Source organism: Alosa alosa, chromosome 16 (assembly GCF_017589495.1).
Source record: "Alosa alosa isolate M-15738 ecotype Scorff River chromosome 16, AALO_Geno_1.1, whole genome shotgun sequence".
Classification (NCBI taxonomy): domain Eukaryota; kingdom Metazoa; phylum Chordata; class Actinopteri; order Clupeiformes; family Clupeidae; genus Alosa; species Alosa alosa.
Window position 1 is genome coordinate 22,267,437 of NC_063204.1, and position 72,089 is coordinate 22,339,525.

The window sequence follows — 72,089 nt, forward strand, 5'->3', positions numbered from 1 at the left end:
CTTCAATCGAGTGTTCAGTAGCAGTGTGAAAGGAAGGCATAAAGGTCTTACAGTTTCCCTAGGCTTTGGTTAAAAAAAACATAATCTTATTTCTCCCAAAAAAACAACCGTTGAAACTTGATGTTTGTCTACATGATAAAACGCAATTGTCCTAATAATGACAAAAACCCATTTTCGCCAAAATCGCCCTTGTGCGGCAGTATATATATATATATATATATATATATATATATATATATATATATATATATATATATATATATATATATATATATATATAATAAAATAAAATACATACTAAAAAGTCAGTACACCAAATAAGTAATTGTGAAAATAAAATATGTAGATCTTGCAGTTTGGTCTTTTCATGTAGCCTTGGCAACTAGCCATCTAGTATAGGCCTGAATAATCAGTCCCTCCAGGAATTTGCGATGTTGCGAACGCAACGAATTAACGCAAATTCTGCAAATCCTCATGAATTCTGGGCGACCTCGCAATTTTGTCCAAACACCGCAACTTTTCCGCAAATTTGACCAATCATGGTTTCCCCGTGAAATTTCACCTACCACAACAGTCCCTCGTGCAGAATATTAAGTCAGATGCCACACTCACTTCTGCAGACACCAGAGACTGCCCTATGTTCACTCCTCTGCAGTTTTAATGACAATAAATAGAAGGCTAACGTTAATGATCTGCTTTACTTGTGCATCTCTCAACCTGGTGTTGCTAACCTACCTAGGCTATTAAAGTAATTAAGGCCTACTTTTACTGACATTTGAGTAGGCTACAGTATGCAACCCATTGGCAAATGTTTACACCTGGAGATGTCTTTTAGCTCGTGTTATGTTTGCTAGCTTGTGGGCTCAGTTGTGTAGTGCTACCAAAATCATAGAAATTAATAACATTGCAAAATTTACATCCAAGAATGCTTTCATTCGAATTATTTTTTAACATTTATTTTAACTAATGACATAGAAACATTTTCCATCCACATATCGTGTGCACTATGCAAAAGTTATTTCTACCACAGTGAGATGCAAACCTTCAATCCACTTAGAAATGTAATTACTACTCTCGTCCTTGAAGTGGTTCAATTAGGCGTTTGTAATAACATTATAGAAAAGTGTAGTCTAATTTTAAATCAATATAAAATTACTAGATACTTAGTTGGCTATTAGTAATTATGCAAGTCACAGAATATGAATTATTACAAATATATGAACTTGAATTACAACATATATGAATGTATTGAAACATGACATGATGCCATCTTTTTAAGGGGCTGTCTTTTTTGGACAGTTCTACGAAAGGTTATACTGCTTTGTGAATTACCCCAGTCAAAGTATTTACACAAATAAAGTAGGCCTACCTTGATTTTCTTTAACCCTTACTATTTACCTTTCCTTTACCCTTTTTAATAAGCATCAAGATGATCAGTGTGATTTTCGTCTTACTAACCTTAATTGCCCTCAATTAAAAAATAATAATAATAAAAAAAAAAATCGCAACTATTTTTGCAATTTTCACTTCCTCCCGCAATTTCTTCGCAACAAACAGCTAAAAACACCGCAACTTCCATCGCAATTTTTTAGAAAAGTTGTCGTGAAATCAGGCATTTTAGATCGCAACAATCTCAAAAAATCCTCGCGAAATCCTGGAGGGACTGAATAATGCACATGAATTGACACTAGTTTTGCAATCATTTAACCCACCATGGGCAATGCTGCACTGTTACAAACAGTGCAGCATGCAAGACTAGGCCTATCATTATTTTTTACTCTTATAAACAAGGGTACACTTTGAAATGGGTCTTACATTTTCCTTTTTGGGGGGCACTGGTGCCACTGCTCCGGGTTAGTGTGTGCTTCACCTCACTGTGTGCTCTGTGTGTTCACTAATTCACGGATGGGATAAATGCAGAGACTAAATTCCTTGTATACACAAGTATACTTGGCATATAAATCTGATTTACATTTACATTTTTTTACAAAAGAATGTTTGTTATGAAATGTTTGTTATGCTACGTGACGTGATATTATCTGTGCCCGTGTCCATCAAGCACTAATGTGAATGCATTTGTGTTTGCAGGCAGATTGCTCCTGCTGCTTTGCCTTGCCTAAATTAAGTGTATAGTTTTGCCTTTCTTTATATTTTCTTTTCTTTCTTTGCCGTGACCTCCGTCTAGTGCCCCACCCCCCTCCGACTGATGTATTGGCTGTTCCAGTAGTTTACATTGTCCTGTTAAGATTCTGCCCAGCTGTATACTCTACCTGTCCTGTTAGTAGGCTAATAATGACCTCCTCATCCTTGTCCCCCTTCTCCAGAATACTAGAGCAGCTGCTCATAAGAGAGGTTCCTGGATCCGCCTTTGCGCACTCAATGGTGTTTTATGCCCCCAACATCGTCTTTCAGGCAGCGCTGCCACCGCTGACTTAAAGGCACCTAAACCTAACCCCAACCCTAACCTTAACCCATGCAAACAACGTTGGGCATAAAACACCAAGAAACCCTTTGCGCACTGCACCGCGTATTGTAGTGGTAAACTGCACCTCACAATATTGATTGAATCACTTGCTTGTTGTGTGTGTGTGTGTGTGTGTGTGTGTGTGTGCATTTGACTGTAGGCACCAGAGTCCAGAGCACGGTTGGTGAACTTCACGCTTATCCCGGACAGGTAACCAACTTTGACAGCGAATCAGTATTGTCCTGTTACATTGTTAATGATATTGTCCCTGGTAGCAACCAATACCAGTCCTGGTCTCCCCTTTAGGCCAGTCCTTTCCGTTTGCACCCATTGTGCCTCTATCATGACAGTGTGGCTCTTTTAATTATATTATTGCCTAATAAAGTATTGTTATTTTTCTACTGAAAGCACGTCTCAGTCTAGTTCATCTTGGGTGTATTTCTATGAACCTGCTTGCCTGAGATTAGGTATTCAGCAGTTAATGTGCATATCTTGGTGTGAGAGGCACCAGGTGGCATACTGTAGTCAAGAACCTTTAAACCTAGATCAACAGTTGCAAAGGGTAGTCTTCTTTGCTCCCAGTGTACAAGTACGATGTTCCAATCACTCAGGTCTTCGACAGATAGGCCTTCACCATTACCTGTTGCAATATATCTGTGTGCATTCCTACATTACGTCTATTTCTTTGATAACATTATTTGCTAGCACGTAACAAACCTGCTATTATTATTATTAGGACTCAACACTATTCAGTGGTATTGTATTATATGCGTGGGCTTTAATTAGCGCATTTCGGGTAGCCTATCCTACATCTGGGCAATAGTTCCAGATTTCACTTCACCTTTTGTTTTATCCACAAGACGAGGACTGTCGGCAAAGAACTATGTTGACATTGGCTGCGCACTCACTCACTCAGAGCTGCCTGCTTGACATGCCCACTTCCCTAGATGCGTGCATGGAGCATGGAGAGTGGGAGCAGGCACAGAACGTAACTATTTTAATAAAGTGTCGATATGTTTTCTTTTTATTATGATCTTTACCTTTTTGACTATATTGCCATTCTATGCCTTTTTTGTTATTATTGTTTGGTTTTGCTTATGTAAAGCACAATGAATGACCTCTGTATGAAATGCGCTATATTAATAAACTTGACTTGATAGCCTATACCGCGGAACCGCGGTAATTTCTTGCTTTCCCACTGCGGTAAGAAAACATCCATACTGTCCTAGCCCTATTGTACTGTCTTTATTATGTGTTCTTGCCCATATCTGCCTGGCTTGTGATTTGCTGTGGTTTTTGCCCTTTTTGGGGTTTATGTGAATACTGTTTACTGTATATCAATTCTTGGATGTAATAAAAGATTGCTATTTTTGGACTCACGCCTCAATTGCTTCATAATCACGAACCTGTGTTACCTGGTAGACCTTTATGTTGTTAACTCCTAACTATTAGGCCTAATTGGTGGACTATTCCTGTGGTGAAAGTCCTCAGGAGGCGTAGTCGGTTATTATCACAGTTTAATTTATATTACCCTCCTTGCCACACATGGACAGTGCAGATAAGAGAACGTATATGCCCCTTGCAGAAATACAGAAAAAGTATTAGGTGACACCCTAGACTCACGTCAAACCACTGACTTCGGGAAAACCTTCCCTCGAGGGCACATGGTAAGGAAGACGGAAGGGCACTATATATCATTTTACTGGGATTTGTTCCTTTCCATTGCAATGGCACTTTATAGTGCCGCAATGCTATCTTAGAGGGCACACTTTTTTTCTTCCATCAGAAAGGCACCTGTAGGGAACCTCAGGTTTATTGATATTGTAAGGGCACCTATCACATATTTTCCACTGCAGAGACATCCATTAGGAAACTTCCCTAAATTGATGCAAGTAGGGACACCCTTTACTTCACTGCATCACATTTTACTATAAACCATGGAATGAGCTCCCACTACATAAGATTGGCTCCTTCTTTGCCTATTTTTAAATCACATCTTAAAACTTACTTTTAGTCTCTGGCTTTTAACTCAGTATAAGTGCTTACTCAATGTATTTTATTTTCTATTTTGTACTGTTTGTCTTTTACATAACTTACTGATATGTTTGTTTGTACCACCCCCCCTGCTCTTGTGTGTTGATCATTCATTATCTGTCTATCAGGTTTCTCAACCTTTTTTTATTGTACAGCACTTTGGTCACTGACTTCCTTTCACAGAACAACCTTCTGGATCCAAATCAGTCTGGGTTCAAAAGCGGCCACTCTACCGCGGCTCTGCTGCTGTCTGTAACAGAAGCCTTAAAAGAAGCCAGGGCGACATTTCGGTCATCAGTACTCATTCTGCTTGACTTATCGGCTGCCTTTGACACGGTTAATCACCCATTATCCTTCTCTCTATACTCGCTGACATGGGAATCTCGGTTCTGCTCTCTCCTGGTTTGAATCCTACCTCACAGGGGCCTTCGTTTAGCATTATCATGGCTGGGTCAGCTATCCGCACCTCACCATCTCACCACAGGGGTCCCCAGGGCTCAGCGCTGGGCCCCCTCCTCTTTGCTATCTACACCACCTCCTTGGGACAGATTATCCGTTCACACGGCTTCTCCTTACCACTGCTATGCAGGCGACACACAGCTCTATCTGTCCTTTCCACCCTGATGACCCCTGGTTTCAGCACGGATCTCGGATTGCCTTTCAGACATAGCTACATGGATGAAGGCACACCACCTCCAGCTGAACCTCTCAAAGACTGAACTGCTGGTCATCCCAGCTAAACCTACCATACACCACGACATCAACATCAAATTTGACTCCCCTGTCTGTTTCACCGACCAGGATTGCAAGAAATCTAGGAGTTGTTCTTGACAACCAACTAAACTTCTCAGATCATGTTGCCTCAGTCGCCCGGTCATGCCGTTTTGCACTCTACAACATCACGGAAAATCAGGACTTACTTGACTCAAGATGCTACCCAACTTCTGGTTCAGGCAATAGTCATCTCACGACTCGACTACTACAATGCCCTCCTGACAGGTCTCCCCAGCCTGCGCAGTGAAACCACTTCAGATGATCCAGAACGCAGGCGGCGCCTGGTCTACAACCAACCCAAAGGGCACATGTTACCCCGCTGCTCATCCAGCTACACTGGCTACCTATGGTGGCCCGCATCAAATTCAAGTCTCTAACGCTTGCCTACAAAGTAGTCTCGGTTCTGCTCCCACCTACTTGAATGCCCCCACATACAGACTTACACTACCTCCAGACCGCTCGCGCTCCTCTGACCCGAACGGCGTCTAGCTCTACCCGGTGCGCTCAAGCCAATCCAAACTTTTTCTCATCTGTTGTTCCTCGTTGGTGGGAACACTGCCAGTTCCTACAAGGGCAGGGACATCCTTTTCCACTTTCAAAAAACTCCTGAAGACCCAGCTCTTTAGAGAACATCTACTCTCATAGCAACACTTACAACAAGTCTTACTGATCCTAGCCGCCGTTTAAACTGACAAGTAACTGTTAAAACAGCACTCACCGGCCCCACGACTTATTCTTACTGTACTCTAATGTTTTTTTAAACTGTCCTAAAATTGTGAGAATTGTTCCAAAACATACTGTTTACCATGTTGTTAGTCGCTTTGGTTAAAAAGCGTCAGCCAAATGTAATGTAATGTAATGTAATGGTCAACTGGTGTTGTGTTTAAAGTGCTTTATAAATAAACATGACTTGACTTGACATTTTATCCACTAGAGGAGCACCTATGTTGGCACTTCTTTATGCTATCTTTATACTTCACATGTAGTACAATATATTCCACTGCATTCTGTATTAGAAATGACACCCTTTGGAGCACTGTCATGTAGGGACAGCATAGATGACACACCACACCTTAGAAGGGCACTCATTAAGAAAAAATGATATGATCAATAAGTCAAAATAAAGTATTTATTTAATCTATTTTAACTTATATTCATAAGTAATGGTATTTCAACTAAGTATCATGAGTTGTCAGTCTTGTCAGTCTTTCAACTTGTTTTTCAAGTTCATTCAAAATAAAGGCATATGTTTAGAGAGAGCCCTAAACTCAAATTCACAAGTTAAAGCCCTAAACTTAAATTCACAAGTTAAAGTAGCCTAGTAGGCCTTCCTCTTAAAATCACCCGCCTCTTTCGTTTGAAAATTCTAAAACAAAAAAATATTTTTTTTATAGGCCCACTTCCAAATAACATTAATAAATTAACCGTACATTTTTCAGTAGCCATAGGTGTGTAGATTTGAACAAAATCTGGTTTGGTTCTTGTAAAGAAATTAATAATTAAGCTACACTTAAATGAGTGACATTCCGATATTTTACTGTCAACTGGTTCTACTGTGTTAATGCTTGGCGCACACATTAAAATGACTAACAACAGAAATATGATGGTCCAGTCTGGCATAGCATTTCACATATAATCCATATGTAACATAGTGTACTGTACTCGTTTAAAATGTGATGTATCTCCAACGAGGTCAACGGGGTAGGTCTAACAACGTCGAACTATACAACACACGGCGGATGAATACCGGAGAGAGCGAGAAGAGCAATGGACTTGAAGCTGAATTCAAATCCACGACGTTACAACCCACGTTACAACGGTTGAATGCAGGTAAGTGATGCTTGTCATTTAACGGTGTAATATTTAAATTGTTTAGAGATAACGTTACCAGTCCTAGACTGTTATTTTGCAGTCAAGCGAAGTGTCTCCAATCATTAAAAAGAGTCTGGCAAATACTAGATTTATCTACATTTGACCTTGTGGGAAATAAAAATGACTAACAGAATTATAACTTTGCGTTGACAGTTAACGTTAACTTAGATAATCAAATCTGCTATTGGAAATCATTTTGAGGTATTTTCATGAGGTAAATTCGAAGTGTCCTAGAAAGTGTAAAAGTTGACGTCAGATTACAAACTTAGTGCTATCTGAGATTTCTTTTTATCGTGACACTTGAATCCTGATAGCAACTGTGATGATGACCTCCCCTACCCCTAAAGGCAAACCTAAAGCTAAGTTTTTTTTGTTAGAAAGCTAGCTGCTAGCACTAGCAGTTTTTTTTTTGCTGTTAACGTTAAAGACTTTTCCTAGTAGCATTCTATGCTGCTGTGGTCACAAGCGGCAGTTTATTTATTTATTTTTTAAGCCAAAATATGTGCCATGTGAAATGAAACTGATTTTAAAAGTAGAGGAAATATCTCATTGGAGGTAGCTTCTACTGCAGGAAGACACAAAATTCCAGTTGTAGAAGCTAGATAGAAAATGAGAATGGGTGCTGTTCATGGCATCAAGCGACTTTGCCAGGACGCCATTTTATAACGTTAACATGCTTCATCACACCCTTTTCATTGCGAGCATTTATGTGTAGACCATTAAATAAATGACTTCAAAACGTTTTTATTTTTATTTATTTTTTAAGCCAAAATATGTGCCATGTGAAATGAAACTGATTTTAAAAGTTGAGGAAATATATCACTGGAGGTACTTGCAGGATGACAAAATTCCAGTCGTAGTGCTAGATAGAAAATGAGAACAGGTGCTATTAATGGCATTAGCGAGTTCGCCAGGACGCCATTTTATAACATTAACATGATTCATCATGCGCTTTTCATAGCTAGCATTTATGTGTAGACCATTAAAGAAATTACTTAAAACGTGCATTGTCAAGTGTGTTGGCATTGGTTGCATCTGATGACGGACGTCTGTTTTTTATGATTTTTTTTTTTTTAACCACCGTGGAACTTGAATCTCACAGCAGAAGCAACTAGTTTATTAGCTAACATTGGTAATACACGTGCTTGTAGGGTATTTGCTAAATACTAGCATACAGTAGATGATATATGTGAAGTCAAGTGAAATGAAATTAAATTAAACTGAATAAATAAATAAATAGAGTGCATGGAAAGTCATAGAGATTAGTCCAGTGTTACGTTAGACACCACAACTGATAGCCTGGAAAATCCAGACCCTAATAATCTAGAAACATTAAGGGTCAGGCAAAGAGCAATGTAATGGCCCAACTGGAGGGGAGGCAACAAGCATGCATTTAAAAATCTCACTGCACGCAATTGGATAACACTAGACCAGTGTTACTCATTGCACGGCTCGTCAAGCTATAATTGGTGGCTCGCATGGTAGCTTTGGCGAGATTTCGCCAAATTTGGTTTTACTCATTTTGAGTAGGCCTAAACTGTTCGCCAAAGGCCATCATCTCTGGCCCCAGCTTGATAGAAACAAAAGTAAGCTCTGATTTAGCCTGGTTTACTGCATGACTTCAACGAGGTGATCTTAAGTTTCGTTCTGCTTACCGTATCTCACTGCCACACCTTTGAAAGCAATCCGCTGCCCTGTTTACAAATGCTACAGCAGACTTAAACTGCCACCTTGTGGCGATAAGTTGTAATACATTTCATGCAGCTGTAAGAATTACAGAAAGCTCAAATGAAGTGGCCACTTCTAAATGGGACCCACTTTATGTGGTAACAGTCAATACATTTTTTCAAATGTGCTTCATAAACATACAATACAGCACTACAAAAACGCAAACATCTGAATTATACACCCAAATACAGTAATGAAGGTGAAAGGAAGTTATTAAGCCTTAATGGTGCTTCCTAAAGGGGGTATTGTCAAACCTGCTACTACTAAAAATACAGCATGAAGAAAGTCAAGGACATGCATGCCAGCTTCCGCTCATCCCAGTATTAAAGTAAATCTGGTCTTAAATGAAAATGTATTGGCTGTGTTATTTCATTTTTGTGGGATGTCCAATTTATATGTAGAAATGCACATTTGCAAAGGTGACTTAGTATGTTGTCGTAAAAGTGGCTCTCCTTTTCATTTTGCACTGCTAATGAGGCTCTTGTGAAAAAAATAGTGTGGATCACTGCACTAGACCATGTTTACTCTGAATGATTTCGGACTTTGACGCAATCAGATAACACTGCGACCAATGTGTACTGTCCTCCAACTTTGCAGTGCTATATCTTCATCAGTTTAGCTGGTCCCTGGAATGCATTGCTCTTTGCCAGAGTGTCTCGCAGAGACAATTCCATTGTGCTCTCGTGAGTACTCTGGATTTCCAGGGTACACAACTGATAGAATTCATCAAGTTTCAAAAGGGCTCTTGCATTTTAGTGGTGTCATTCTTTCATACCGTCCTAAAATAATAGCTTTTGAAAAGCCAGCCAATTGAAGATAAAACTTAAACAAATGGAGCATCCTGTGTGTGTGTGTGCATACATTGCTTATGTATGGTATGCATTAAGTATGGTATATCTTTTTTTGTTTGTTTGTTTTACAGGTATTGAAGTTCTTCAAAAAAAGTCAAGCTGAATGACGTGGCACTGCAAGTTTTGCAGGTTTGAAACTCACAATAGTAAGGCCATAGTTAGACATATTCATGAAAACCATGGGCGTGGGAGACGGGGCTTCAGTTGTGTCTATCCAGGTTGCTTGAGGGTTCTTCGTTCTAGTGTGGAATTTGCTTCACATTTAGAGAATCACAAAAAAGGAAATAGTGAAGTAGCACAGATTCGCTGTGAACTCTGTTCATATTCAGAACCAACCAACTTCAAAGAATATTTTATTCATTTGAAGAGACATTTAAGGCAGAGAGAAACTGTCAATTGCCTGTTTGTGGGATGCACATTTAAATCTAGGGTTCTGTCAACTTTTACTGCCCATACAAGTCGTTACCATCAGTCTACAGCATTCCAAAATTTCAGACCTGAGCTTGTTGTTAGGTGTAATAATCAACCCACAGCAAATGATCAGGATGACATAAGTGATTCAACATCATCATCATCAGTGGTGCTAGAACAGGACTCTTCTCCTAATCTCAAGTCTGTTCAGCGGCGAATTGCCTCCCTTTTCCTTCGATTGCAGGCAGTCCTCCACGTGTCCCAGTCAGCTATACAAGAAATTGTAGATGACTTGTTTGAAATTGGTGAATGTTCTGGTCAAGTAATTCAGCAGTCAATTGAAAATATTTTGACGGGACATGATTGTACCTCTGTGGAATCTTTAAAGTCATCATTAATTGAAGTATTCCAGAGTGCAGATCCACTTAGTTTTCTCTCAAGAGAAGGACCGTTGGGTACGGACTACAAGAGGCAGGCTTTTTTCAGACAGAACTTCTCAGTCATAGAACCTGTAGAGTATGTCTTGAGCACACAAGACAGGACCCATACTGTTGTCTATGTTTCAATTCTAAATGTACTCACTGAACTTTTGAAAAGAGAAGAGATACTGCAAGCATTGAACAGCCAAGTTGAACATTGTGGTGGTTACAGGTCATTTAGAGATGGTGACTACTTTAAGGGTAATCCGCTTCTCTCAGGTGAAGATGTAAGTCTATCCATAACATTGTATATTGATGACTTCGAAATTTGTAACCCGTTAGGCACATCAAGGAAAAAGCACAAGATCTGTGCTGTGTATTGGGTTGTAGCAAACCTTCCAGCAAGACATAGGTCAGCCTTGTCTTCGGTCTATCTAGCTTTACTTTGCAAGACTGATCATATCAGGAGTTATGGATACACCAGGGTTTTGGAGCCGCTCATTAAAGATCTTAAACATTTAGAAACAGTTGGCCTGTTTGTGGAGAGATTTGCTTGCAATGTAAAAGGGACAGTTTTGTATGTGGCTGCTGACAACTTGGCTGCACATGGATTAGGTGGATTTCAGGAGTCCTTTAATGTGGATAAGTTTTGTAGATTCTGTCTGGCTAGCCGTAAAGACATACAAACTTCTGACGTCACAAGTGGGAACTTTGTTTTAAGGTCTTGTGAGTCATTTGATGAAGCTGTGAAAGTGTTGAGTCATAGTGAGGCTGAATGTGTTGATGGCATCAAGCGAGACTGTCCTCTTAACCAGTTGACAGGTTTTCACACATGCCAAGGATTTCCACCTGATTTCCTACATGATGTACTAGAAGGCATTGTTCCTGTGGAACTAAGTCTTTTCCTTGGAGATTTGATTTCTAAGAGGTATTTTACATTCGATGAGCTGAACAAAGAAATAGAAACCTTTCCTTTCAAGCATTCAGATAAAACTAACCGTCCTCATAAAATTCCTATGACTTTTAGACGAAATGGAAGTATAGGTGGTAATGGCCATGAGAATTGGAGTCTTGTTCGATTCCTCCCCCTCATCATTGGTCATCATGTTCCAGAGGGTGACCAGACATGGGAATTAGTGCTTGAACTCAAAGACCTGGTCGAATTGTTGTCTCTCAGTGGTGGAAGACGAAGGGTTCAGCGAGGTGCTTGAGGTCGCTGAGCCCCCGCTATAACAAGCCAAGCCGCCGTTATTTTGCTGGATGTTGCCCTGCCTGCCTTACATGATAACGAGCCACCCACGCCCACAAGTTACTTTCGACAGCAATGTCAATGACATCAGTTTCACAACGGATATATGGAGTTCGACCTCAACCAAACAAGCATGTTGAGCCTCACGGCTCAGTGGATTGACGAACACTTCGAGATGAAGAGAGCCGTGTTACATGCCCAAGAATTCCCTGGCTCAAGATACAGGTAAGCCTGCCTATTTTTGGACAGATGCAAATTAAATAATAGTCAAGGCAAAAGGGAAAGTTGTGCATGATTGCTGGCTTGCATGTTCCTATAACACCTAGCACTACATATCTAATCTCGCGGTAGGCTAAATATAACTGTATCAGTAGTTATGGTCCTAATAGGGATTGCTAACAGTCGCCTTGCCAAACCAACTGAACAACAGAGAAAATCCGCGACTGTATGTTTTTTATTTTATTATTTTATTTACATAAGCCTACTAAGCAGACCACGAGATAGCTATGATATTTGGGCTGTGCTAATGAATGCAGGATTGTTTTGGGGTTTCTGTCTAGGCTAGCATCGCAGTAAGCATAAACGATAATACAGAACGGCAGAAGTTGGTTGGGGAAAAGGCATTATATCATGTGCCAGCTAGCTAACGTGTCTTTCATTAAATGTTTTTTTTTATCATTATTATTTTGTTCTAGGTACCGCCATAGCCAGTGCATTTGACTGCATGTTTACACAATGGAGAATCTGGAAAGAAATGTGCACGCCGCGTGCTCGGAGACAACGCATCTAAATATGGTGAAGGCGATGGAGGAGTGTGGTGTTAAAAGCCTGGGCTGTATGGCTCATCTGGGGCAGTTAGCTGTACACGATGCAGTACTAAGCCAGCTGCTGTTGTTGACTCTTTGGCTATAGCCAGAAAAATAGTCGGACATTTTAAAAGCTCCCCTCTTGGTACCTCTCGGCTGAGAGACATCCAGAGAGAGATGGGAATGAAGATCAAAATGCTACAACAGGACGTCCCAACGCGCTGGAATAGTACATTCATGATGATGACAACTCTCCTGGAACAGAAGCGCGCACTGGTTATGTAATGGGCTTACCACGGACTGCCTGTATCTCTCAACGCAAATCAGTGGAGTCTCATTGAGAAAATGACAACACTCCTGGCACCTTTTGAAGAGTTGACGAGAGATCAGCTCGCATACAGCTACAGCTGCTGGCGTGATCCCGTCTGTTGTGGCACTCAAAGCGTTTTTTCTGAACAAGACAGCTGAAACCGACAGTGGGGTCAAAACAACCAAGTCTGCACTGCTTGAAGCTGTGAACAAGAGATTCGAAACCAGTTTCTCTGAGCAATTATACTACTTGGCAACAATCCTGGACCCCAGATATAAAGATCGCTACTTTGACGCAGACCTCAAGCTAGTGGCAAAAAACAAGCTAGAGAAAGAAGTGGACAAGATGACCGCCTCAGCGACGACCAGCGCCAGAGCCACAGTTGGGCCTACACCAGTCGCAGAAGAAGCTGAGCCAGAAGAAGGTGAACCACAAGAAAAGAGGATGCGTACGCCAAGTGAAGGGCATTCGTTCCTGGACATGTTCGATGAAATTCTGGAGGAAAAGGAGCAGGATGAACAGGCAACAGGTCCAACGAGTGTGCAGGTAGGCTAGGTTTACTATACTATTTGAAGATGATCTTTTAATAGTCTTTTATTCAAATAAAGTATTTCATATTATAAGTATAACATTTCTTTGTGTCCAAGTAATTTCTAATCTAGTCTAATTTCATGAAAAACTGTGATCTATAGTTATTATTGAACTTGTAGACTTAAGAGTTTGGCCTCACAAGAAAAAAAGTTAATTGAATTAACAATTATTTTATTTCGTTTGGCGCCATGAATACAAATGTTGAATAATAATTTCCTGATGATTTGCCAGAGATGTATATTTATACACTTCTCAATTTTTCTTTTAGGTGCATGGTTACCTGAGTGAGCCCACTATCCCCAGAAATGTTAGCCCACTGCAGTACTGGCAAAGCAACATGACCCGCTTCCCTGCCCTCGCCCCAGTGGCACGCAAGTACCTCTCAGCTCCATGTACCAGTGTGGACAGCTTAACGCCTCTTCTCCGCAGCTTCAAATGTTGTCAGTGAAAAGAGAAATAGGATCGGTACAGAGAGAGCAGAAATGCTCCTGTTTGTTAAGCACAACATTCATCTGCTTCCAAAGCCCAGGAAGGTCAAGGGTTAGGCCTAGCCCTAACGTACTTGGCAGTTACAGTACTTAGTTACTATACTTACAATTCAAAAGACTGCAAAAGCCAGTGTTTGTTCATTCCAGTTGGTTCTGGCTCCGTTTTCTTTTTGCTAAGTGGCTGTGGCCATTTTAGGCCTACTAGTACTGTACCTTAAAGTTTTCCGTTGTCAACCCCATTTTTCACTGCAGAGTCTCTTTGCTATTTGCAATCTAAAATATCAGACCACAGACAGTTGCTTCAGACAGTTTTCCCTGATTATAAGTTGCGTCCCAAGCACCATTTCATCGAGCACTATCCCTATTTGATACAGAAGTTTGGACCTCTGATTGATTGTTGGACAATTAGATTCGAGGCCAAACATTCTTTTTTTAAGAGAGTTGTTCGTGATGCCAACAACTTTAAAAATGTCTTACTTACCCTGGCATCAAGGCATCAACTCATGCTGGCATATTTTTTTTGAAATGCCAAGTATCTTTAAACCTGAAATCGAGACCGGGAAGGTATCTGATGTGTGTTTGAACATTTTGGACAGTGGTGTCAGACAGGCAATCCTGAGTAAGGTTAGTGATGCTGCTACTGTGGGACTGACCCCCAGCGTCTTCCTAAATGGAATCAAGTATTCCAAAGGAATGATCCTCTCGTTTGGAAATACAAGTGGACTTCCAGACTTTGGCAGAATTTTGGAAATATGTGTTGTGCATAGTAGTCAGATTTATTTCATCACTGAACTTTTTTCGACGTACTATGTGGAGCATCTTCGGAGTTACCAAATTGTGGAGAAAATCTCTTTTGAACATCAGCTGGTGAAATTGGAGGATCTCAATGACTTCATGCCACTTGTGTCATACGTCGTTCAGGGCCGCATGTTAGTCACTCCCAGGACATTTTTGCTGAATTGAAGCTTCTGTAGGTGATATTTTTAATGTATTTTTGTTATTTAAAAATAACTGTTCTTATTGACAACTTTGACCCTTAGCAATTGCTTTACATAGGATTTGCCTCATGAATTTTATGAAGTGTAGGTGATGTAAATATATACGGTAAAGTATATACCGTATGGCATGGCAATTCATGTTTCCTATATTTTCTCTTTTTCAGGTAGACGTGATGCTGCTGAGAGTCATCATCTCAGAAAAAGAAATCAGGCGCCTCTCAATTGAGACTGTACCTCCAAGTATCAACGGGCTGTATGAAATTCTACAAACAACCCTTGGCCTGAGAAGGGGGTTTGTTCTTCAGTTCGCTGACCCGGAATTTGACAATGAATTATGTAATTTGACGGACATTGGGGATCTTCCCAAGGAGCGGGCCACTTTGAAAGTTATGTTTACAGATGACCCAGTCCCACCTGATTGTACTCTGGAGGTATACAGCCAGCCATCAGTGAGCAGTCAGCCGTCTGTGAGCAGGAGTCAAGGTTGGCCTGACCCTTTCCCTATTCCCCTATTTCCACATGATATAGAACTCCAGTTGGCTGAGGGAAATCGTCGTTACATAAGAGATGGATCTCTGATGACTGTGCTCAAAGGGTTTAAAAGTGTAATTTTAGAAATTCTAGCTGACAATATGTCCAAAATTACAGCGTATCCTGAAAAGAGGCACTACGAAATGGTTGCCAAGGCCCTTACAGAGAAACACCCATGCCTGAAGCAAGTAGGACAAGAGAAAGGATGGTTTGCCTGGTTCTATAGTTTAAGATTCAAATTTGGCAACTATCGGCATAAATTGGCTGAAGCAGGATGCCCAGAAGTGATCGTTAACAAAAGAAAAGGAAGTGGTGAAAAAGGGAAGCGTCTAAAGAAATCGAAGAAGGGGGAAATAAACTACTTACCTGATCCATCTGAAGGCGATTTAACTGAAAACGGAGAAGAGGAAAGAAATGCAATTGTGACGGAAATACAAAAAAGGGAACCCGACTGGAATATTCTTGATGACTTGATGGACAGAACCTTCTCTGTCCGTCGACAGGAAGTAGTTGGAGACCAGCCACTTATAGCAGATGTCCAAAACAGATGGCCAGCACTGTTTACCCAGAGACAGGTAATTGGTTACAGTTTTTGTGTTTCACCCTACATAAGAGAATTTCCTAAAGGTTGTATGAATAGATGATGCTGGAAAAATTAAAAAATAATGTCTGTGCTATATGCAACGTCTGCTGTATCTTGAGACTGTCCTGTGCCACTCTGCTATTGTTTCTCATCTCTGTAACATGCCACTTTCCTACAGTCTTGTCACTCTCCCATGCCATTTGGCTATTATTTTGTTTGCAGTAACAGCCAAAAAAAAAAAAAAATGGGTCGGTCGGTAGGTCAATATTTTTTTTTCAAGATTCAAAGTAAAAAAAAGTTCAATTTTGGTCATGGTGATTACGTAGGAATGAATTTACACAAATGTGCATATTGTGACGTAACTGACTGGGTCTTCAACCAGTGCCTTCAGGGCTTAATTCATTGCAAACCTCATTCTGATGTAGGTTATATAGACCAGCCTTTCTCAAACTTCTTTGACCTGAGGCCCGGTCATGGCAGACTTTTAAGTCATAGGGCTCATCTACATGTACCCAGAAAGAAGGCTACAATAGCTCTTGGCCACGTTATTTTGAAATTTGACTATACAATACTCAATGCTATACAGTGTACACAGTCTCTGCTCTGTTTCTAAGGAAGTTCCAAAAACAACATCGTTCTATTAAGTTTCGTTAAATAAATAAATAGCCTTCCAACAGGTTGAAGCGGAGCTTTGATACCAGCGTTATCGATTATTTGTGTCTCCCCAGGTCATGGCTGAGTTCAAGAGAATCGTCACAAAAAACCTCCTTGAATCTTACCTGGATGGGCTCGATGGCCTGGTTCAGCCACTTCTTGATGCGTACAAAGTTGCATCTGGAAAAAAACAGGCACTCAGAGACATTTTGGACAGCCTTGAAAAAGAAGTAAGGGGGAGGTGATGGTGAACATGTGTCTATTTCTTATGTGTCTTGTAATATTTTTGTCTCACTGCACCTTTTCTTGTCTCACAGGACTCGAACATGAGGATGAGGACTGCAGCCATACTGGGACTGCCACACTACATCTCTGAAGAGCCGTGTAATATCTTCAGGATGTGTGATGTAAGATAATATCATTTTTAAAAACAATTACAGTCAAGGTCAAAATCGTTACACCTCTTCATAAAATTGCACAAAGCCTTTATTTTTCTATGGAATTGAAATATACGCTCTAGCCATAGCTTTTGGTGTCCCTCAAAATGCTTTGGATCAATTGGGATGTAGTCATGAGTTCATCAATTGGCATGTGAACATTTGCTGAAAGACACAATCATCTTTCTCTGTGATCCTATGCACCTGAATAAGGTTCCCTATCCATAAAGCAGCTATACACCCCCTCAACATTATCCTCCAACCATGGCGGTAAGAGCATGATGCTAAGGGACTGTATTGCTGTTTTATGGATTGTTTTGCTTGACATTTTCTTGACTTTTTAATTAATGTTAAGATAACAGTATAATTGGCTCATTCACTCCCTCACTCTCCACCTCCAAGCTGGTGTGTGGTGAGCGTTCTGGCGCATAATGGCTGTCGTGCATCACCCAGGTGGGTGGTACACATTAGTGGTTAGTGAGGTTGCCCCTTCCCTGTGAAGTGTTTTGAGTGTTGAGAAAAGCGCTATATAAATTATGTGGTGTTGTTGCAATACTTTTGACTGCAATAGTCTTTAGAGGCGGTATTTTTGAGTTGAATTAGGGAAACCATGTATCATTTTAGTTGCGTTGAACCAATTAAATGCCTCTAGGTTTATTCTTTATTTAACAACTGTTTAAAGTGTGCAAATTTCAAGAAGGGAAGTAATTTCAGGTGCAACTGTATGTTCAGTGGATTTTCTACTGGAAATACTACTATCAACAAGTACAAGTTGGATCATTTTTGGAGAGGCCTTTGCTAGCAAATTCATCAAAGGAGTTATTTTGTCTTATAATATTGTGATAGATAATAATATCGTTCTAACTTTTCAAGGTACATCACGGTACAATGGCGGCTGCCATGCAGGGGATGGACGTCGGCCTGCTTATTGGATATGAAGGTGCTCATCAGAATGGATTCCCTTTGAACATCTTTAACGTGGCTATTGTCGTGGAGGAAACACCGGTCATGCACAATTTTGATGATGTGCCATCTGCCATGGCCATGCTGATGGGTGTCATATATTGTGTGAACTTAGAATACCCGAAAGCTATGAAGTATTCTTTTGAATTCATGCAGAGGGTCATCCTCAACATCCATCCAGAGGAGGCTTCTCCGAAGGTTAATGGTCTAAGAAACAAGCTTCTCAGGAACACTATATAAAGTATGTGCACCTCATTTTAAAACGATGCTATGTACACCATAGCTATACACTCTGTTTTATTATTTTATATGGAAACGCTGGTTTTGCTATAGAGGATCGCTGAGGGGAAGGTTGCTTTTATCTGTTTTGTAAACTTGCCCAGTACAGGGTTATTGTTAAGGTTAGAGTTTGGACACTTGTTGCCATCAGCGGTCATAATAACCCTAAATCTGAGGATTCGTTCATTCGAGGACAAAGTTTAGTCTGCTTTAGTGTGGTAGGTTGGGTTGGTCTGCACACACACGTTACAAACTGTTACCATTACTTGTTTTTACTACTAGTGTCCAGGTCAGAGGCTGTCAAGGTGACGTTTATGCATTTCCTGGTCAGCAGAGAGGAGCAGATCTACACTGCCAGCTGACCTTTGAACCAGTCTTTCCTCTCTCTGTTTGTCTCTCTCACACACGCACGCTCGCACACACACACACTCACTCACTCACTCACTCACTCACTCTCACACACACATTCTCTCTCACTGATGCACCCACGCTCGCTCACTTACTCACACTCACTCACTCACACACGCTTGCTCACTCACTCAAACTCTCACACGCACGCTCGCTCACACACACACACACACACACACTATCTCACACTCACACATTCTCTCACTCATGCATGCACGCACGCTCGCTCACTCACTCACACACACTCGCTCACTCACACTTACTCACACTTGCTCACTCACTCAAACATACTCACACACACACACACACACTTCTCTCTCACTCATGCACACACGCTCGCTCGCTCACTCTCTCTCACTTACTCACTCCCTCCCGTTGCCTGCTGTTGAATCAGGCAGGGTGAGTGATGTGAAGGCCTGCTACGTGCATGTACACACTTGCCCGTGTTGCTTCAGCTAGGGCATGGTATAATTAGGGCAACGTGTGTTTCTCCGCTTCTCAGAAAGTTAATTGTTTAAAAATTACAAAGTTAATGGTTTGAAAAATATGCTCCTTAGGAACACTGTATGTACACTACACCTTACCTCAGAAGCATTTTACACTCAGAAGCTCAGAAGGATGCATTTTATACATGTGTTACTTTTAAACATGTGTGTTACTTAAATATGATGTGTATGCTGTCCTGTGTTATATGTACTGATTGTCTAACTAAATACATGGTTTTACTGTATTTAGTGGTTTAATCTTGACTAAAACTAAAGTAATAAGTTTAAAAGAATTCATATTTGTATATAATATTAACTTGAGAAGTTACGTTAAATTTGCTTATTGTACAGGAACACTGTATGTACGCCTCACCTCAGAAGCATGCATTTTACTCTTATACATGTGTTTTTACTTTTAAACATGTGTTTTACTTAAATATGATGTGTATTCTGTCCTGTGTTATATGTAATAATTGTGTAACTGAATAAATGGTTTTACTTAAAGTGGTTTATTTATACTTGACTATAACTAAAGTAATAAGTTAAAAGAATTCATATTTTTATATAATATTAACTTGAGAAGTTATGTGAAAAGCTTAATTGAACTTACATGCATATGTTAAATTTGCTTATTAATATTAGTCAGCACAATGCATTTAATGAGTCATATTTTTTTTACACTTAATTTGTCAAGTTGAGACAACATACATAATTAAGTTGGATCAACTTAACACAACTTAAATCAATGAGTTGAAATGACTTACAAATCTAATTCAATTGTACTACTGTATAAATTTAAGACAACAAATATATTTAAGTTGTATCAACTTAACTCAACTTAAACAATGAGTTGAAATAATTTGCAAATCTAAGTCAATTGTACTTATCATTTTGAGGCAGCAGAGTAACTTAAATGTTAAGTTGAATCAAGCTGTTATTTTTACAGTGCTACTTTAATCTCGGCGTGTCGACTTTAAAGTCGACATGCTGACATAAACTTCGCAATAGGCCCTACTGTTTAAACATCAGTTTAAGCTATGTAGCTTACACTAATACACAATATTTTACATGAAAAATGGGCTTCAAATAGGTGTTATTTCAGATAGATTGCAGATATTCAGATAGATTGCGCCTTGTCTGTTAACTATCATTGCCGTCATCGTGAAGTGCTGTCTCCATGGTTATGGAAATACTATGCCGTTTAGGCTAAATAGCTAGAAAAATATATGTATCCAATGATATAATGTTTCTATACAAAATGTTATTTCACTCTGTTTTACGTGGTTAAGGCTACTGCACATCAAATAACTGCCCTTCATGACCCATCAAGTCACTCTCCATAGGATAACATGGCAAAACTCATTTTTTCTAAAACTGCTTTTCCATGTCTCACCTGCAATAATATTAGCCTATAGGAGGCTAGAAACACAGGTATAGCCTAAGCATATATACTATTTTGATCCCGTGAGAGAATATGTGTGCATGCACTTCATTTATGCACTTTGTGTGCATATGTGCAAGTAGGCTACTAGCCTACATGGGGTGGTCGGGAGGACAGCTTCATTCGTCCCTCCATAGACATTCAGCAATGGGCTGTTTTGCATCCATTACAAACAAGCAACGTGAAAGTCTAGGATTGGGGAGAGCGCCTAGCATGCCTCTAGTGCATAAGCATGAAGTTGAACATTTAGATGCAACAACTAAATGTTTAGAACAACACTTTAATAATAGGCCTATAAATAAATAAACCGCTATGACGTTTAGGCTACTTTTGACCATCGCATTTATCGCCTGTAACTCCGTGATAAGGACCTAACAGCAAAGTATTTGGCTGAGCAACGTAGGTTAATATGTTCTATGTCTTGTCCACATGATATAGGCCTATGTCTAATCATTGTTGCACTCGAACACTCTGAATCATTGTTGCACTTGTTGCATTGTTTCATTCGTCCACCCTTTCAATCGTCCCGAGCGGTCGTTCTCTCTCCAAACTAACTTTATTCTCAACATGTTGAGTTTAAAGTCGACACGTCGAGATTAAAGTCGACATAATATTTCAACTTTATTCTCGAAATGTTGAGTTTAATGTCGACATGGCGACATTAAAGTCTATACGTCAAGATTAAAGTCGATATTACATTTCAACTTTATTCTCGAAATGTCGAGTTTAATGTTGACATGGCGACTTTAAAGTCGACATGTTGAGTTTAATCTCGTCATGGCAAAAATATTTTTTTCCTTCATGTGTGGCCCTAATACTCCGTCGTAAATGGGTCAGGAGATCTCTTTTTAGATTTTTTTTGTGGCCCGTTGCTATAAACACATCTTTTACTTTCTGGAAATGGTAGCTAGTTATCAGAAATCACGAGGCCATCTGATTTGCGTCATCCTCGTCATGGTTTTTCTTGAAAACGAAAGTGGCTTCGGTTATGTCTTCGTGCCTATTTACCTCGCTAAACTGAAACTGTTTCGGACAGTGGCCATGCGCACAGGAGAAGCAGAACAACCGCTCATTTTGTAGGCTAGTTAGAAACGAAACATGTCTTACTGTAAAACAAACTGCGTTGAAAAGCCTGTTGCAGCTGCCTTTAAGATACTTGGGCGTTGCATCGGTAAATATCCTTGGTTGTTTTTAATTCTTCCTCTGGTGATATCGGGCGCACTCGGAGGAGGATTTTACTTTCTCCATCAGAGACAAGTACATGACATCGAGGACCAGTTCACGCCACTAAACGGCCCAGCGAAAGAGGAAAGGGCGTTTGTCAAACAACATTTTCCTACGGGCAAAGATTTCTCCCGCTTAAGGCTCTACACCGAGGGCGTGTATGCGTCCTTTATTCTAGTGAAGAAACCTAATATACTCACTGTAAAGGCGTTTCAAGAAATAATTACACTAGACGAGAGAGTGAAAAGTCTCAAGACTAGTAAAAATAATACATTTGAAAACCTGTGTGCTAAGAAGAAAAACAAATGTGTGTCTAATGCCGTTTTAGATATTGTAACGTATGATGCTAGCAACATTGAAAATATGACTATATATTACCCATTTCATGGAAAAACATTTTTGGGAACAGTTATTGGCGGTGTTAAATATAGACCAGAAACTAAGGAAATTCAGAGCGCCGATGCGATACGAATGTTCTACTACTTAGAAGAAGACCTTGGAAATGAAACGGATGCCTGGCTGAGTTTGTTTATTCAGACTTTCTTATCGGAGACAACATATGCTGAATGGGTAAGAAGATCATGTGTGCAGTCTTGTTGCATGTGAGATAGTTGAAATACGTATTAAACCATAACAGAACCCGGAAGGACCCGTTAGCCCTTCCCTTCATAAGAGGCGCTTTAGGGCTTGAGTCTTTAATGAAAGGTTCAATTTTCGTCTTTAAAAAAAAAAAAAAAAGATATGCTTTGATTTTTTTTCAGGTAGTAGATTATTAACTATATACAAACTGATAAATTTGCCACACACACAACAATGTTAATACTGACTTAATGAACTGCCAATACAATTATTTGGGAGACCATGTATTGCATTAGGCCTACTTAAGTTTACACCCATGACATTGATATTTTATTTACACCCATGACATCTTAACACGAAAAGTAGGTCAATAGGCTTAATGCCTTAGAGGAGTCATATCATCATTAATTTGTTGGGTATTTTAATGACATCTCCAAGAGCGGTAAAGGTGAAGTTACATCATTCACACAGATGAAATCAAGAATCACTCATTTGTATCTGACTAAAGGCAAAAAGCCCAAAAACTATAGGCCTACTTCAAAAAAATCAGAATTTTAAAAGGATCATTCCTATTTTGTAATATTGAAGAAGTGAGAAAATAAATGATAGCAAGTAAGTTCATTGGTCATTTGTGGAGATGGTATTCTCTGTAAAAGGGTTTATCCTATATGCTTTTTAAATATAGTTTCCTGCGAATATGAATAAATTCCTGTAAATTAATCCATTTGATAATAGAGTATGTGTCTGTGTTTTTGCAGGGCTCTGTATCCATTTTCACATCATTGTCAAGAGAAGAAGAGCTGAAAAAGAATAGCAAAAGTGTGACCCCCTTGTTTTCCATCACATATTTTTTGGCCATCAACATATCAATTATTTCTTGCCTAAGGTATGTAATCTTTGACATGCTTACAATGGTTGAATTCCCATTGTATGGCAGATGATATCAAGTGACGGTGGTAACGTGTCTGTGTGGTAACTACTGTCGTCTGTATCCAGGTTGGACTGTGTGAGGAACAAAGTATCTGTGGCCATCTTTGGGGTGTTTTCTGCAGGACTGTCTGTGCTGTCCAGTTTCGGCCTGCTTCTGTATTGTGGGATGCCGTTTGCAATGACTGTGGCAACCTCTCCCTTTCTGATTCTTGGTAAGGCTCACTTTGTAAAACTTGACACATGTTGGGACATTGCACATGATTCCCTGTTTAGATGTACATCTCAGTCAATGACACAATTCAAACGTGCAATTTAAAGCTAGTGATTCTCTTGTCGCACATTAACTTTTAACAGGCTAATCTAAAATCCAAATGTACTGTACTCCCAAACTGATCTACATAGTTTATTATTGCTATTCTCCTTAATGTAGTCTGACCCATTTTTAGGGCCCAAGCACCGATGGTGCGCAGGGTCAGGACGGCCTTGCGCACCGAGATGTGCGAAGCCCTATTGTTTTTGTAAGGATTCTTTTTCTTCCCTTTTTTTGGGACCTTACTTTGCCTTTTTTGAGGTGGTTCCCATGGTCGGTACACACGTCAGTCGTTGCACCGGCTACTTAGGAACAAAGGCTTGGCCCAGCATGGCCCAGGGACTCGCGCCCCTTTATGTGACTCATCCCGTGGTTGGCATATACTTTCAGCTACACACACCAAATTTGGCAGGTGGTGTATCTCCCCAAGATGAACAACTTTCATATGTACAATGCATTAGCCACTGCCAACAGTAAGTGAAGTATTTGGGATTTTGTGCGCACTAACACATGAAATGAGGCTTGGCTCCGGGCGTGGCTCATGAACTCCATAGCGCCCCCTTATGTCACTGTGACTTAGGGTTGGCATATAGTGTCAGCTACACACACCAAATTTGGTAGGTGTATGTACCTCCCCAAAACAAACAACTGTTGTATATACATGGCATTAGCCACGCCCACAGGACGTGAGGTAATTGAGATTTTGTGCGTTTTGGACATTATTTTAATTAGCCTAATTTCACAGACCTGTTGAAGGGACATTTTCCTGCACTTTTTTCCTATAGGGTGCATCTGCAAACCTCTGCTGGCCCGAATACAATGCTAACTAAGTTAACAAACTAAGGTACTCAAAATAGACTAGCAATCTAAAAAATGCGTCATGAAGAGGGAAAACCATATATAAGTCACATTTATTTAGAAATTTATTTCACGAAATCCAAGACCAAGAACAGATATTTAATCTTGAAAGGCAAGTTATTCAACTACACAAAGTAGCACACAGAACAATAGGCTCAATAGGTGTCCGGTAGGTATGTTCGTAACACAGTTATTCAGCTACTGAACGTCACCTAGGGCTGGGACGGTATGGATGTTTTCTTACCACGGTCGGTAAGCAGGAAATTACCGCGGTTTCGCGGTACAGGGCCTACCCTCCCATCCCCCCACCCAAAAAAAAAAAAATGTATTATGGATTATGAATTTTGTGCCCCCATCAGCCATCACAGCCAATTAAACTTTAGACAGCCGCAGCAACTTCAAAGTCCACTGGGCCAAATGCTTCAGACATGAAAGAAACTAGGTGTACCTAGTACAAAATATGACCGCCGCCCAGTCCAGCACATTTTGTCCACAAAAATAAGTCACGCTGAAAGGCATATATGATTCTAACTGTCTCACTGAATTGCATTGTGCACACTCAATTCTCAATGGTATCTGCTACACAACAAGTACCAAAACATGATTAGTTCATAGATTTCACATGTAAAATACATTTTATACAACCCCACCCCCATCTTGCCTGTTCATAATTCTGAGAAATTCTTGAATTGTGTGCATGTGTGCGTGTACATGTTTATGTTTATGTGTGTGTGGGTGGGTGGGTGTGTGTGTGTGCGTGCATGTGCTTGTGTGTGTGCCTGCGTATGTGCCTGTGTGTGTGCATGTGCATGCATGCGTACATATGTCTACTGTGTCATACGTATGATTACTGTGAATGTATGTGTGTGCGTGTGTATCTGTTTATGCACATGTGTGCATATGGAATGGGACATGACCCCTGGAGGCAAACATACGCAAAAATTGGTCATCCTAGGCCCTACGGTTCTCAAGATATTCACAGAAAACTCTGTTGGTGTACGGTCACTAAATGTACACATAAATTATTTTATTGTATGGCCCCCCATGAATGAAAGTTCACGATAGGGCTGGGCGATAAAACGATAGCGATATGTATCGCAATAGACATGTAATCGATTGTTACGCCCGGCTCATGGCACAACACAAAAGAGGCTGACAACAGATTCCAATTATAATAAATTATATTTATTTAAAGTGATCTAGAATGAATGGATATGTCTAGGGGGTGAAAAATTAAGTGTATGGATGCGTGTTGTCATATGTAAGTGAGTAGCAGTGGTTTGCAGTGCGTGTGTCAAAAATGTGTCTGAACGATGGGAGAGAGAAACAAGGGATGGCGATGATGTATAGATAGGCCTACACCGGCGCCAGGTGAGGCCAATCTCCCTTAATTAAGTCTCCCCACTGCAAGCCGGCAACCTGCCCGTGTGGCCACCACGGAAAACGGCACGGAAAACGGCAGACGGCCCGTAGGGGGGAGCAGAGGGGCGTCACACCTCCTTCCCCAAAAAGGTTTCCACCCAGGAAACCTAGGGAAACATCAAGACACAATATCAAACCAAACAACATTAATAAACAAACAAAAAAGAACCCTCTGTGACCCCATTCCATCTCTGGATCGTCCCAACACCCGGGCCCTTGGACACTAGGAAGACAAAAGAGAATAGGTCACAAGCAACAAACATGCTTATGTTCGAGAAAGAGCATCCGCAATTACATTTTCAACACCCTTAATGTGCTGGATCTGCAAGGGGTATGGCTGGAGGATTAAGCTCCACCGCATAATCCGCTGATTTGAATTTCGCATCCTGTCTATAAATACCAAAGGGTTATGGTCAGTGTGAACAATTATAGGACTGGGAGCGGAGCTCAAATAAACCTCGAAGAACTGGACAGCAAGGATAAGTGCCAGTGCCTCCTTTTCCACCGTAGCATAAGCCATTTGGTGGTGCAAGAACTTTTTAGAAAAATAGCATACTGGATGCTCAACACCACTCGGGCTGGTCTGTAATAGGACGGCACCAACCCCATAATCACTGGCATCGACAACTAATTGGAAAGGCTTGCCAAATCTGGGAGCAGCCAGAATCGGTGCGCTAGAGAGGAGAGCCTTAGCAGCCTCAAAGGCCTGCTGAGAGGCCTCAGTCCACAGAAAAGGAACTTTGGCACTCAGGAGGTTTGTCAAGGCTGTAACAACTGTAGCAAAGTTTTGGCAGAACCCCCTATAGTACCCTACCATCCCAAGGAATCGCCGCAACTCACGCCGATTACAAGGGATGGGAAAATTACAAATGGCTTCAACCTTTGCGTCAACAGGTCGAACTTGGCCACGACCAACCACCTTCCCAAGGTAAGTAACTGTTGCTTTTCCGAACTCACACCTGGCCAGATTCACAGTAAGGCTGGCCCCAGAGAGACGCTGGAAAAGTTCTCGGATTTTAGCTAGATGTTGCAGCCAGGTGGCGCTAAACACCACCACATCATCCAAATATGCCTTGCACTCAGTCATTCCTGCCAGGACATGATTGACAAGGCTGCTGAAAGCAGCAGGCGCGTTGCGAACTCAAATGGCATAACTTTGTACTGCAGGAAGTTATCGAGGTCCGCGAAGGCAGACAACTCCCTAGCACGGTGTGTTAAGGGCACTTGCCAATAACCCTTCAAGAGGTCAAATTTGCTGACAAACATTGCCGCTCCGACACGATCAACACAGTCATCAATACGGGGAAGGGGAAAACAGTCAGGTTTTGTGACTGAGTTTAGCTTTCGGTAATCCGTACAGAACCTGTGGGTCCCATCCGGCTTACCTACTAACAAACAGGGAGAGCTCCATGAACTAAAACTGGACTCAGCTAAATCATGCTTGAGCAGGTACTCCACCTCCTTCCGCTGAATAGACCTCTTGGTAGGATTCACCCGGTAGGCATGCTGTTTGATAGGCCGTGCTGAACCTACATCAATGTCATGCTCAATGACAGTGGTACGGCTCGGCACATCTGAGAATAGAGATGGAAATTCTTTCACAAGGTCAACAATATCATTCCTCTCCTTGCTAGACAGGTGAAATAGATGCTTGTGCAAATCTGCTAGCATCTCAGAGTTACGTAACCGTCCCTCCGTAACCTCACGGGAGGGCACAGTCACATCTTCATCAACATCACAACCATCACAACCCTTCTCCAATGGAGACGACACAGTAAAAGAACCTTGACAGGAGGGAGGACACACAGGAGGAGTCACCAAGCCCACAGGCTTAGAGGAGAAGTAACCCTTCAAAAGGTTGACGTGACAAACCTGCGTCTTCTTTTTCCGGTCCGGTGTACTAATCAAATAGTTGTGATCAGACAGACATTTAACCACAGTGTAAGGACCAGCAAAACGGGCCTGGAATGGGCTATTGATGATGGGCAGCATGGCTAGCACCTAATCCCCTTTCTCAAAACCCCGCTCTGCAGCTTTACAATTGAAAAGACGTTGCATCTTACACTGTGATCTCGCTAGCGCATCCCTAGCAGCAGCCCGTGCTTGGTAGAGGCGATACCTAAACCCACTGACATAGTCCAACACATTAGCAGGTGGCTGTTCAGTGTTCCACTCATCAGCCAGGATGGCTGTGGGTCCTCGAACAGCGTGGCCAAACACTAACTCATTGGGACTAAAGCCAAGACTCTTCTGCAACCTCACGAATAGCCAACAGCAGCCAGGGGAGACCCTCCTCCCAGTCACTGGAAAGCTCAACACAGAAAGATCGCAACAGGGATTTAAGGGTCTGATGGAATCTTTCAAGAGCCCCTTGACTCTGTGGGTGATATGCACTGGATATGTTATGTCTAGCTTTTAGCTGACGCAATGCTCTAGCAAACTGTTTGGACATGAAGTTTGTCCCTTGGTCTGACTGAATGACACGCGGAATGCCAAAAGTAGACATGAAGCTTGTTAGAGTTCGGAGAACAGCACGAGAAGTGATGGACCTGAGAGGGTAGGCTGAAGGGTAACGAGTGGACTGACACATGATTGTTAGAAGATAACAGTGACCAGCTCGTGATCGGGGCAATGGGCCAACACAATCAACAAGCAGATTTTCAAACGGTGCAGACACAGCAGGAATAGGCTGTAAAGGGCCCACAGGTATCTTCTGGTTGGGTTTGCCAGTCATTTGGCAGGTATGACACTCTTTGATGTACTTGGAGACATCTCGCTTTAACCAAGGCCAGAAGAACATGCGTGCCACCTGATCATAGGTCTTATGAATACCGGTATATCCTGCCACCCCATCATGGGAAAGTTTCAACACCGCCTGTCTAAACTTCAGAGGCACTACCACCTGAACAACTGTATGTGTGAAGCTGTCTTTGGTCACAGTCCACTTCCGATATAGCAACCCTTCCTTTACATAGTAACAGAAAGTCTCACCTTCACCATCTCCCTCAGGCACCACAAGTGCAAACAATCTCTTAAGATCCCCATCTGCCTTTTGTTCAGCGATGAGATCCTCACGTGAGACCTGGAACAGACTAGATGATAAGTCTGAATCGACTTCAGACTTGAACACTGACGGATCAGACTCGGTCACCACAACTGAATGGTCATCACCACATACAACTTCTCTCCAAGTGTCAGACTGGCCATCAATCGGAGGAATGGCAGCTATTGCTTCAACAACCTGACTGACCACCGGCAAAGAACTATTTAAGAATTCTTGCACCTCAGCTTCCTGTAGCTTCTTAGCTCTAGCTCTTGTTACAGCACAGACAGGAAAAACATGAGGGAATTTCTTGGCACATTCATCTGGCATGTCAGGGGTCAGAGGAGCACCCACTACAACTGGTAGCGGTGATGTAACCCGAGTAGTCTCCCAAACATTACCCCCAGCTAGGTCATTCCCAAGGACTAACTCAATGTCTGGCACAGGCAGTGAAGGGCGTACCCCAACCACAACATTACCATTGACTAAACCGGAGGAAAGCTGGTTTCGATGCAAAGGCACTTCTAGGAAACCCATCTCAATGCCTCTAACCAGTACCTGAGTCCCTGTGTCAGTCTCAGCAGAGAGAGGCACCACTCCCTCCAACAGAAAGGACTGTGCCGCACCTGTATCTCTCAGGATGCGCACAGGCACCTTGCTTTGACCTGGAAGAGACACAAAACCTAAGGTGTTAAATGGAGAAGGAGTTATCACCACCACAGTCACTGCCAGCACCACAGCCACAGTGAGGATTGTTAAGCGAATGCACAGTCATATTCCCCTTATCCTTCCTCTTTACCTGACACTCAGAGACCTTGTGTCCTGGCTTTCTGCAGTGAAAACACACAATTTCAAATGGTTTCTCAGTTGACACACTAGGGCCCTTTCGAAATAACACAGGATTAGACTCTGCCACAACAGGCTTTGACTTACCCTGGAAAGAAACCCTGTTCCTCTGAGAACTGTCCCAAGGCCTGCTGAATGGCATACTACGATGAGTCAATGCATGCTCATCTGCCAATACAGCTGCCTGGGCCAAAGTGGTCACTTTCTGTTCATTCAGATAAGTAGCTATAGCATCGGGCACACAGTTCCTAAACTCCTCAAGAAGGACTAGTTCTCTAAGTAGTGGAAAGGAATCTACGTGCTGAGAAGTGCACCAGCGATTGAATAAGTGCTCCTTCTCACGAGCAAATTCAATATAGGAGTGTTTATCAAACTTCCTGTAATTACGGAACCGTTGCCGATATGCCTCAGGAACCATTTCGTAAGCACGCAATATTGCAGCCTTCACTGAGTCATATGACCTAGAATCTTCAATAGACAAAGAGGCATAAACTTCCTGAGCTCTGCCTACCAACACGCACTGTAATAGCAGGGTCCAGATCTCTTTGGGCCATTTTAAGGAAGTAGCCACTCTCGAAATGGGAAAAGTATTTGTCAACTTCCTTCTCAGAGTAGAGTGGCACCATCCTAATGTACCTGCTAATATCTAATGGTGCTGGATCAGATGGTGCTATTGGCGGTGCAAGAGGAGAAGGGGGAAGGGGAGCGGGAGCAGGGCCAGGAACTGCAATTCCTTTGGCAGCAAGCTCCAGCTCTAGCTTGCGAAGCTCAAACTGGCGTTGTACTTCTCGTTCCATTTCCAACTTCCTCAAAGCTAACTCAGTGTCCATCTGTTTTTCTTGGACAGCTATTTCTCGCATTCGAACCTCTTTATCAGGCATAGGCGTAAGGGGTAACGGACCATCTATACCCAGTACGCCCCGGTCAATAAGAAATGTCCTAATAGCATTAAACAATGGAGCCTTATTTTTCTTTTTTTGAGCAATAAGGGTCATTCTATAATGCTCGGCTACCTGCACTAGTTGCTCCTTAGTGAGATAGGCCAACATCCCCTCAGTGGGCTGAGCAATAAACTCCTCAACAATATTAGACATTATAATGCTAAGTTACAAGGACACAGATCAGCAGGACACACAATCCTCAATGCAGAATAAATACAATTTATACAGGCCACAGCCTACAAATAATCAGCATAAAGGTGCACTGGTTGCTGCTACCGCACAACTTGGGTCAAACCAGAAAAAGGAAGAGAAATAAATATAAATGCTAAACAAATAAACACCCTTCAAACAGAACGTTTTACTCTTGTTAGCAGAATTAACACTCATAAGGCTAGTCGGACAAACTAGGCGTCCCCAGTATATCTACTACAACCCATAAAATGTTAAACTGACTTACCATAAGCAGACATTACATTTGGAATTGCATTTCCACAATCCCAGATAGAGAACTCTGACGCAACTTAATGGTAGCTCAAACTACTGCACCAAACAGGGGACAAAACAAAACAGTTTAACACAGTTTAGCTCACCACTTAGTTGCAAATGGGTGAGTTCGTCAGCATCAGCTAAACAAGCCCAACACTGGATTTAAAGCTACTCGACAACAAAGGTAAGCAAGACAAACTTACCCTCTAAACTACTGCTGTTCACAACGATTTCACATTAACGTTACATAGGCTACCACCACCAATCGTAACTGAAATCCAGCAGCTACAGGCCTCTAAGTGGCAATAACGTTACGAAATAGCTATTGGGCTACAAACCATATCTGACGAACGAAACCAATATAAATACACACACGCAGTTGGCTCTCTCTCTCGTTAAAAAAAATCAGTGTATGAGGAAAAAAGAACTACTACTCACCCCGGCATGGACCATCGTGCACTCCAGACCTGTCGTTAACTACTCTGTCCCACCTGTCGCTTCTGAAGCGTGCCAGGCTTGAGGCTCACTGCCCTCCAATGAGTGCAGCCGTTCTCACATGCCCCTTAGAGGAGTTTTAACAAACTCCCTCCCGGGATTGTTTCCGACGATAAGTAGTAAACAACCAAACACGAAAATAAATATACCCGGAAAACAACAAAACAGTGCTCGAAGGAAAGGCCTCTTGACCAAGCTGAGCAACTGCTTCCTACCTGGAGTGCACAGCGGTTGACGATGCCGAGAAAAAGAAAAAAATATATATGAATGAAGCCACGCTACAATTTTACCGGAGAAAAATATTCCGGAGAGCTCCCAATTTGTGTTACGCCCGGCTCATGGCACAACACAAAAGAGGCTGACAACAGATTCCAATTATAATAAATTATATTTATTTAAAGTGATCTAGAATGAATGGATATGTCTAGGGGGTGAAAAATTAAGGTGTATGGATGCGTGTTAGTCATATGTAAGTAGCAGTGGTTTGCAGTGCGTGTGTCAAAAATGTGTCTGAACGATGGGAGAGAGAGAGAGTGATACAAGGGATGGCGATGATATATAGATAGGCCTACACCGGCGCCAGGTGAGGCCAATCTCCCTTAATTAAGTCTCCCCACTGCAAGCCGGCAACCTGCCCGTGAGGCCACCACGGAAAACGGCAGATGGCCCGTAGGGGGAGCAGAGGGGCGTCACATCGATATCAATAAAAAATGCGTTCGATAGAACATTCGATAATTAAAAGCAACACACACCTCCCGCCTTACGTTGTCCATAAATAAATAGGCTAAATATATCTTGCATTGTAGCTAGTATGTGCAACTCTACCAGAGTAGACGATAGAAGTAGGCCTACCTCAACACAGACTCTCAATGAGTCCTTGCCCCGTGCGCATTCACAATCGTGCAAGATGACTGAATTGCTATTAAATCCGGTTAGCATCATTAGCACGCTGCACGAATTTGTTCAAAACTGTTGCATTCAAATTGACTGCTAAATTCTAATCAACTCAATCCCGATGCAAATGGAAAAGTATTTTCCAAGACTCAAACGTGCCTGTCCCAAGGAGAAAAAGTATTCATTTGAAACTTAAACACACGTGGGGAAACTGAACAGTCTAACCAGTAGACTTACTATGATAATCTAGCAAATTACTTTGTTTACAATATTTCCAGGCTTCAACCAGTGCTGCTCAGTCAGACTTATGTGCACAATTATTTATTTGAGTGTTTTTCATGATTGTGTTGCTATTTCTTTTCCCTGTTTGCTTTGATTGATAACTGAGGTGATTCAAATCAGAGGAAGGTTAGGTTTAAAATAAAAGTGTTTAAAAGTGTTTAAATTGAACTTTTTTTCCCCTTCTGGTCCTTATCTGAAATAGATTTTAAAAAAATCAATAATGATCAATATCGACCGATATGAAATACTTATATCGTGATACAGTTTTCAGCCATATCGCCCAGCCTTAGTGTTTGCGAAAGTGTCAGCAAAGGACAGCTCTATTCAATTGCACGAGCTGTCCGGGAAAGCGATTCTCGTTGAGTTTAATGTGTCATGCAATGTTGGGGCATGGCACCTCGACGATCGCATTCCTCAGTATATTTATCGAATAACCATGGCGGAACACAAAAAATAGTTTTGTTTACCCATAGCAACAACGTTGCTATGCTTCGCTGGTTTAACGTGATGAGAACGGTGCAAACTTAACTGATGGGATGAGATCTACAATTCTTGACTATGAAATGATTTAAGCATAGCCTACAGCAAAGTCCTGTAAAATATTTAATTTTAATGTAGCCCAAAATGATCGGCTATTAAAGAAAAGTTAGACAAGGCTTTCTGCCCTACCAAAATGTATGGTCACCGTCACCGCACGCTACTGGGTAGCCTAACAGTCGGATAACTTTAGACATCAATTTAGGGAGCGGGACGGGATTCGGGAGTCTTTCTCTCGGGATTTTGCGGGACAGCATTTTTTGGGGGGGCTGTCACGTGATCGGGATATGACGGGAGTATTTGTGCGGGCTCGGGATGGGATGGGAGTGAAAATTGATTCCCGTGTCACCCTCTACCGGCCAGTTGGTGTACAGTAACATAAATTAATTTATTGTGTGGCCCCCCATGAACGGAATTCCACGAAACTTGGCGTGCATTCAGAGGGTGTCATAATGATCCTACACTTCCAATTTCATGCAGTTTTGACCATGTTAGGTCACAGATACCTGCGATTACAAAACCTCATTTTTATTTTTTTGTTTTTAACTAGGTGGCACTATACATGAAATGAGAACATTACAGTAACGTTACAGAATGGGTTGACATGGCCCCTTAAGATCAACATACAAAAAAAGGTGGTCCTCCTAAACCCTACGGTTCTCGAGATATTCACAGAAAACTGTGTCTGCCCTACCCTCCTTTCGGGGGGTCCAGTCCAGCGGGGGGGCTACAGATGAAAACGAAAAACGATGGTTCCATGCTATCCATGTGGGGCTACATGCCCACCAAGTTTCGTGTACCCCGGTCTTTCAGTGTCCTGGGAATCCTTGACGGAAATTTGGCCATGCGAAAAATTGCGCGGCGGTCATAATAAGCAGTTTATCAACAAGGCTATCATTTTAGAACTGTTACATTCATGACTCTTATGCTAATGTTACAACCATAGGCTACCGCACGTTTTAATGGCTGTGTCTGGCTACATGTCGCTGTTAAGTTAAATTCTTAACAAAGTAGAACATATTTTTTAATTCTTTCATGAACTAAACATGTATGACTCCTTTCTGGCCAAATTTCACAGCTTTCACGTTTAACAGCTTTATGTAAATCGAGTTTGAATGGAGAGAATATAAAAGTGTTACGATTGTACCAATTCTCCCCTAGGATACTCTCGCATAGTAAACAAATGAAATGTTGGAACATTGCGCTCCCCAACACAAACGCAAATGGTCGGGTTTGCTTGATCTTTTGATGATAAATTTTGTTTTGAAAACGGAGGGTTAGTCTACTTAAAGGAGAATTCCGGTGTGGTTTTGTTTTGAAAACTTAAATTCAAGATGGCGTCGAACGGTAACATTTCTTAAGGTACTGTCTTTATAAATCGTCTTGTAAATAAACTACCAGTGCTTTTTCAAAGTTCTCAATGTCTCGTTTTAAATGTCAAGGCCCTCGGAAGTCTACCAATGAAATATGGAGATACTTTGAGCCTCGTAAATTGTGTAAAACAGTGATTTATTTGGATGGCTAGGCCGATGCCCGAGGCACCCCCAACGAAAAACTGTTGGTAGCATTGGCTAACTAGCGCCAGATTTCTGAGTGCAGGGGACAAGCCGAGGTGAGCTATTAGATATGCGTTCACACTCGGTATCATGTTTCAACACACTTTAGGTCAATATCACAACGAACTTCTCCTTTAACATGCCTGGCATAGCGCCACCAATTGGCAAGAGAAGGAATATGTTTTTCCCCCCACTTCTGTTGGATATCACAATCAGATTCATCAGATTAGCTGTACATGACATCCAAACACAATCCAATATGCCTGTTTGCCGTAGCGCCACCAGTTAGCCAAAGTCATAATAGTTTTAGGAATTTATTAACCAAATATTAGTTAATATAAATCTGATGATATCCACATGCCCAAACTGCCAACCTGGTCTAGCGCCACCAGCTGACCAAACAGGAAGTGTGCCAGACATTGACTACACATTGGTTAATTGGTTAAGGAAAATATTGGATATTGTTATTATGATGATATTCACATGCCTAATTAATATGTGTGGTATAGCACCACCAACTGGCAATAGAAGGATTTCCCCCCATATATTTTGGATATTGATGTCAGATTAATTAGATTAATTCAGTTTTGGTGCATTGGGCCTTGGCCTACTGGTTAGCGCTTCGGACTTGTAACCCCGACCAGTAGGAACGGCTGAAGTGCCCTTGAGCAAGGCACCTAATCCTCACTGCTCCCCGAGCGCCCTGTAGCAGGAAGCTCACTGCTTTGGGATTAGTGTGTGCTTCACCTCACTGTGTATTCACTGTGTGCCGAGTGTGTTTCACTAATTCATGGATTGAGAGACCAAATTTCCCTCACAGGATCAAAAGAGTATATATACTTACTTACTTATATCAACTTACTAGTGTCCTGACTTCACACATCTACACTGGAACAAACACATACACATACACACACTTACAGAATCTGACACACAAAAAAAGACATTGTTATTAATATGACCAGTCAAAAAACACATGAGTCTCACTACACACCACCAGGCGCGTAGCAAGCGTGGGGGATGTGAGTGTTATAACGTACACACTTTTGCTGGAACACGATTCTATCCCCCACACTTTTTGTCAGATTAAAGTGAAAGTAAAATATGAAAATAAACGCTCCCGTAAAGAGTTGGAACCGTATCTACCATAACGCACACACAAAGAGACACAAATAGGTCTGTTGATTTGATTGAATGGTCATCCGGCCAATCACATCAAGTTAGCCAGTGAAGAACCAGAGCCGCTCTGATCAAATTCAAAGTGTGCATCTTTCAAGGTGCTGCTGCTTGGGTCTGCATTATAAAGTCTGCAGTGAGCAGATTTCAGGTAGAATTGAAATGATAATTGTTACCGCATTATGCTAATTTAGTAAACCAAAATTCACTGTCTGACTGACAGTTTTTGTCACAATGTGTAAATGCAGAGAATCAATGTGAAAGCGGGGGTGCGCGCACCAAGGCACTTGTTTGTGCAGAAAGACCTTGGCTACTGTTCTCAGAGCATTTTGCTTTCTCTTTCTATGATCTGCAGCTTTTCTCAAACTATGGGCCTCCTCAAAACAATTAACCTAGGCTACTGGTCCACATAGCCGCGAAATTAAGTTATGGCCGGTGCTGGAGATCTTAAATACGATCGCGTTCCATTTAGAACATCTTATTTTGATCTTACAAACGGAGGCGTCAAGTAAAGACACATTTGAGATGTACATCTGAGAACTAAGATTTACAGCATGTAGAACTCATTTATTACACGGCTCTTCAGAGTGCTGCAGAAAGTTCCATTCACATGAACATGGGCCTATGTTAAATCTATATAAATCACCGGCAAAGTATATAATCACCGCTGTCAATGGCAACGGGTTGATTAACGTCTTTCATATCCCTCCGCAAGAATTCCGTTCGCTTATTGCAATGGAATTTCATTGAAAGGAAAGTAAGCTAGTAAGACGTTGCCACGCAACACCTGAAACTGTCAAGTTCTATCTGTGTGGCTTAACTATTTATTTTGTCAGCGGAAGACACGAAACGGTAGCAAAATCATTTTTAAAGATTCATTGTGTTAGGTTTCTTTTCGCGTTTTGGCAAGTAGCTGTGTAATGCTGTGTAATAAGAAAATAAGTCCCTTCAGGTCGAACCTGTCGGGACTTATTTTCTGATAACTACCGGCGGACAATATATTATCCCTTACATATAACGCTGTAGCATGTAGAACTCATATAGAATGTGTGCCTGCAGCAAGTGAAACTAGGTAACGTGGGCTAGAAGCAACAATAGTTTAAACAACAACATGGCTTCCTGTAACTATTAATGGAAAAGGCATAGAAACTGCTAATCATAATCTTTAAATTGACATTAATTAAGCTGGCTATATGCAACACAATTTATTTATATTCCCTTTGCATATGTTTGGGTAGACTTCAAACGTTTTTGAATTTGAGCTTACAGTTCTGTATTCTTTATTATTATATTTATTTAGGTATTAGTGATACCTCAAAATTAGGCTGCTGTCTGTTAGGGCAATTTATTGTAGCCTGCTAACCCATATGCACAAAACATAATTTCTGAAATGATTTCTTGATTTATAACATGAGATATGTCTCCATGTAGGGTAGTGTCAAATAGTGAAGTGATAGGTAGATCATGTAGGCCTACATGTCACATGAGCCATACATATGAGGGGTGCTGCTTCTTCTGTCCCTCCCAAACTGCATTAAAATGGTGTGTTTAGCAATCAGAATTTCATTTTTTTTCGGGGTAGAAACTGCCGGACACCAATATAGTCTGCACCCCTCTCCGAAAATACTTACAACGTCCCTGTAGGAAGTTATTTATAATTTGGCAAGATTGTTTCATTTTCCTATCCCACAACCCCCACACTTTTACCCACATGCTCTCTTTCACACACAGACACATACACACCAGAGGCGATTGCTCTAAGACAGGGGTCTCAAACTCAAATGAGCCAACGTCATCTGATTGGAGGGCTGCGTCAGTGTTAAAGAATAATACAAAAAAGAATATTTCCTAAAATGCAATGTTGTTTTTTGCAAGTATTTTTTTTTTTATACAAGTATTGTTTAATGCAAGTATTTTTTTAAATACAGATATGAAAAGAAACAAAAAAGCATAAAAACAGGTATGTGTGTGTTTCACACCAAATAAAAATATGTTCCTCTCATAACTTATTTAAACCTGGCATATCAAAATTTCAAAAGGCCATGGCTTGAAAGTGGTCAGAGATAAAGTCCTACTGTAAATGTAAACATCTTTGAGTATAAACAAAAGTTTATGAAGGGGGTAAATTTACCCATCTACTGTAATTTGACACTGGATGGTAAGCACCTCAAATTATTTTGTCATATTACCCAAATAACAAATTAACAGGAAAATAGTAGCCTAGGCCTAAGATGTAACAATAATAAACTATTAGCCTGTTCCACAAACCATTATTATAGGTCTACAATAAAGTAGCCTGGTCAAATTCCTATCGCGGGTGACTTTGTAGTTCTTTAGAGCGGTCTGTACCACGTCCATTACGGACACTATCATCACGATTACCACTGCCACCTCGCTATTTTGGGCAAAGGGTCGAAATAAGCATGGTATGCTTAGTGGACACTGTCGCATCGCAGCAGACGACCTCCATTCACAGACGACCGTGACTATCACTGTCAATAGGCGATCGATCATAATATAATCTCCAAAGGGCAGATATTCTCCTTCAGAATCAGAATAGGTGAATAGCATAGCCTACCCAAGACTTCATCACACGTGGAACGTTTTTCAACATTTGGTGTAGGCCTATTTCTGCTTCAATTTTGTGCAAAACTATGGCCTGCATAAGCTTCCGCGTCATTACAAAACAAATGCATCGCCTTCATGTTTCTCAGCGTGTAGGCTAATACAATGTATTTCCTGAAAACTGTGTGCAGCAATTTTGGGCTTGAATCAAGCTCTGGATGTCTGTCTAGCAACTAGTGGAGGAGAGTAGGCCTACAAATGAGATTTGTCACCGTACTTGGATCTATCGTCTATTTTAATCAGTGTCGTTGTTTGTCGCAATTAAATATCCTCAAGGGCCGAATTACATTATTATTTTAGGCCGCGGGCCGGTAGTTTGAGACCCCTGCTCTAAGCTCAACCTTCTAAAATATCACGGAAAATCGCATCAAATAACACTATTACATTAGTTTCTAGCTTACTATTCCAAGTAGAACATGCTGAAAACATGTTCATCTTCATGGCTAGTTTGTTCAGCAATAAGGTTTTGCCAATCATTTATTGTTGAAAATAAACTTTTCGACATAAGTGCACTGCCATTTTATAGGCCTACAGTCTATGGTGCACTGTCACTTGCCACACACATCAGCGCCGAAGTTTTTAACACGCAAAACACTGGATGAACAATGGATTTTATGGAGCTGCTCGACCAAATATAACTGAATCGCGATTTACACGGGCGTAAAAGTCGCGATGCTGGTGTGCAGAGTTGCATTGAAAAGAATGGAAATCTAATGTACAGTAAATGAATGTCGAAGCAGAGTGCATCGCGACTCATGTCGACATCGGTGTCCACAGCAATTTAAAACACTTCAGCTGACCGAGTTCAGAACTTCGTTGGTGTTTATTGGTAACGAATCTACTCTTTGGTCCGCTCGTGAAGCCCAAACAAGTGTGCAGCATGCCTTTAATGAGCCTACTAAAGGAGCATCATCATAAAGATAGGCTACATTTAATCTGCATCACGCCCCCATTTTAGCGGAAAACAAGTTAACATACATATATCATTGATTCTAATGGGAAAGACAGATAGCCTAATCACACCTTGACGTTACATCTAGTTATTAATTTACAGGCCATTCAATAATTTTACTAACACAGCAGTTATAAAGAATTATGTGTATGTAACTTACTCATGTCGAAACGATGTAGTCTACATTAGCCCATTCAGCACGTACTAGCAGAGAATGTACTAGCTACACTTACCATATCACATGTAAAACGCTAGCTAGCTAACTTCAGTATAACAGGCATAGCCAATTATCTCACCTAGTTGTAGGGAAAAGGCTACGTTCATATTACAAGTTATAGAATGAATGTGTGACTTATGTTTAGTTGATGTTATGACATGTAAAGTTAAGCTTGCCAAACTTAGTTATAGTCAGCCACGGGTAGTTTGACTGTGCCTACATTCGTGACACTCCTAGGCTCTGGAAAGAGCAAAAAATAGGAACATAATGGTCACATTAATCCCATAAACACACAGATAACTCTTACATCAATCTTATTTTGTGCCTTTTATTCACGTTTGTTTTAAGATTTAGTAAGTATAACCCCTTTTCGCTCCCCACTTCTATGCAGCATAGCACCAGAGCCCGTCTACGGAGAGCCTTGCCACTCCATATTAAGTCCCATTGTAATCAATTTTGATACAGTTCCACCAGAGTTCCAATTGGGGCGATCGCCATGAGTGCAGAATGAATGGGAGTCAATGGAGCTAGACGGGCTAAATTTGTCTCTTTCACCTGATTGCCGCTTGACAAATCTCAGATTTGATTGTAGTTTGTATAACTTCAACATGGGTTATAGGTCAAAAGTTGAATGAACGAAAGTACTTATGTCCTTTTGATTTCTTACAGGTTGGGTCGTTGTTGCACATAACACGCTAGCATTGTGCTAATGAATGACGCCATTGACACATTTGAAAGGCTTTTAGAACAATTAAGTGACTTTAAAAAATATAATACTCAACCAAGTGTATTTTCTTTGCCTCCCCTTTCGAATGCAATACTCAAATTACTTCAAAAATAATTATATCCCGAGAAAAGTGGATTTTGAGGGGTACAGCTCCATAGACCTCCATGCATTCTGCACTCATGGACGAAATCAATGTGGAACTGACAGAAGGAACTGCAACCAGTTCAGAAACCGGAAGTTTTCCGAGAGTGGCAGTTCTCCCCTTATTAGACATTCTCTGATAGCACAGTTTCCATTATCCAAACAGCTCCCTTTCCCCTAAAAGGGGGCGTGTACATGCAGCATGGTCTAGCTAGATCCAGTGTGGTGTTGAAGTTGTTCTAACGTTACTAGTTGTTGCAACAGCTTGTGAAAAACTACAAAGTTTGTTACACCAAAAGAACGCTAATCTCACATAAAAAAAATTGACGCCGTTAAAATAGGTTTACGTTAACGCCTTTAATAACGCGTTTAACTGACAGCATTAGTATTTAGGCAAAGTTAGGTAGCGCGCTATACAGGGGCGTGCAGAGACCTTTGAAGGGGCAGGGGCTCAAATTTAAAAAAAGGGCACATGGAACAAAATTTTCAGAAAACGTGTTAACTTTAGAGAATAGAGAATACAGGCTACATGCAAATTATACACATATTATACACAATTATCACACTATCCACAAAATAAAAATATGAAATTTGCAAAAAGTGCAGCATGGAATCTTGCATCATGCTACCACAAGTTAAACTCAAAAAATACCTTGTATCCTTCCATCAGACGGTATACAAACTATATTCTCAAAAATAAAGCATCTTCTATTCAATCATTTCACACTGTCCACATTGCACTGCAGAATATAATATCATGTTTTATAGAACATAATGCATACGAAAGCTAGAAAAGATACACACAATTTGAATGGTGTAAACTGGAACTTAAGTTTTACATTCCCTAGCCTATAAAGCTTTAATCATCTGAACCTGAGCTGACATTTTTTTGCATTTAAATTCTAGCATTATGCTATTTCAATGATGGTGGTGGGACAGGGTATTATATGGTTTAGCAATTTGCAAAGTAGTCTAATGTACTGATAAACATTTTATACATTTTCATATTTATTCATTATGTATCAAGAAGAATGGGTGTAAATAGCAGACAGAGCTGTAACACATTTTTCATTTCTCTCCTTGGTTCTGAAAAATTCAATAGGAGTGCATGTAGGCCTACTGTAGGCTTACTGTAGCCAGGGCACAGACAGATAGGTCTTTTCAGTTTTCATTAGGCTATTGTCTACACAGAGATCATAGGCTATAAGTAAGACGGAGTATTAGGGCCACACATGATGCAAAACAGGTAAAACAGAGTGAAATAACATTTTGTATTCTAGCAAGCATAACGCGGCTGCTAAATATTTTTTAATTTTACACCTTCAGTGTTTCCCCTTCATATTTCCCATGATTAATCTGTGGCTGGGCGCCACTAAATCGAAACCGCCCACCACACATTGATGTTCTATGTTGTACTATTTAAATAGACAAGATAAGATAAAATAATTTCATTGAGCTGCACTTTTTCCTCACGCAGCCTTTCCTCGCCCCGCCTGCGCTCTCTCAGAACGAGCCCGCTGCTCCTCCTGTGCATTTAACAAAATATTCAATGCATTGTTGAAGGATTGTTGTTGCCACACATAATAGAAGCACTGCATACACGGGTTTCCCGTTTACCAACAAAACTAGATGCGCGCGCAGCCTTGAGGCAGAAGTCGCTTGGTGGCCGTCCACAACGTTATAAACTTAACCTAAATAGTCGGCTGCTGTAAGCTACAATCGGATTTTTTTGTATACCCCTGTTGTCTCAATGATAATAACATCTCATTTCAGACTATATTTCAAAGTTTGACGCTCATTTGGATTATTAATATAACATCGTTTTTGTCATTTTGGCTAACACATGCATTCCGTTAGGGATATTGAACATATTTAACATTCTCTAACCATCGTGGATTTCAATTGGTGCAGTTTTCAGCACAAAAACTCATTTTATTCTTTTTTGCTCTTTGCATTGCTCTATGCTGTATATGGTGCTTTCTGCCTCTTTGGTTGCGACGATTTTTCGCGGATCGCCCATAGAAATCCATGTATAGAACACAGGGGGCTAAATTGCTATTAAATCCGCTTCGCATCATGACCATGCTGCGCAAATTTGTTCAAAACTGCTGCATTAAAGTTAAAGTAAACTCTGCTAATGTCTTATCACAACATAGTACATTGAGGAGACTAAACTAAGTTCAGTTATGCAATCAAGCAGTATCTCAAAGCTAACGTTAGAATACTGTTTGATGTCAAGTTTAGCATGCTTACTTACAGCTGCTTGTATTTCGTTTCTCATGCAGGGCTCATTTTATTGACTCTGAATGTTTGCAAAATCCCGATGTAAATGGAAAAGACTCAAAAGTGCTTGTCCCAACTATTTGAACTAACTATGTTATGAATTGCATCCACACATCCGCAGCCTTTTAACTGTGTTAATGTTAATTGCAAGGATTCCCTCACGAACTCTTAAAGTGACAGGCACTCAATTAGACCTATACACTACTGAACTTTATTGAATGCTACCTCTGACTAAGAATGCATTACTTTGCACTTGTATAGTCTTTTATTTTGAAATCTTAAGAGCAATAAACATATATTGCAATGTTAAAGAATTCATGTTTTTTCATTCAGATATGTAAATCAACATGTATAAGTTGATATTAGTCAATTAATGGGGAGATAACCGATAATCGAATCGAAATCGAATCGGACTGAAAAAATGAATCGTTAGATTAATCGTTTAAAAAATAATCGTTTATCCCAGCCCTAGAAACATTATATCATTGGAAACATGTATTATTCTAGCTATATAATAGTGCATGGTATAACCGCAAGATACAGCGCTTCACGATGACGGCAATGAGTTAACAGAAGACGCAATCTATCTGAATATCTGCAATCTATCTGAAATAACACCTATTTGAAGTAGGCCTATTATTCATGCCACATATTGTGTGTTAGTGTAGGCTATATAGCTTAAACTGTAGGCTATGTTTAAACTGTATTTCGAGTTTAATGTCGGCATGTCGACTTTAAAGTTGACACGTCGAGATTAAAGTAGATATATTTCAACTTTATTCTCGAAATGTCGAGTTTAATGTTGATATGTCGACTTTAAAGTCAACATGTCGAGTTTAATCTCGCCAGGGCAAAAAATTTTTTTCTTCATGTGTGTCCCTAATACTCCGTCGTATAAGGCTACATCTTATTGATTAAATTCAAAGCTAATTTTAATAGCCTAGAAATCTAGACGCACCCTAGCGGCAGTAAATATGTTATTGCCTAGTCTGGCTTGTCAGGCTATAATTTTAATGTTTATCACAGTGAACTACCACCATTAGCAAGCTGGTGTCTTGCAGATTCACGTGCTGTGCTTGTGGCCACTGAGTAAAATGACGCGTAATGTAGCCTACTATAAACAGAGAACGACGTGTGGAGTTGGGTTAGTTAAACAACTACAGTAGCCTATGTCGTCGGCTTATGACTATTTAGAAAAGGTTTGCCTACTCTGTTTTATGAACTAGGTCTACTAACCTAAGCTACTATAACATAGTAACCTAAACAGAATATGTTATGAACGCTCAGCCTTAGATTTTCGGGCTGCCAGGTTATTGAAATGGATGGACCATGACATGGTTTAAACGGGTTTGATAGCCTACTTCATTAAACATGAAACAACTTTAAACATTTTATTCTCTATCTCTAAGCTGAATACTATTGCATGTTCAGATAGGATAGGCTAACTGCCAAGTGACCTTACCGTGCGTAACGTCTCCTGCAGCACTGTGCCTGCGTGCACCTTCTGAGAGTTCACTGAATGTACAGTGTTTCCCCTAGAAAATTTTCCAGCAGCGGTGCTGTTGATCATAGGAACCCACCCACCCCCAAAAAAAAAAAAGAAAAAATGTTGAAAAAATGACTCCTTAAATGGTGACTTCTGGTGGATTTTTTCAGATTGAGTGTTACAAATTATGACATAACCATCAAGACAAGCATTTACAAAGCATGATTATTGCAGTACTTGAACAGGATTATTCATGTTTTTCTTTCACCTTTTTCATTTACATTATTAGTAATTAGCCACTGTACAACTGTACACTGTAGGCCACTGTACAAACTATTACTAATTAGAATTATTTATGATACATTCAAAAATAATTGATGTCCTATTTTTTTTTTATTAACTTTTGCACAGCACTGTATAAACTATATAGACTTCTCTTTCATGTCATTACACTGTATTGGTGCTATGCAAGTCGAATTGAGTGCCTGTCACTTTAAGGGTGTGACGGCCCGGGGCTTGCTTGATTCTCAATGTTTTAAGCTAATTTAGTAGCGTTGTTGTGCATGGTGCATAAGAATATGTGGATGAAATGAATTATGTTTTCCATGTCATTTGGTAAAATAAATGCTCAAAAAGCTTTGGTGAGCTCTACAGGAATTACAAACTATCTCCAGATGTAAATGGTTATGCATCCTATTACTCAAATTCAATTAAACCCACCAATAGGCTAGCTAGACATTAGTTTCACAGCCTAGGTATTTTAGCAACACAGGGCTTGAAAGCATTGCCTGTATCACAAACAAAAACGAATGCGTGGAATTTATCTGGGAATAGGCTACTGAAGGTAGGGGCGAAGCTACCTCGCATGCGTGTTTAATTTGGTTCCTTGGTTAACATAATGTAGGCTACTTTTTTTGCACAAAAAATTGCATCTGCTAATAAACTTAAACATAAACACAAACAAGCATGATCTCCTGTGGAATCCCTGACTGCGCCTTCAACGTTAGCCTACTATTATTTGTTGACATCAAACCTGAACGAACGGCAGCTGTTCCTGAAGTTCACTTGCATGTTTTTTTTTTTTTTTAATTAGCCAACTTTTTTTGCAGTGGCGCTTGAATTCCAAGAGCGGTGCGGCGCCGCTGATGAATACATTGTAGGGGAAACACTGATGTATGATGTCACGGATTGGTGGCCGTAAGGCATTTCAATTAATACAGAAAATTGTTATTTTTGTAAATGTCTAATTTCACAAACTATTAATGAGACATTTTAGCGAATATTCAAGTTGGAACTAGCGGAAGTATTACAAATTTACAAATTTAAAAAGTAAAAAACGGGTCTTGTCAAAAGGGCACTTGGACATCAAAGGGGCAAAAGGGCAGGTGCTAGAGCCCCTGTAGCCCCCCTTCTCTGCACGTGCCTGGCGCTATATAACGGTGTAGGCCAGGGTTTCTCAAACTTTTTCAGATGAAGGACCACTTAAGCAATAAAAAAGAAATGCACGGACCACCTAGCTAAAAAAAAAAAAAAAACAACATTAGACCTATTATTAGCCTACACAATAGGCCTACTCACTGAACCACCTTGCTTATTGTCTTTGCACTTTGGTTATTGTGTCAGAGGACTCATATGATTTAAACTGGCATATATCTTACATAGACAGTGTTGCAGTTGCACTGTTTGGATTTACATACAAGTTGGTTCAATTTTGCAAACAACTCTATATTATATTTTATCACATCTGCTCACGGACCACACTTTGAGAAACACTCGTGTAGGCTACATTATGCTAATGTTTACTCAAATTTTAAAAGCCCACCAGGGGAGATTAAAAATAAAACAGCAAGGCAGATGAACGTACACAGAGAAATAACTATAGAAGGCTAGCCTAAACTGCCTCCAAGCTGCCATGCCAACTCTATAGCCTACTGTTTGGTCTATTCTGGGTTTTGGGATAATTTGTGCCCTCAAAGAACAATATAGCACCTTAATAATATTAATTTAATAATTTACCATTTTTATCAGAGCTTCCCCTATTCCAAAGAGCAGCAACCGCCTGACACACTGACACACACACACACACACACACAACAACAACAACACTGACCTGCCTGTACATTGCAAACATAGGTAAGAACGGCACACACAGATACACAGGCTGACACGAAAAAACGTTCTAATTGATGTCACTAGTCAAAACACACACAGACACAAAGAGGCACATCATTGCAACCTACATATTTGGTGAAGTGTCACCTAGTGAGTATCATCGTCACAGTGTAAAATGTCACACCCAACAGGAAGTGAGTACGTGTTTCCAATGTATAAAACTTGCAAAAACAAATTGCACATCAGATATGTGCATTGACACTCGCACCACATGAGTGCATTGTTGGTTTCCAAAACGGCACGGGTCCCAGAGCCACACATGCCCGGGCCCATCATGGCTGCTTGCGGCTATATTTTTAAATTGTTCCCTGATAAATTTAAGTACTACATTGTTTTGTATTTGGACAAAGGAGGATGTTATCCTACGGTTGCTGAGTGACACTTACATTTATAATGAGTATACTATATGGTACAGTATATAAGATTGTAGTGTTACAATGTAATAGAGGCAATCACAAAGAAAATAGGTAGGCTTCTTGCATGACCCATTCCGAATGAATTGTCTCTGATATAATAAACAACACATTGGGCTTGGCAAGAAATTTGGCAATACTACTTTCACACAAGTGATGGCACATCAAGATCAGTATATGAGCAGTAGTATGTCATGTTCGGGGAAAAAAACAGACAATGTTGTTTTTTTGTAAGTCATGCAGACATTGCTTTGGAGAATTAACTGAACAAAATTCTTTGTTCTGCATCTTGGGGAAAGTGTTATCTATTTTATTAACACATTATGAAATCAAACTCCTGAAGAATTTTGCTTTGTTTGTGCACAAAACCCTTTCTATAGGTATTGGTGTGGATGACATGTTCATCATGATCTCCTGCTGGCAGAAGACGAGGGTTCATGACAAGGTTGAAGATCGCATGGCAGAGACGTACAAGGAGGCAGCAGTCTCCATCACCATCACCACTCTGACTGATGCCTTGGCCTTTTACATCGGCCTCCTAACTCCTTTTCGCTCTGTGCAGTCCTTCTGCATGTACACCGGCACAGCCATCCTCTTCTGCTACATCTACAACATCACATTCTTCGGTGCTTTTTTGGCCCTGAATGGACGACGAGAGGGAAGCAACAGACACTGGCTTACATTCAGGAAGGTTGAAACTCCAAATCCAGACAACAAGGGCAATGCCTGTTCAGTTGGAGGAGCTTATGATCACCAAACAGGTGCAGAGGAGGAAATGCCCATCAATGTTTTCTTCAAGAAGTATTATGGGCCATTCTTAACTAAAAGATACACCAAGGTCTTTGTTATTTTGCTCTATTTTGTATATGTGGGTGTGAGCATATATGGTTGTTCTCAGATGAAAGAGGGTATAGATCTGAAAAACCTAGCTGCAGATGACTCATACGTTGTTAATTACTATGATAATGAGAATCAGTATTTCAAAGACTTTGGACCATTTGTTATGGTAATTATAAAAGACAAAACATTTGAGTATTGGAATAAGACTGCACGAGACAATCTCATGGGTTGTGTTAGACAGTTTGCAGATTCAGACATGGTGCCCGAAAATATCACTGTTTCATGGCTTGATGCCTTTGTGGAATATGGAAAGGGTACTGGTTTTGATATGTCATACCAGAAAAGATTCATGAGGTTTTTACCAAGCTTTCTTAAACTGTCAGGCTTCAGTGAAGATGTTAATATTCAAGATGGTGTGATTCAAGTTTCCCGAATCTTTATACCAACAGTTAATGTCCGGACTGCAGTAGACGAAAATAACATGTTGAACTTTTTTAGAAACACCGCTAGTAAATGTGGTGAGTCTGCAAATGGGGTAAACTTAACAGTGTACCACCCAGCATTCATTTACTTTGATCAGTATGCCGTCATTGTCAGCAATACCATCCAGAACATCATAGTGGCTACTGTTGCTATGCTTGTCATTGCCCTTATGCTGATTCCACACCCTCTCTGTTCTCTGTGGGTGACCTTTGCCATTGCCTCTGTAATAGCAGGTGTAGCCGGTTTCATGGCTTTGTGGAACGTTAATCTGGACTCCATCTCCATGATCAACCTGGTAATCTGTATCGGCTTTTCTGTTGACTTTTCTGCACACATTTCTTACGCCTTTGTCTCAAGTGAAAAGAGAACAGCCAATGGAAAAGCCATAGATGCTCTCTATAACCTTGGGTATCCAATAATCCAGGGAGCTTTATCAACAATTGCTGGGGTTATTGTCCTGTCAGCAGCAAAGAGCTACATCTTCAGAACCTTCTTTAAGATCATGTTTCTTGTCATCTCCTTTGGGGCTGTCCATGGACTTGTGTTTATCCCAGTGTTTTTGACATTCTTTGGGGTTTGTGGAAAAATAGTAAGAACTGAAAGTGACAAATCCATCACCAACTTAAATTTAACAAAATTTAAAAAAATTAACAATGCATTAGAGCCCGACCAAAATGAGATTTTAAAGAACGATTTCGCTATTTGAGGATTTCAAGAACCAATAAACGATATATCGGCTGATTTTGATTTTTAACCAATAAAATGTACATATTTTCTCCCATAACAAGGTTCTGATCAAGGTATTTATTTGTTTAAAAAGGCCTATCTGGTATCTTAATAAAAGGCTATACAGTAATCTATTAAATAATTATGAAATAAATAGTCACAAAGAATTTTAAGGCTAAAAGTAGCTCCTAACTGGCAAATTTAGGAGCAACTAATAAAAATAATGGGTGTGTCACTCCTAACTTAAGGACTCCTAATTTTTTTTACTGAAAGTAATTCATGAAGCATTTTAGACCTTAAAGTAGCACCTAAGTCTGGGACAGCTTAAAAGAAGTCGAGAGGACTCCTAACTCACTAAGACCTATTCACATACCGCTTTTTGTGGCATTTCACGTCACAATGTTTTGAAATCCTATGCGGCTACAGGAGCTTCCAATCGCGAGGGAACAATTTTGCATTGTAGGCATAACTAAGGGGTGAACGCATTCTCAGACCTGTCACCTGTCAGGTGTCTTTGTTCCTTACTAAGAGTAGGTCTGAAAGGCTTTGTGAATAACTTTTAAGAGAAAACTCCTAGCTAAAATCTTTTAGTGTGATTTAGGAGTACTCCTAGTGGTAAGATAAAAGGCTTTGTGAATACGGCCCCAGGTCTTTGTTCTTTGATAACCACCATTGCCACAATCTACGTTGTAGGCTATTCACAGTTCATGCTTAGTGATGCTATCCCTTTATGCAAGGAAACATTTTACAAGTACTTTAACTTTTAGCCTTTGTAAACCATGCACTTCCTTTCTTGGCGTAAGCACCTTGTTGAAATGCAAGAAATTGAAGAGTGAAACTGCTTTTGAAGATTGCAGACAGGCATCTATGCCCTGCTGTTATTTTCCACTGGCAAACCATGGCATTTGCTAAATTAGCTCCTGTCAGTATGGTCAGAAAATGAATGGGATGACAATCGAAAGAGACAATTGATGTGCTATTATCAAGTTATTTGGTACCTTTGGACATAACATTAAGATGATGACCAATGGCTCTATGATTAATATTAGGCTACTGCAGTACAGTAAAAACCAAACATGTCCGATAAACACTCAGCTTTATTTAGGCTTCCAGAAGAAATTATAATTATATTTGATGTGAAAATCTCCTTATACCACGAATACAAAAGCCACTCCACAAATATATGAAACAGCAAGCTGCAATTCACCGTCACTGTAGGAAGAAGAACCAAATAATGCATGTGTCTTGCAGCAAGATGGTGGATAAACCACAAAACGACAATACTGGAAATTTTAATGAAGGATCAATATTTGGTTTTCCTTCACTTAATTTTAAAATATTTATCATCTGTTATAAATCAGTTTTCAAATGCTAAAACATCTCACCACGGGCAGGAGATGGCATAACATTCATAGACAAAATATCTTACAGAATGGCTTAGGCTCCTGCTTTGACAGTGGCAAACCACGCACACTGTCCCCTCATATGTGAAGGTACGTGACTGTGTGTAGGCAGTGGGGAAGGCATTGAGACAGGGCGAAAGAGGTGAGGTGCCCAACTTTTAGGTCTTTGGAACAGGGGCTCGCCACCAGGATGGTCTTTCATGTATGTTGTCACAGCCTTGCTTTGTATGTCTTCATTGTATTGTCTACTCAGTCTTACACATATTTTTGTCACAGCCTTGCATGTTATCGATGATGTGTAGTTACAACGAACGTACTTTTTTCGCCCAAGACAAATTCCCCTCATACTAGTTTCTTTAAAAGCCAGTTCCATTTTTTTGTATCACAAAAACAACTCTGGGCTTGCATTTGCATTTTTGTAAAGGATTAGGATTCCTAACATTACATCAGTGAGAAATATTCAAGTATTTTTAAAGTGCACCTGAGTTATCTTTTTAAAATGTTTTATTAATATATTTTTTCAAAGTGTCATTGAAGATTGTTGCACAGCTGGTGCTTTTGATGTTAATAACATTTTCATTGTCTTTCATTGACATTATGTTACTGATGTTACATTTTACCCCATTTTTTCTCCATAATATGTTTTAGTGTTATAACTTGGAATGACATAATGACTTGCAAAATTGGATCAGAGCTGAGCATGTACAGTATTTTGGTATATAACTTCTCTGCCAAGCTTTGTGTTGAGAATGTGGATTGTTAGCACTTTGTTATTTACATTATTGTCAATGCCTTATGGTGAACACTTTAAGAACATTTTTTTTACCTTTATATATAATTATCTTAAGTGTCCTTGTAGATTGTAGTGCTAATGTATTTTTTAATTTAATATATTATTGACTTTCAAAGTCAGCCCAATTAAACATTTGTTTAAAGCAAGCTAGTTTCAGTCTTGTCAGGGCTGTAATGGTAAAAAAAAAAAGGGGGGGTAAACTATAAATTTCGTGATCAGGCGGACCACGACCTGGTCACTGGTAAGGTGGACCACGGTGTACTGGTGAATCCTGACCACATCGCTATAGGCTAGCTTTTGATGGTACCAAGGGTGTTCTGGGTGGTACCACTGGGTGTTCCCTCATAGGCCACACAATCACTATTCAATTCCTACATTAATCTAAGTTCATTGTTAACTCCAGAAGGAATAAATATGGCTGGAGTCTATAAAGTTTATTAAATCACAATAAAGAGAGATGTCAGGATGTAGTAAGTAGCCTATGTCAGAATGGCCTAATCACCATAAAAAAGTAAGAAATATGAAATCTTACAGACAGACTACCTATAATGAAATAATACCATATATAGCCATTTATTTAGCATGCATTAAAGTGTAAGTTTAGTGTAAATTGACCCATAGTCCTGTTGTTCAAGTTCATCACATGCAGCCCGTAGGAAAAATAATGAGACAATTTGGGACAATATAGGCCAAGTTATGGACAGGCAGCTTAAAGCAACACCAAAGAGTTTTTTGTACTGTACCTTAAAATAATGTTTCCAAAATCGTTTCAGTGGTTCATCAACTCGTAACAGGGTGAACGGCACTTCTGCATTCGCTTCGCGGCCCTCTATCGGCTATAACCGGACTATGTAAGTTTGCCAGATTGGGTAGCGGATCTGTAGTTCCGTGGAATGAGACATAAAAAACTACAAATTTGACTTGCATCTGATGTCGCAATACATTGTACTTTCGTAAAATCATGCAACATATTCTACCTTGTCTGTGGACATTGTTATTTACAAAGCCGGTGTTGGATAAACAAATAGTGTGTGCAACAGAGAGAAAAGTTATTTGGTGTTGCTTTAAAGCAGACCCATGGGGCAGTGGGGAGTTACTTTCAGTTTCAGTTTTGATGCCCCCATGGGTCTGCTTTAAGCTGGCATGCTATGTAAAATATCATGTAGTTAAAACAGATAATGCAAATATGTGACCAGCTGTATGAAAACCAGCCACGTCTCCCCAGAGACATTTTGAATTATTCACACATTCTGAAAGTGTAGTTTCAAAGCTATCCAATGATGTCTCATTCATGTAGATCTGATAATATTTGAATAAGTTGTGGTCATTTGAATGTATACCCCTCTGTTAACCTTTTAGTGAGAAAACTGCCCTAATAGATTTGCAAATTGTCACCTCACCTGAGTCAAAGGAAAGAATAGTGCTCAAATAACAAATGCACATCAATGGCCAACTGCAGTTCAGTATGGAAATTAGCTAACACGCCCCAGCACAAAGAGAGCGGGGCAGATTTTTGCCAACACTATACCCAATTTTAATGACAAAATTTATACTTTTAAGTAGGGGTGGGCGATATATATCGTCTGCGATAATATCGTGATTGTTGTTTTAACGATGTGCAAATTTACATTATTGAGTATTTAAATTACTTATGGGGAAAAATACTCTAAATCACGCATTGAAACCATACATTCACTAAATCCAGGAGGTGTAGCCTATCCGAGAGAAGCCCCTGGCTGCAGCAGAGCAACTGTCACATGATCACTAGTGGGTCCACATTGTCACACGCACGCCTAACCCTAACCCTAACCCTATTTTGTGCAGGGAGAGGTAGGCTACTTGGGATTTTATGCGGCTACTTCTGTTCAAGTAGCATTGATGAGTCATGTTTTTTCCTACATGGTATTATATGGAGAGAAAACATTAGCATTTGAGTATTTTATTAGTCAGTTGTAAACAAAGAACTCTTCTCATGTAGGCCTAACCCTTTTGCAAATGGATTGAAGTTCGCTCTAATATCGATTATGCTAACCGTTAGCATCTCAATGCAGGGCTTGAAATTAACGATGTCCCGACGTCCAGGGGACCATAAAAAATGCTTCCGGGACACAATAGAATGATGTCTGGGACAACTCTGGGACAGTAGAAAAAATGGCAAAGCAAATTTCAAAATAGGTATGGGGATCTAAACGTATCTTTCTCGTCTCAATAAAATTATAAAAAATTTGACCTGGCGTAATGGGCAGCTGGCAAAAGCAGCGTTAGCCAGCTGATCTGTAAAGAAGCGGTTTTGTACACGCAGCCTTACAAAACTGTTTAGGCTACTGCTCTTCAAATCACTGTAGGCTACAATGTTATTTTTGGTACAAATATAGTAAAAGATACCCAAATGGGCTGTGCATAGGCGGAGTTGGACATTCGAGCCAGGGGGGGCAGACAAAAAAAATAAAAAATTGTAGGAGCTGAGACCTGGCCTATCACTTGGGGAACACAGCATGAGCAGATATGGTTGTCTTGAAATGCAATAGACAGGGGTGTCGCCTAGCAGTTGAAAACATTCGGGGCTTAGCCCATAGAGTCATGGTTGCTGCTCACTTTTGATTAATTAATCCACCGCCTCTAGCCTCATTTGCGCCACATTGATTGAATATTTTGTACAATCATATTTTGTCAATTAAAGAATGTAATGACCTGTTGCCATCTTGACATTTCTGTTTGCTATTAAAAACGAACTATATAGCCTAGTGTAATGGATGCCAGTTAGCTGTGCTTGTGGATCGTTGGTAAACCTCTGACGCCTCAAGAGTGCTGCTGGCATGCGAGCCACCTGGCAGAGTGGAGTTCTAAATAACAAGATGCATCGGTTCATGTATGCTTAGCTTTAAGGAGAACGAGTCATTGAAAACTCAAATTCGATTCTACAAAGGCAAAGCAAGTAAACTCCAAACTGTAGTAGGCTATTGAGTGTAGGGCAGACTTAAATCATAGCAAGAACTCCAAGAATCAAAGGAAGTGTTCACTTACAGTCTGATGCCTCTCCAATCGCAGAAATGAAGCGCAATCACGCCATTACGTTAAGACATGTTAAGAAAACAAATCATATTTTGCTGTAATCCAATGACACGAAAAAAGTAATCCACAGCGATCAGTAGGCCTAGATGCCCCAAAAGGGTCATCTAGCCAGGCCTACGCACGTCACATTCACCAGCCAGTTCCAAACAGGTGAACAAGGCTTCGCCACTTTGCTGTTTAAACTAAGTGGAATAAAAAGTCCAAATCTACACACAACGCAAAATCCATTAGTAAGCTGACAGGACATTTATATACATGGCATTTAGGCAGCCTTTATTGCAACGCTGGCACGGCAAGATGTCCATACTAGTGCAACAGTAATTTTCAAGAAGAAAACCTGGCTGCTCCCATCATCAACTGCAGCCCGTTCCTTATATTGTTCTTTTGTGTTATTTAAATTATTATGACCGCCGCTAGCGAAGCGGTCATATAGGGATTGTCAAAGTTTTTCCCCCATCTACTTCCTGAATTTTTGGTCAACGATACCCGGGACACCGAACCACCGGGGCACATGAAATTTGGTGGGTATGTAGCCCACTAGACTTTTACGGAAAAAAATTGTTTCGTCCCCGGGGGCCACTCCCCCCCCCGTGCTGGGCCCCCCGAACCACAAAAAAAGCAGTTTCCTAAATAACTACCTGAACCGTGGCACCTTCAGTTAAGATGTTCAGAACTGCACCAAATTTTATGTGTATGATTGACCTGGCATTCATTGGGGGTATGCCAAGTTTCGTAGAATTTCATCCATGGGGGGGGTCTAAAAAAATTAGGTTGTGTACATTTAGTGACTGTACACTCATTGGCCTGTAGATGGCGGTGCACACATATACACATGCACACACACACAGGCACCCACATACTATCGGTATTAGAACGGCCTATACATAATTACAAATTCAGTAGGATTAAAAGAAAGCCAAATATTCATCATCATCATCATGGCTGCATTTCCAGTATTGGCGATAAGTAGTCGCTTGTCCACTGGATGGCGCATCGCTGCAGTGAGATCGTAATTTTGTTGGAAGTTAAAAGTGGGTTGAAAAAATCAATGGACGCTTCCTACAGGACTGTAGTTTACCGCAGAGAACGCCTAATAAGGATAGGACGATGTTCAAATTAAATGTAATTCCCATTTCTTCTTGAAGTCGAAATAAATCTGAGGATGTTTATCGGACATGCTTGGTTTTTTACTGCAGGTAATGCTAATCTTATAATATCAATAAGGACCTAGGTAATGTTACCAAGTATAGCTTGGTTGAGTGATGGAGGCCAATTTGATTGATTGCATTTGTAGAAAACTATAAATGCGGTTAAGTCCGCTTGATAGCCTACTGTAAGGCGTAAGCCATTGGTTTCCAAAGGAGATTGTATTTGTGTCGCCAGCATAGCCTATTATTTATGTTGTAAATAGGCCTACCTTATAAGCCTACCTGTAGCTTAGGGAAGCTAACAGCTTTCTATTAGGATCTAGTTTGTTAGTTACAGTTTTGTCATAACTCCCTGATGCATTTTGCCCAGCCTAATCTGCCCGCTATTTATTTTTTTTTTTTGATTTCTTAAAAGATTGAGCTTGGTCTGGTGAAAGCCAGACTAGCCATGGACCTCAGTTACACAATGCAAGGGAACATGAATCAGCCTATATTTGCACGAAACAATAACGGACAACAGCTCTTCAACTTTGGCCCGTTAAAATGTGTATGAACAGTCTAGTGACGATTTCATCAAGGCCCATTTGGACATGTCAGTTATTTGCACCACTGGTTAGATGTAAAACAGCATTTCGTTTCAGACTACCGTTACTTAATTTGTGCATTAACAATAACGTTTCAGACTACTGTTACTTAATTTGTGCATTGACAAAGTATTACATGAACTAAAGATGACTAAAATCTTATGTAGAAGAAGAAACATTCACAAAAATCCATCCATCCAAAAAATTACCTTTGTTTTTTGATAGCTGTTGAAAACGGCATGGAACTGACAGATGTTTTGTTTATAAATAAATAAATAAATAAATAAATAACATTATGCTGATACCTTTTGCTTTTCCCAAATACAATGTAGCCTACAGGTGTAAGTGACCTTTCATCAATCCAGTTGCAATGGATGAACTGTGATGAACTGCCCTACTTGTGATTGTTTAGAGATTTTAAAGGTTTTATAACAATGCTACATCTTCTTTGGCTATTCTACAATCTGTTCACCTTTTCAGCACCAGTAGGCTACTTTCTGTGCAGCCGCACACACACACACTCAGGCATGCCAAACAAGCATACAAAAAGTTTCAAGAGTGGGGGATGGAGTAAAATATGGAGACAAATTGAAGTGTGATTTATTTTCGCAGAACTATGCGGTACATCTAGTTTAATTTGAGCTACATTACACTGATATGGCATGATGGCAATATAAACACAGCTAACAATGGTATTAAATTGCAATAGCCTATGATTAAATGTAATGGAATATTCAACTAAGGTAGACTGCTGTTCACAGCACTAAGCTATTTATGGTTACTGATACTCCGAGTCTCTGGCCCTCTATTAGAGCCAGGCATAGTGAGCTGGCCCTCAGAAGAAAAAGTTTGGGGACCACTGGTGTAAAGCATTAATAAAAGAAAATAACTCTTTGAACAACAATCTGGTTTCCGTGTTCTGACTGGACACCAGTGTTGCCACAGTTACCTTGAAAAAGTAATCTGATTACGGATTACTGATTACTCCTTTAAAAAGTAACTTAGTTACTTTACTGATTACTTGATTTTAAAAGTAACTAAGTTAGATTACAAGTTACTTTATTAGTTACTTTTAGCAGCTGCCAACAACACCCCCACTGCCTCAACATAAAAATGATAACCGGTTTTGCCAATACTCACTATACTGGAAGTGCATTTTAACAGTAATGTCAGCAATGTATAGCAGACATCCCATAACCTACAGTACTTAGATACTGAAATTCAGATGTTTGTTCAATAATGTCTAAGTACACCAAATAAGGAAGACCTATTGATATAAATTGTTATAGTAAAATATGTAGATTTTTTTGTAGATTTTTCTTCATGTAGCCTTGGCAACTAGCCATCTTGTATAGGCCTGAGTAATATGCAAATGAAATTACACTTGTTAAACTCACCTCAACAAGTCTTTTGCAATCATTTAACCCGCCGTGAGCAATGCTAAAGTCGCCGTTACAAACAGTGCAGTGTGCAAGACTATCATTATATTTTAATCTTATGAGACAATTGGGTATACTTTTGTGTAGTCTGATATGAAATCGGTCTTCCTTTTTGAGGGGCACTGACGCTGCCATGACGCTCCTGTTCCTAGATGCACTGACTGAACTGATAAGCCTAAATAAGTTTATGAGAAAAGAGATATAAGCACACTTACACTGAAAACTGATTGGTTGATTTAGCAAAACAGACCAGGATGCTCTCTGTCTTGGATGGTTGTCGCCAGCACAGGATGTACAATGTACCTTAATGTTGTCATGTTTAGCTGACACAAACTCAAAGTAATGACTGATGAAATGTGCATCTCTCTCTCTCTCCCCCTCCATTGTTGTTTACGTTTGTGTCGCTGCGTGGTTTTACACGCAAGTTGTCCTCATGCTGAAAACTTGAGCATAGCCTACATGAAATTTATCCCCAAGACAAGAAGAAAGCAAAGAATATCTTTTTACTAAGGAAAATGACAAAAATAGTAACGCACAGTAACTTAGATAAGTAACTTTAATCTGATTACTGGTTTGTAAATAGTAGCGCGTTAGATTACTCGTTACCGGAAAAAATGGTCAAAATAGTTACTGGCATTACTGCTGGACACCCTGAGGTTGCTACCGGAAACTAAGAACAACATCCTTCATCACCCAGAATCCTTTTCACTCGGTGTCGTCTGCGCCGAAACAAGACCGTATAACCGAAACGGTAGCCTACTCAGAATGGCAAACCCCATAGACTGTCGTGTCATGCTAAAATATTAATCTTATTTGTTTGGCCTTTTCTTGCTTAGATTTTGTACAAAGTATCGAGAAATAGATACAGTAAACCAGCAAATAAGTCTGAGGTTATTTACGAGGTGTCTTAAGTTATATTAGCAGGCGAACTTTAGCACAACTGCCCACAAAGTACTGCTTGCTGGCTAAGTGCTACTTTCAAAACGTTACTGACATATATAAACACTTTACTAAAGGATAACCCCGTCATTGTAACCAAAATATGTCTGAGTTTATTTGCAAAGCTTATGTCAGTGAACTAGCATGTTGCTAATCCCCACAGTAGGCTGCTTGAAACACCGACTATCAACACACAGGACGAGCACTAATCCCAGTCCTTGCGGTCTGCGTCGCCTCAACGCAAAGTCACAATTTTTTGGAGGTCGAGCTACGGCGGAGGGGTCGGAGAGGGGTTCGCGGCGACGCAGAGGGGTCTGCCGGAGTACGCCATCGATTCGTTAGCCTGGAAAATCCAGACCCTGGTAATCTAGAAATATTAAGGGTCTGCCCACGAACAATGTAATGGCCCAACTCGAGGGGTGGCACCAAGCATGCATTTGAAAATGTCACTGCACGCAATTGGATAACACTAGACCAATGTTTACTCTGAATGATTCTGGACTTCAACGCAATTGGATAACACCATGACCAATGCTTACTGACCTCCAACCTTGCAGCTGTCATCATCAGTTTAGCTCTGGCCCGCATATCTCAGATACGCCAATTGGATTGGTTCCCCGGGATGCAAGGGGTAGAAGTAACGTGCATCATTGCTTATTGCATTGTGCTCTCGCGAGAACTCTGGATTTCCAGGGTATCAATAGGCTTAAGGTGCCAATCTTAGCGGTTTTAAATCAGTCGGAGTCAATATTTTTCTAGTTTTGCCGTTATGACAATATCAAAACATGTTTGATATTATCGCAAGTCTTTTTAGTCATGGCTCATGCAAATAGTGACGTGACATAGTCAACAACCAATAGGCTACACAAGCTATAACCAAACAGGAAGAATGACCGTGTTGATGAAACAACATTGGAAGCATGGAAGGAACCAGGGGAGGAACGTCAGCGAGGCCTCGAAAGTCACAGTTTTACTGGACAGTAGAAAAAGAGGAGAGGCTGGTGGAGTTGTGGGCAGAGTATAGACTAGAACCTAGTAACGGGGACGCTGGCCAGATGCGCCGCTCTGTATGGCTATAGGCTACTTTCTTTGATTTCTGTCAGGTCCATTAAGTCAAGAACAACACAGGCAATAAATTCTTTAGGAAATTTTATTGAATATATTACAAATTAAATTTGGCGGTATGGCTCTGTTCAGAGGGGTCCCCAGACCTTTCATGAGCACCATGTAAGAGCAGTGAGCCTGGGGACAGCAGCAGCATTAGGGGGGACTCACACAGTTTAACACTGAATGAGCTAAACTATTCCCCCATATGAACAGAGCAGGCAACTATGACATAAAGCCTATGCCATGTTATACACGACAGGGTGGAGCAGGGGAGGAGGTGGGTTGCATAAATGCAAGCAGCAAGCAGTTAGGAATAACTAAAGCAGCTTTAAATAAGGCGCCCTGTTTGGATGTAGCCATTTAGAAGCGAGGGGAGTGCGAAGGGAGTTGACAGCTGATCAGCTGACGCCCATAGCGGTTAGCAGCGCCTTGACTACTTGGCCTGCCAGAACTGACGCTGACGCTCAATTTCTGTCAGGTCCATTAAGTCAAGAACAACACAGGCAATAAATTCTTTAGGAAATTTTATTGAATATATTACAAATTAAATTTGGCAGTATGGCTCTGTTCAGAGGGGTCAGCATTAGGGGGGACTCACACAGTTTAACACTGAGCGAGCTAAACTATTCCCCCCAAACAGACCATACCTGGCAATCCTCTTGTGACCAATCAACACAAGATGATGGAATTAAGTAGCCTTTAAGCACGGGGAGCAGAGCACATAGATCAGGAACAGAGCAGGGAGCAGAGCACATAGGGCAAGAAGCAGATCTTCAGAGCTCATAGCTTTCTGAGCGTCAAGAATGGCGCGAACATCAGGACGAAGGTAACGTTCGTATGCAGTAGACGTCCATCGGCCCATGGCTTTTAGGGTTGAAACAGGAGCAGATGCCGCCGCAGTAGTTGCGGCCCCTATGCGCAGAGAATGGGCTATATAACGGTCTGCAGGCAGTCTGCAGAATTGGCAGAGGAGGCGTAGATGAGATGCAAACCAGGCTCTGGACATTGGTTTCCCCTCCTGAGTGACAAACAGCGGCTCCTGCGGACCAGCACGAGGACGGCTCCTCAAGTAGGTCAGCATGGATGATGGAGGACAAAAGACAGTATTAGACTCTGATATATATACAACTACACCTTCACTATTCCTATCTGATTTGGAGTGTTTGAGAAACAAGGTGAAATGGTGATCATTAATCGAAACATCAGAAATGGTGAGATTGTGATTTGGGTCAAAGAAACGCGTGCGTGAAGAGATTTCACCACCCCTTAGGAACCCAAAGAAAGCTGTGAGAATGACTGTCTCTAACATTTGATCTGTGTAAGGCCCAAAACACCCTTCCCTCAAACGTGATATAATTGTATTAACTAAAGGTAATGTGAAAGGGAGACGTTTATCATTACCTCGAGGTGACTCCTTTTTGAGGCCGTTCAGCAGGAGGCGTATGGATGGGTTTTCCAGAATGCTGGTAACGGATGGATCCAGGCAGCGTAGATGGAATTGGATGCCAGCGACAGTACTTTTGATGGAAGAAGGCTGGATTTTTCGAGACTCAAAGCAATGGACTATAAATGCACTAACACAGGATATATTCACAGGCAGAGCGGCTACAGATAAAGTAGCACAAAATGTGGTGAAATAAGACCAAGCTGAGTCGTACGCTTTTAATGTAGATTTAGACAGACCTCCACGTATGTACTGCGCAGCAGCGCGCACATAAGATTGCAGTGGATCATTTAATCTAAAATGGTTTGGCTGAACGGGGGGCATTCCAGGCTTGACTGGGCTGCTTCTGGACACAGGCGATGGAATTTCTGTAAATTAAATCGAGAGAGAGAATCGGCCACTTGATTATTTAAACCAGGGATACGAGCTGCGCGAAAGGTATAATTGCCCAAAATTGACAGCCATGTAAGACGTCTCATGAATCTATTAATGATTGGAATAGATGAGTGCATCTTGTTAATGATGTTAACAGTTGCCTCGTTGTCGCAAAAAAATAGAATTTGTTTCCTAGCCCAATGTTTACCCCAGAGAATGCAAGCTACAACAATAGGATACAACTCTAGTAGGGCTGTTGAGGATTCATTGGCAGGCAAGTTGACTAATTCTTTCGGCCAAGCGCTAGCAAACCATTCGTTATTGAAGACCCCCCCAAACCCTACAGAGGGCGCAGCATCCGTACACAGATTGAGCGCTGGAGACGATTCCAGAAAATCATTATGAAAAAATGAAATGCCATTCCAATTATCCAAGAGCAAAGACCAAAATTTTAGCTCTGATCTACATCCTGCGTCTAAAGAAACAATGTCATTGAGATCTTTAACTGATTTGGATAAGTCAAGAAGCCTGGATATGAATGACCTGCCTTGAGGAATAACTCTCATCGCGAAATTAAGATGGCCTAGAAGAGAGAGCAGTTCTCTTTTGGAGAATGACTTTGAATCTTGAGCTGCATGCATAACCTGTCTTATGCGGGATCATTTCTCGAGGGGAAGCGAGGCTTGCATTAGGTCGGAATTCAGGGTGATGCCCAGAAACTAGAACCTTAACGGGACCTAGGGTCTTCTCCTCTGAGAGAGGAACACCCAAATCCGAAAAAGTTTGCTTGAGTGCCGAGATGGAAAAATCTGACTTGGCTGATGGGAAGTCTACCAGAAGAAAATCATCTAAAAGGTGAAGTACGAACGGTAATTTGTCGTTATTGAGGAGAATCCAGCACAAGGCTTCGGATAAGGTATCAAAATTTTGGACTACTACGACAGCCAAAAGTGAGTCTAACCGAGAAATAGGTTTTGTCTCTCCATTTAACGCCAAACAGATGCCACTGAGAAGGATGCAATGGCATCACTTTAAAAGCGTCTGAAATATCCGCCTTAGCAAGCCAAGCTCCTCGTCCTGCCTTTTTGATGAACTTGATAGCATCGTCGATGGTGCTATAGAATAGGGAGAAAGGGGCTAAAGGAATGAGGCTATTGATGCTATCAGCTGAATTGTTATGGGGAGCCGAAAGGTCAATGATCAATCGTTTTTTACCTGAATATTTCGAAAGTGGCGCATCCCTATGGGGTTTATCCTATAAACTGGGAAAGGAGATTCCTCATAATGGTCCGATCATAAAACCTTTTTTGACTTCCTTCTCCAACAAGGCATCCACTATCTCAGGCTCCTTTGACGCAGACAACAGGTTTTTACAGCTGAATGACACGGCAGGGAAATGCAACAGACCAGCAATGAAACCTTGAACAAGACCAGTCAATAAATAATCCACCTAAACAGCGGTTAGATGCTTTTTCAATGCCCGACCCACTTTTTTAGGACGTTGACAGGCGTTGATGGTTTTATTTCTTTCGGCTCTTTCATGAAGCGAGTTCTCCTCGGACACACCGACTTGGGGTGGGCATCCCCGCAGTAGGGCCAGGATGGGAAGGGCAAGAGGCAGTTTTTGGACACAGAGAAGAGGAGTGCGCAAGAGAGCCACCGATAGAGCAAGACAGGACTTGGTGGCCTGTGAAGTGCCTACTTATCAGCGCGAGGTCGACCGCGGACCAGTCCAGTCTTTGATTGAAGCGCTGGATAAACATTGCGGCCTTTGCAGAGAATGATTTGTGGTACTCATAAAACAATGTTCCCCCATAGGAGAGAGCTAGGTCGGAAATAATTGCGAGATAATTATCAAGTTCGGTTCTACGAGCCGGATAGACTTCGCAAATTACGTCCCTGTATACCCCAAAGGCTACGCAGAACTCGGGAAAGGTCAGAGTCTTAATCAGTCTAGGGTCCCCCATCCTTTAACGCGACTGATATGTCGCTATGACACGCCGCTCGCACAATTCAGAGCCCAGCAGAATTTTCACGAGATTGATATCGTTACCTGCTAATATTTGGCTCCTCAAGTGATGAGGGATGGCAGAAGACGGTGGGAAGAAGGGCGAGCCCATGGTTAGGGGTACAGCGGTGGCCACGGTGGTCATCACGCTGAGGCTGGTGCTGGAGGTGACGCAGTTCAGGTGCGGTGGAGACTCCTGATGCGGAAATGACGGTCGGTGAAGACGAAGGTCTGATGGAGTCGCTTTCCAGCGTGGAAATCCTGGCCGCCATGTCAAGGAGTGATGCTTGGATGTTAGACAGCTTGCAATCACTGGGTCATTGGCTGGAGGTGCGCTTTGGACCCGATCGAACTTGGCCACCGCCCGCTTGTGTGCAGTACCGCTGGCTCGATATGTTTCCTTTTTTCGCTTTGCTTTCTTCCGATGTTTGGGGAGGAGGAAGCCCAGGCAGGATGTCGGCAGCCGGTGGGATGTCCTGGGAGTCGCAGAGGAGGACAAATAGATCCTCATGACAGGCGCCCGATCGGGCTGGATGTTGCCAAGGTCCGGATCCTGGACACCGCCAGTCGCCGATGCTAATGGCACTCGGGGTTCTATTCGCCAACCGGGAGCTTCGACAGACAGTGTTGTCGTCATCCTCGCCCTGGCCTGGTTGAATCTGCGATGGCTGGGTGTCGTTGATGACTTCGAGTAAGGTTAGATCCTCGTCGACAGTGGTGGAAGTCATGGCTGTCAGAAAGGTGAGTAAGACCACACAGATTCTAGATAATGACAGTAGCATGAGCTTGGTATGCATTAACGAGTTGAGTGCATAAATGCGAGCAGCAAGCAGTTAGGAATAACTAAAGCAGCTTTAAATAAGGCGCCCTGTTTGGATGTAGCCATTTAGAAGCTTAGGGAGTCTCGAAGGGAGTTGACAGCTGATCAGCTGACGCCCATAGCGGTTAGCAGCGCCTTGACTACTGGGCCTGCCAGAACTGACGCTGACGCTCAATTTATGCTCATTATTTTCGTTACTCAGTGTTGTTTTTATTACAGTTTTTTTTTTGCCAAAAGTTGGCTCAAGTTTTGAGTTCAAGTTTTTGTCTATAAAACATTGAGGCAACACTGGGATACTTTGTAACAAAACTCCGGATACAGCTGCGCTGCAGACAAGAAGAAAACGCTGTTACAAAAACGTAGGCTATAGCTGCACCTCGGACTCTGAGTCACCAGTAACTGGTTTGGGCTTCCCTTCTCTTCCTCATCCGCGGTATCTCCTCTACCATGAACACCTGTGGCTGCAATATAGTCGGTTGACTGTCGGCACAGCGGAGAAGGCGGTTTCTGCGACACAACTCTTCGTTGAGTTTGTGCTTTCCAGGGATGAAGGTCTTCCAATACTCTGCCCAAGAACTTCTGCAGTTCACCTTAACCCACGCCAAGATCAGCGACAATGTGCTCAACCTCTGTCGGACAGTGGGGATTGTTCGCCGGAGACGCTACTTACACCATGGCACTGGCAGCAACTTCACCGAAAAGAATGGCGTTCCTGCGCTATGCCAAAGACTCCAAGCCGCGCATCGAGATCTCATCTCCCCGGTGTCATCCTGCTGGCCTAGAGAAGACCCCCGGAGCGTGATTGCAGCACAGATCAACCGGCCTGGATGGAGAGAGTCTACACCCAACTCCCCAAAACTTCATTGTGAGATTGTTACAGACAGCGCACCATCCTCTCAACTCAACAACAATGTCAGCATATGAATCATGTGGCACTGGTGAGACCTGATCCAAGACTGTGCCCTCCACAGCATACTACTATCTGTTCTGAAGATGGCTCAGTTAAATGCCAGAGCTATCGCTAACAATACATTCATATTGAACGATCTTTTTAAATCTCACAGTTTAGACTTTTTATTTTTATGTGAGACCTGGGTCAACCCTGGCGAGTTGAGCGCTATAAATGAATTAACTCCGGTGGACTGCAGTTGCCTAAATTCACCAAGACTTTCTGGAAGAGGTGGTGGGACTGCTGCTATTTTCAAGCAAGATTTTAACCAAAGATTCTAGAACAGAGCTCCGCTCTAGAATCTTTCCCAGGTAAAAAAGTAGTATACTTTAGTGTGTTAGAAATATGATAAAAAAATGCTTACACTTTTTGTACTTTATGTAAAGTATGTTTAATGTGTACTTTTAGAAAGTATACTTCAAAGTAGATTTTATTAAGTTCAACTTCAGTGTACCAAAATTAAATATAATGTGACAGCAATGTTCAAAGTGTTTTTGTAATGTACTTTTAAAAGTGTACTTTGTTGTTAGTGTATTTTAAATGGTAAAGAAGTTTATTTAGTTTAAGTGTATTAAACTGCTAATACTTAGAGTTGTAATATAGTGTACTTATGGAAAGTATATTTTTTGGTAGGCCTAATACATTGTTTGTATAGTTTCATAGTCATCTCACCTTTAATAAAATACTAATGTGTGTAGCCTTTAGACCTGATATGTCAGCCGCATGGATGGCAATGTGCAATAACCTAGCCTAGACACACTGATCTATCAGTTTTGGTCATCAAATAATATTTTTTCTTTTGTTGATTTTGTGTCTTAGTAAGGTAGTAGCCTATACGTTTGTGATGTAGTAGAGGTTGTGAGAGGATGAATGTGGCATTTTGTTAAATTTATAGGCAATACAGTTAAATGTATAGGCAGTCCAGTTGACCAATAACTACAGTGGGCATCGCTTTCAAATGGCCACTTCAGTCGCGCATTACGAGGCGTGAAGCTGCGTGAAGCTTTAGTACCACTTTCAGCCACTGTGCGTCGCTCTGCCACTGTACATCGCTCTGTCAGTAGCCTGACTGCCGCCCCTTCTGAAAAAGCAGGAGGCTAGGCTACCTTTAAACGTAATTGTTACCGAGAGGAATCCCAGCCTACGAATTCAATAACAAAATAAATCATAATTAAAACATTACCTCGATTAAGGCTACTTGGGTATAGCTTAAGGCTTGACTACACGGTGGTAGCGAAAATCGAAATCTGCTTTTGATAGCCTACCGGTGCCGCTCCACAAAACGAAAAAATATCTTAATTTGCTAATCTATGTTATTGTCAGTGTTGGGGTAATAGCGAACTACGCAAATCAAAACAGTGTCTTAATTTGCCCTACTTCTTGACTGCAATGTAGTCAATTGACTGCTTGTCATGTCATTTTTATTTTTCTGTACAATAAACAAATACATCTGCTTTATGCCGCAGAATTACATTCATATTTGGCTGACTGCAGACGCCACTTCCTCCCCCCATATTCCAAGATTAAGATAGTAGCCTATACAAAAAGCACTTCATACTATCATAAAAAATCTTTAAAACGAATAGCTATTTGCAATTTGACAAAACACTGGTCCTCATTTTGCGAATCACGAGGGACGATATGAGCCTGTTGCATTTAGTTAGATGTCCGAAATAATGATAATGTTTGAAAACCACTGGCTCAAGTAATCACAATAATTTAACACAGACAGTTCGATAGCCTACTTCATCATGTCCCCATGCCTACATTTTTGTGAGTAGCATAGAGATTGTTAAAAACAATAAAGTATGGCTCTCCGTTTGGGACATCGAAAACTTATATTTTTAATACCGTTGAAGATGCTGACTTGCAAAAGCCTCGGGATAACGCGTTATCTCCACTATCATCAGTCATGCCCCTTGATCAAAGTGGGGAATGAAATAAAAGTTTGAGAACCACTGGCTTAACAAGTTACCTGCAGTCCAGAACACAGAATCTGTTGCAATATTCTGATGATCGTGATAATATCGGCAAATGTTTGTTTTCCAAAGTAAGAATTTCACTTCACCATGCACCTTCGACAATGAATAGCTCATTACACTTGTTACTGTTAAACGTAGCCTAGGCCTACCTGGTATCATTACAAACATTATTCTGTGTCCTAAAACTGGCATATTTTATGGCATTGTGTCATGTAAGTTCGTTGCAAAATCTAGAGAAATGTGTGAGGTGGTCAGCAGGGGACAATTGAGACACACATTGAATTGTGTTATTACTTGAACATTCCACACTATCCACAGCTGTGGTAGGCCTATCAGGGGCAGGAGGATTACTGTTAGCGCAGGCTTTATATAAAATTCTTCAACAGAAGGCCTCGAATGTTGTCTTGTTTGTGGAGTGCTTTGCTTCACTTCTGTAATCTCGGCTTCATTGAAAATGAGGGCTTCCCTCAATGACCCTCCGAGAATAAATAAAGGTTGAATGAATGAATGAATGAATGAATGAATGCCCAAAATAAAAGCCTGTGGTTTGCGCAGCCTACAGTAAATAACAGACCCGCCAGAATGTGCGTTATGATGCTTTTTACGAGCAAGATGTTTTTGGTACCCCACGACACTGCATGTTCTTAAATAACAATGATCATCAGTAATATTCGACCATTCATTTGGGTAAATGGGCAAGCGTGACAACCTTGATTGGCTGATTGATCAGATTGATTCAAACACCTCCCTTAAGATGATGAGTGACAGGTTCAGAATGGAAACACAGTAGGATTCGGAAGATGATTAATAACTGGGGCGCAGGCTATTCAATCAAATCCTTTATCTTACTACTAGGAGTAGGCTACTCCTAAATCGCACTTAAAGGAGAATTCGATTAATGTATTGAAACATGATACCGAGTGTGAGCATATGTCTCATGTTCATCTCGGCTTGTCCCTGCGCTCCAAAATCTGGCTAGTTAGCGATGCTACCAACATTTTTCAATAGTGGTGCTGCAAACCATGCAAATAAATCACTGTTTTACACCCATTTAAGATGGCTCAATGTATCTCCACAAATTGGTAGACTTCCGGGGCCCTGACATTTAAAACTACCAGTGCTTTTTCAAAGTGGTAGTTTACTTACAATTTCTACAGACAGTATTTCCGCGTTTAGGGCCCATCTTGAATTTAGCCAATGAAGTGTGGAGATACATTGAGAATGAACAGGTATGATAAAATCAGATTCCAGGATTTATTTGCATGGCTAGCCCGATGCCAAGCACCAATATTGAAAAGCTGTTGGTAGCATCGGCTAACTAGCGCCAGATTTTGGAGTGCAGGGGACAAGCCGAGATAGGCTATGAGACATACGTTCACACTCGGTATCATGTTTCAATACACTTTAGGTCAATATCACACCGGAATTCTCCTTTAAAGATTTTAGCTTGGAGTTTTCTCTTAAAAGTTATTCACAAAGCCTTTCAGACAACTCCTAAACTAGGAGTGAGTCTTCGTGGCTATGGATGACGTCATTACTCATGCACAAGCTTGACTGAAGTGACCACCTTGATTGGCTGACGATTGTAACGTGGGAATTCCAAACACCTCTCTTCCGATGATAAGTGACAGGTCGGAGAATGCGTGCACTACACAAGTAGTGCGAAGGACGGAAGATGATTAATAACTGAATAAAAAGGCCTAGCCTAAATGAATTAAGAGTAAGGCAAAACAAGTAGCCTAATTAAACATAGGCCTATGGATTGATGTAGTAGCCTACCTTTGCAACAATAAGTATAAGTATATATACTTTTTTGATCCCGTGAGGGAAATTTGGTCTCTGCATTTAACCCAATCGGTGAATTAGTGAAACACAAACAGCACACAGTGAACACACAGTGAGGTGAAGCACACACTAATCCAGCGGCGCTCGGGGAGCAGTGAGGGGTTAGGTGCCTTGCTCAAGGGCACTTCAGCCGCGGACATGTTAACAATGAGTAGTTTTGGTTGTTGTTGGTGGCTTTATTGCATCCCTTTTATGAATGCAAAATTGTTCCCTCGATTGGAAGCTCCTGTTAAGCATAGGCTACGATTTCAAAACATCATAAACGTAAAATGCCACAAAAAGCTGTTTATGAATAGGTCTTAGTGAGTTAGAGTCCTCTCGACTTAAGCTGTCCCAGACTTAGGTGCTACTGTTAGGTCTAAAATGCTTCGTGAATTACTTTTTGTGAAAAATTAGGAGTCCTAAAGTTAGGAGTGAAACGCCCATTATTTTAGGAGTTGCTCCTAAATTAGCCAGTTAGGAGCTACTTTTAGCCTTAAAATTCTTTGTGAATACGGCCCTGAATAAAAAGGCCTAGCCTAAATGAATCAAGGCAAAATAGCCTAGTAGCCTAATGAAACATATGGATTGATGTAGTATCTTTGTAACATTATTAAATTATTCTGTTACTATGCCTACGTTTGCAAAAGAGAACATATTAATTTGATTCACAATAATGTTACATTTAATTTACATGTTTACAATGATTAGCCTAGTTTTGGTTGTTGTTGGCTGCGTTATTGCATGTTAGTTATGCCTACAATGCAAAATTGCTTCCTCACGATTGGAAGCTCCAGTAGCTGCATAGGATTTCAAAACACGGCAAAATGCCGCAGGTTTGTGAATAGGTCTGTGAGTAAGGAGTCCTCTTGACTTCTTTTAAGCTGTCAGAGGTGGGAAGGTGTGATTTGTTGGGTGCAGGGCCGGATTAACTGGGCACAAATGTCTGATGGCCCCCCTTCCCCCCCAGTCAACGTGAATCGGGTGGTTAGTTAATAGGCCTATCGTGAAGATTTTTCCTGCCATCTAAGGCTCGAGCGCATCTGTGAGGCCAAGCCTCACCAAGTAGCTTGTTTGTTTACAATTAACATTCCATTTAATTAAACTGCTTTATAGGCTATGCCGAAATAGTTTTCAACATTTTGAATATTAGTGTCGGGTGAATTGAAATATTCTCAAAGTAGCCTTATGGCTGAAAGCTGCTTGGGATCCCCCCCGTCAAGCAATATAACCATACAAACGCTTCCCCATGAAAAACTCTTCCCCATGACAAAGACATCATAAAACACTGAAAGTTAATATTTTGTCACTAGCAACATACATCTGTCCTTTGTTAAATGTATCATGTTCCAAGTAGCCTATGCGTAATTCTGCTTCATAAAGTTGAACAAATACATTTGCTTATTTCACAGAAAAATATAAATAGCCAGTTAGGGTCTACAGTGCAGAGTTGGTAAGTTATGGTAGGCCAACTTGCAGTGAACATACAAACAGGGGAAATTCTCTCTTGTAGCCGAGTAGCCTCAGGTGCGCATGTAGACAAAAGGACGAACATGCAAGCGCCAATGAATCGTGCTCTCACGACAATCACGCCGTTAAACTTAAATAGGTTAACATCACTCACTAAGTTCGCCTTCAAGCAAGGAAAACGATGATTTGAAGACATCTGTTTCGTTAGAAGGGCAAGGGGTAGCAACAGGGCAACACAGAGACAGACCCGATGGCAGGGCTGTTATGAGAGTATTAAAATATGGGATATTCTACGGGAAAACATTAAAACGGCAAGACAGCGGGGGAAAGTTAAAATACGTGATAAACACGGAAAAAGTTGGCATGCATTGTTTCAGTCCCCGTGCACAGGGATTATTTGTCATATTATTAATCACATATGATTATTTGTGAAATTGTGCAAACAGGCGCAACACATTTGAAAAGGAAGAACTGTTAGCAAGGGCGCGGGAAGGGGGGTGCTGACGGTGCTGCAGCACCCTGCTGGCAGGAGATAGAATTTTTTTTTTTTTAATAATATACTAATTCGCTGTCTGACATTATTTATATTTTTGTAGGTGAAATGATGAGTCAAATAGCAAAAAAGGGTTATGGATAGGTTCGAATATAGGCTACTAAAATGAACAGTTATAGAGATCAACGTGAACGCGGAGTCAGTTACTGTAAGAACCGTGGCGTGGTTTCATCTATGTGATAGCGATCAAGTGTGTAGGCCCTCGCGGGGCTCGAATTATCTTTTTGTCTTTAAGGGGTCTCTCTATCTCATAAAAAGTTGGCACACCCCGTGCATAGCCTAACAAGGCGATGAAATAGCCTAGGCGTACTATATACTGTATGCGCACGGTAGGCCTAGGCTTTACCTTGACACACGCACACAGACAGATTTTTTCCATAGAAATTGATTGCTTTTAATTAATTTCAACATATTATTGATTGTAATAGTCCATATTTCATTTCAATTTCACAATACAAAGAAATAGACTAAACGATTTAGTCTGTGCCATTCTCAATTTCACAACATGACTCATTTGAACCAGACCACCGTCTTAAGGCCTTTTCACACAGAGATCCCGCTAAATTTGCGGGAAGAGGAGACGTCATTTTGCCGTCTTTTTGTGTCTGAAAGCGAGGTGAAAATTTGCTGGCCTGCTGATCTGTTCACATGATGCGGCATTTTGGGGAGCCAGGAGGCAGGATCAGCTATAGTAAATTAAATTTGTGACGTGCAACAGGGGGCGTGTAGAGTGATAGTCGTAGGCCTTATTATGCGTGC

The 72,089-nt window shown here is 40.9% G+C and overlaps 4 protein-coding genes and 1 long non-coding RNA gene across 11 annotated transcripts; 3 read left to right on the forward strand and 2 right to left on the reverse strand.

Annotated features, from left to right (window-relative positions):
• The first annotated feature begins 6,868 nt into the window (after positions 1 to 6,868).
• LOC125309175 lies at positions 6,869 to 18,887 on the forward strand. 7 transcript variants are annotated; one of them, XM_048265900.1, is made up of 6 exons: positions 6,869 to 7,102; positions 9,795 to 9,869; positions 15,160 to 16,101; positions 16,838 to 16,993; positions 17,081 to 17,170; positions 18,074 to 18,887. In XM_048265900.1, the coding sequence occupies exons 3-6, from the start codon at positions 15,169 to 15,171 to the stop codon at positions 18,401 to 18,403; spliced, it is 1,509 nt and encodes a 502-aa protein (XP_048121857.1). In that variant the 5' UTR covers positions 6,869 to 7,102; positions 9,795 to 9,869; positions 15,160 to 15,168; the 3' UTR covers positions 18,404 to 18,887. The 7 variants fall into 7 exon arrangements, with proteins under 7 accessions (XP_048121857.1, XP_048121856.1, XP_048121859.1 ...); XM_048265899.1 differs by having other exon boundaries at positions 9,795 to 9,852; XM_048265904.1 differs by lacking the exons at positions 6,869 to 7,102; positions 9,795 to 9,869 and adding an exon at positions 14,230 to 14,967 and having other exon boundaries at positions 18,074 to 18,404; positions 18,725 to 18,887.
• On the forward strand, positions 12,538 to 13,957 carry LOC125309146 (zinc finger BED domain-containing protein RICESLEEPER 3-like). The gene is made up of 3 exons (XM_048265877.1): positions 12,538 to 12,637; positions 13,052 to 13,464; positions 13,778 to 13,957. The coding sequence occupies exons 1-3, from the start codon at positions 12,538 to 12,540 to the stop codon at positions 13,955 to 13,957; spliced, it is 693 nt and encodes a 230-aa protein (XP_048121834.1).
• Positions 15,834 to 22,062, reverse strand: LOC125309182. Its single transcript, XR_007196083.1, has 4 exons — positions 21,884 to 22,062; positions 17,064 to 17,154; positions 16,889 to 16,943; positions 15,834 to 15,916 (listed from the first exon to the last, which is right to left on the reverse strand). It is a non-coding gene; the product is annotated as an uncharacterized LOC125309182 (long non-coding RNA).
• On the forward strand, positions 21,782 to 49,433 carry LOC125309172 (patched domain-containing protein 3-like). Its single transcript, XM_048265896.1, has 4 exons — positions 21,782 to 22,570; positions 23,338 to 23,465; positions 23,576 to 23,721; positions 47,752 to 49,433. Exons 1-4 carry the CDS (start codon positions 21,875 to 21,877, stop codon positions 49,398 to 49,400), a joined length of 2,619 nt encoding a protein of 872 aa, XP_048121853.1. The 5' UTR covers positions 21,782 to 21,874; the 3' UTR covers positions 49,401 to 49,433.
• Positions 49,434 to 60,593: 11,160 nt separating this feature from the next.
• On the reverse strand, positions 60,594 to 64,243 carry LOC125309148. The gene is made up of 2 exons (XM_048265878.1): positions 63,778 to 64,243; positions 60,594 to 61,717 (listed from the first exon to the last, which is right to left on the reverse strand). The coding sequence occupies exons 1-2, from the start codon at positions 64,241 to 64,243 to the stop codon at positions 60,594 to 60,596; spliced, it is 1,590 nt and encodes a 529-aa protein (XP_048121835.1).
• Positions 64,244 to 72,089: the final 7,846 nt, after the last annotated feature.

Excerpts from the sequence above, each read along its gene's own strand:
- LOC125309146 (XM_048265877.1), top strand. The coding sequence starts at position 12,538 with ATGGAGAATCTGGAAAGAAATGTGCACGCCGCGTGCTCGGAGACAACG. Across the intron at positions 12,638-13,051 it reads TGGTGTTAAAAGCCTGGGCT|CGTTTTTTCTGAACAAGACA; the intron begins GTATGGCTCATC and ends TGGCACTCAAAG. Across the intron at positions 13,465-13,777 it reads CAGGTCCAACGAGTGTGCAG|GTGCATGGTTACCTGAGTGA; the intron begins GTAGGCTAGGTT and ends TTTTTCTTTTAG.
- LOC125309148 (XM_048265878.1), bottom strand. The coding sequence starts at position 64,243 with ATGAGGATCTATTTGTCCTCCTCTGCGACTCCCAGGACATCCCACCGG. Across the intron at positions 61,718-63,777 it reads GAGGAGCCAAATATTAGCAG|AAATTCCATCGCCTGTGTCC; the intron begins GTAACGATATCA and ends TTTAATTTACAG.
- LOC125309172 (XM_048265896.1), top strand. The coding sequence starts at position 21,875 with ATGTCTTACTGTAAAACAAACTGCGTTGAAAAGCCTGTTGCAGCTGCC. Across the intron at positions 22,571-23,337 it reads AGACAACATATGCTGAATGG|GGCTCTGTATCCATTTTCAC; the intron begins GTAAGAAGATCA and ends GTGTTTTTGCAG. Across the intron at positions 23,722-47,751 it reads CTCTCCCTTTCTGATTCTTG|GTATTGGTGTGGATGACATG; the intron begins GTAAGGCTCACT and ends CCCTTTCTATAG.
- LOC125309175 (XM_048265900.1), top strand. The coding sequence starts at position 15,169 with ATGCTGCTGAGAGTCATCATCTCAGAAAAAGAAATCAGGCGCCTCTCA. Across the intron at positions 16,102-16,837 it reads CACTGTTTACCCAGAGACAG|GTCATGGCTGAGTTCAAGAG; the intron begins GTAATTGGTTAC and ends GTGTCTCCCCAG. Across the intron at positions 17,171-18,073 it reads ATATCTTCAGGATGTGTGAT|GTACATCACGGTACAATGGC; the intron begins GTAAGATAATAT and ends TAACTTTTCAAG.